Source organism: Manacus vitellinus, unplaced genomic scaffold (assembly GCF_001715985.3).
Source record: "Manacus vitellinus isolate BGI_N305 unplaced genomic scaffold, ASM171598v3 scaffold_6_pilon, whole genome shotgun sequence".
In the NCBI taxonomy this organism is placed as follows: Eukaryota; Metazoa; Chordata; class Aves; order Passeriformes; family Pipridae; genus Manacus; species Manacus vitellinus.
This window is the reverse complement of record NW_021940750.1, coordinates 29319755-29391843: the sequence shown is the minus strand read 5'-3', so window position 1 is coordinate 29391843 and position 72089 is coordinate 29319755. Positions and strand designations below refer to the sequence as shown.

At 37.7% G+C, this 72089-nt stretch overlaps 1 protein-coding gene across 2 annotated transcripts; it reads right to left on the bottom strand.

Moving 5' to 3' along the window:
• Positions 1-33829: 33829 nt before the first annotated feature.
• On the bottom strand, positions 33830-70565 carry PAPOLA (poly(A) polymerase alpha). 2 transcript variants are annotated; one of them, XM_029964319.1, is made up of 21 exons: positions 70063-70565; positions 69395-69461; positions 68003-68084; positions 67434-67543; positions 65328-65381; positions 61819-61930; positions 60476-60565; positions 60243-60381; positions 58703-58775; positions 57121-57241; positions 56102-56186; positions 51575-51628; positions 50684-50803; positions 49177-49286; positions 46361-46482; positions 44773-44915; positions 43368-43465; positions 40702-40922; positions 40267-40332; positions 38610-38684; positions 33830-35991 (listed from the first exon to the last, which is right to left on the bottom strand). In XM_029964319.1, exons 1-21 carry the CDS (start codon positions 70134-70136, stop codon positions 35896-35898), a joined length of 2112 nt encoding a protein of 703 aa, XP_029820179.1. In that variant the 5' UTR covers positions 70137-70565; the 3' UTR covers positions 33830-35895. The 2 variants fall into 2 exon arrangements, with proteins under 2 accessions (XP_029820179.1, XP_029820178.1); XM_029964318.1 differs by having other exon boundaries at positions 43368-43468; positions 70063-70558.
• Positions 70566-72089: the final 1524 nt, after the last annotated feature.

The following is a 72089-nucleotide window of genomic DNA, read 5'->3' as shown; positions in this document are numbered from 1 at the left end:
GCAAAATGAAGAGGAAGAGAGAAAAAGAATGGGAAAAGGAATTTTTCTCTCGCCCAACTCCTAATCTTTAATTACAATACACAGATAAATAAGCAGACAGTCAGACAGATAGGCAGAAAGGCACAGATAAAAGGGCATGTATGTTCAAAGGAAACATAATTACCTGCTATTCCCTTGCTCTCTGGAAAAAAGTTCAGAGTTTCAATACTGACAGAAGCTAAAAATTGATCCATAGAAAAATGTTCACTTTACTAGAGGCTGCAAAAGAACTTCAGCAACTGACACAGAGGAAAGTTGTTCTGAATTCCTTCAGGCAGGTTGGAAGGCAGCTCTGACTTGAATAACGCAAGAGGCCTTTGAGGCATACAGATGCCCTCCTTTCTGAAAAGTTTTTCTTGGAAAGCAAACTTCCTCCTCTCAACTCACACTTGGCAGAGAGGATTGCGGTCCAGACTTGCTGTGCACATTATTTCATTCCAGTATCAGTGGATGCAGCTCAACAAAAGTTAATAGCCTCTTTCCTGCTTAGAGCTTTTTATATCAAACACAATAATCATCCAATCTGCCCCTTCCCTTCTTCTATTCTTCTTAATCTCTCTTCCTCTCCCATCCTAGCTAAATTTTCCTTCTCTGCCTTCAGACAAACTCAGCCTGAGAAAATTAAATATTTATTCCTTCCCAAGACCTGTCCCCTTCTAACTTAAAGGATACAAGCACATCTGAAGGCAAACAGATTACAGACTTTCATCTCTGCAGTGTAACGTGTAAATTCTTCTGCCCCCTTCCCACAAATCTCTTTGTGGACCAGGGAATAGCCCTTTTGCCATGTTTCAACAACACCCAGCAAGATGAAATCCTGACTGAGTCTTTGGGCACATATATATACTAAGATGATTTTGAAAACTCCGTTGACTGGATTGGAAGATCCGAGACTGGGATGGACTGTGCAGCCAGCAGGACTCTCCTAACCTTGCATGTGCTCCTGTTCCTTCTCCTCTGCTCCAGCTCAGCACCAAACTTCTCCTACTAGTTTTCCATGTTCAGGGACAACTTCTGCAAGGCAGTATTAGAGGTTCCCCTCTGTCATCATCTTCAGCCATGTCCATATTTTCTTTAGAGCAATAATTAAAACAACATATTCAGCAGCTGGGTTATTTTTTTCCCTAGATTTAATCTGTTCAGGCTCTGATTTACATATTAAAAGCACTAATTAGCCCCTCAGAGTGTCTGAGCACGGATAGTGCAATAACTGGTCATGTAGTCACTAGAGACCACTCCCTAGTGCTTTTGGTAAGATCTCATGTATACAGCCTCAGTCTCTGGATGGCAGGAATGGCCATGTGTAGAGGGTTGTCTGCTTTGTTTCATAGCATTGAGGGACTGTAGTGCTAGATTGCTTCAGTCTTGCATTTTTTCCTCTCTTTGAAGTGTTGTGTTTGATCTGTCTGCTTGTCTGTCAGGTTTTCCCCCTCCCCCATTCCCCATTGCGTCATGTGCAGGAGGACAGACTGCCTTTGGCCAATGCTGGTGCAGAAAATTCCGATCCAATCAAAGGCACAATGGTCTTTTCTCTCAGCTTTGATGCAGTAGTCAAATAAACAAGAACCGTGCATTCAAAAAGAAAAAAAAAATCAATAACCCTCTGAGCCATTCTTCTGGCTAAGAATATTTGAAGGAATAGTTTAATTTTCTTTGCATGTTTAGTAGTCACCTACAAAATCGCTCAGTGGTCTGGAAGCAATGTTTCATAGCCCCAGGTGAGAGGCCTGAGAATGAATCCTGATGGAGCTTGTTTCCAAAGCTGCCAGAAGCTGTGAAGCCTCCAGGGTGAGAAGAAAAGCTCTCCAAACCCAACTAACAAGGTTTTGACACTCAGCTTCTTCCTGCAAATATGTAAAGACAAGACAAGCACCTCTACCCCAGAAATCACTGTGAATGGTTTTAGAAGATGCACCACTCTGGAAAAGGTACAGGTCTATTTCCTCACATGCAATGCTGATGCATGAACGTGACACTTTTTTCTTGGCCTGTATGTGGGAGCTGTATCACCACATAGCGTTGCACTGCATTGCATCATGGTACCAGGCCCTTTGGAGGGATATTTGCACCATATATCATCACTTAATTCCTTCAGGAACACAACAGAGCAATCAGACACCAGAAAGGGGCACTTCGCCCTGTCCTGAAGAAGCCGTGCCATGGAGCAAAGGAGGTTTTTTAAACCAGTGCTAAGGAGGAAGCAATAGCAAACTATGTAAATCAGTTCCAAGGGGCTCAACAGGAGATAAAGTTCTCCCCATTGCTCCACTCATGTATCTTAAATAATCTTACATGAATATCCTAACTCCATCACCTTCCAGGCCAAATGGTTTTCAGAGCAGGAACATGCCTTGAACACCAGTTTGAGCAAGTCTTGTAGAATTATAGAATCATCAAGGTTGGAAAATGCTTCCAATATCATTAAGTCCAACTAGAAAAAGGAATACTCAACAATATTATCCTTACTCTGTTTGCTGGTTGACCAGACAAAACCAGTGTTATTATTGTGGTTACCCTCTAAAACAGTTAAGTCTATGTGAATGGGACACTAGAGTAATGCAGGCACTCAGCACAGCAATATTACAACGCTAGGGAAGGTGGCATTTAGGTAGAGGAAACCAAGCCTGGGTAGAAGATATCAAGAAAAATGAGTATTCCTCGAAGTTGTTGTCCTAAGTGAAACTTCAGGCTGTGATTCAAATAATGATTTTTAGTGCAATTGTATTTTTTTGCCTAGAGAAGCCCTAAAGCCTATGAGGAGTTGCAATGCCATAGAGAAAAGATGCATATGGCATCTACATAAGCACCAGAGGGTTTGGCCAAAAACCAAGGGGAAATTGTCTTGGATGTGCCATCATCTTTGCAAACTATTTGCTTCATAACAATACTATACTTTTCCAAGAGTCCCATTTCAGAACAGTTTTTTTAAAAAGCTTGGATTCCACTGTTACCAGGAGCCAAAGCTGCAAGATAGCCCAAGGGACTGTAAAACTATAGCTTCTAAAACTGTTGAGTTCTCTTCAAGTTAAAGAGAGGAAATCACAGAGTGGGATGAAGTTCTGGTGACACAACTGTGTAAACCATCCTCTGCTTCCAACAGAGGCAGATACCTCTGACATATTTAAAAATTTCATGCAAAAAAAACAAGTCAACAAAATCCATCTGATTTAAACTATAGGCTCCCTGAGGCTATCAGAACAGACCCTCTGTCTACTGAGGGAAGGGAGCTGCTTGACTAATGCCAGCTCTTGTGAGATGCCTCTCCAACCTTTAAATGGGTTGGGAATGCTCACAGATACACTATTCTGATTATCAACTTTGAAATTACAGCTGACTATGCAAACCAAATCATCCACAGTGTGTGCCTCAGTGACTTCAGTTAGAAAGTCCCAGTCACAGCTGACCACATCCCACAAAGAGAATAACTGTGTTTAGGAACTCCTCCTCCAAGACAGAGCAAATATTGTCTTGAACAGATGAGAGCTGATGAGGGTTTTCAAAAAAACCTACCGTTTTGCTGGTAAATCTTTGTAAAGCAGTATCTCAGAGACCTCTAGAGGAGAGAAGACCTTCAGTCCTCTAAAAAAGGGCATCATTTCTTATACAAATCTCCTTTTAAAGAGTATCTCAAGAATTCTTTTTCAGCTCCTGTGATAACCCAGGCAGTCAAATTTTCCCAGACTTCCCAATAACTGAAGTCATATATTTTGCTTTTAAAAGATTTGTCAGGGAACATAATTGTAGCCAATATTTACCATTAACTACAGAACAGCTGAAAGGCAGAGTTTTCAGTATGTGAATTCGGTTTGTATTGGCCTAGAGAAGTAGGTTGGAGGGCTCCATATAGCCAATGTTTTACCTGGTGCAAATCCTCCAGGAAATGGAATCACAGAATCATAGAACACTTTGGGTTGCAAGGGACTTTAAAGATCATCTAGTTACAACCTCTGTGCAATGGGCAAGAGTATCTCCCACTAGACCAGGTTGCTCAGGGCCCAATCCAATAATAAACTAAACTAAACCAAACCAAAGTAAAATAAAAAATTAAATTAAAATAAATAATTTTTTTTAAAAAAGCACCTTTGTGCTTCCCTGAAGCACTTGCCTTAGAAGCTCATGGTCTCATGCCTCCTTCTTCCCTTCTTTCTCTTGTGCTTTTATCACCTCCAGGTATCAACTGAGGTATTGACTCCATTCTTAGATCACTCAAACAACTTCTCCACTTCTTCCCTACTCTTTAAATCTTTCTGCTGTCACTCTACCAATATCTTCTCTTCTTCTCTCTGATTTTCCAGATAGAATATATCTGGACTTCCTCCTGTTTCTGTATTTCAGGTGTCTCCAATCTCAGTGTCATTTTCAGTGTCCAGTCCCCTTGTGAGACTCATCGTTTTATGCCCAGCCTTTTTTTTGCACTGCTGGACTTTATGAGACAATAGAAAAGACAGAAAAGCATGTTCTAATTCCCATTGACAAGGTGTCACAGCAAGCTCTCCTTGCATGCTGTGCATCAAGTCATCATGCTTGGGGTACAGTTGTCTGTAAGTACATTATGAGTGTGTAACTTTCAGAGGGGTGGGGGAAAAAGGCTCATCAAAAGCTTCAGTACAGAAGTAGCAATCATTAGGTTTCATTTTATAGCCATCCCTTCAGTCTCCCTAAATTGGCAAAGCAAAACTCAGCTGCCATCAGCAAAATAGTGTTAAAATCTCAGCTGACTCATGAGCTGCATCAGTCAGACTCACTGCAAAGCATCTACATGAGCCACCTCTGCCTTGGCAGAGCTGGCCTGACTATGATGTTTGTGGTCAAGTAAGACCAGCTGAGCATCCTGTGATGTGAGATATGCTGGGAATATTTCCTCAACAAATCAGCTCTATGGTTTCACATCCTACTCTAGATCTCTAGAACTGTTTCTCCCTGAAATTTTCTGTTTGTTGTATGAATTGTAGTCCATGTGCATCCAAAGCTGGGATATCTAGGGCCTTAAATCCCATCACCTGTTTTCAGTCTCATCCTGGAGAGCACAAGGCTTTCCTTCAATTGTCAACTGCATTGTTACACACGACGTATGTGTAATTTGCTTAAAAAAAACCTCAGGCTTACCAGTGCTAATTTCTGGTTAAAATATAGGCTTGTGCTGATGATCGGGGAGACTATCCTGTTCTCCACGCTGTGCAGGCCCATTTCAAGGTCTGCAGTCTGGGTTGTGCTCATCAGTGAGCTAACAGAGTATCTCTTACCAAGCAGGCCAAAGTCCACAGTGCCACATTTTGGTAACAGAAAGATGTTGCTGAAAATAATTGGGCCTGGCAGCACTCAATTGGTTTCCAAAACCAATCCATTAGTTCCAAAGCTCACTCAGTGTTTGGTTGCTCTGTCAACCAGCCACATGCCTAGATATTTTGCCCAATTCATCTGGAATGAGTTCGATTCAACAATGTATATTTGCAACAAGCTGCTTCTGTTAAAAAAAAATCCTTTGTTTTATCCCAGTTACACCTTTTTCCCTTTCTCTCATCAGCTGTGTGGCTGTCAGTGCCCACAGGTATTCCTCAGGGATGTGGCAGGAGACAACAGAACAACTGGCTCCTTGACAAGGGAGAGGTGGTTTGCCAACTGCTTCCCATTGACTGTAGTGTGTGCTTGGCTCTGAGAGGCAAACACTGCTGCAATATGCTCTCCCTGGAGATATCCATCCTCAAAAATCATGACTATTGCTGAAATATTCACAGATCTCACTGCACTTTTAAAGCATGGAAGTTGAGCATCAGAAGAACCAGTTAAAAACTGTCCTTTTAAGCTGCTGGAAACAGTAATACCTGCTTCCTCCCAATATTATTTCTGAAAGTTTTGAGTTGGTTTTCTCTGCATTGAATCCCCCCATCACCAATAACCATAGAGACAAGGCAGATCAATGCTCCAGGTGAGCACTGTCTTCTGCTTGGGTTTAAAACATGCTCTCCTTGGAGGAATTAAGATTCCGCATTCAAACAATTGCAGACATGAGGCAATGCAACATTTTACAGTTGCTTTGCTGGATGCATCCTTCCTGCAAGTTCAGTCACCTTTAAATCAGTTTTGTTAGCATTAAACACTAACACAGACTCAAACAGGCACATCCCCTCTACCTTGGAACACAGAATTAACACTGTTAGAGATTAGTCTAGTGACCACAGCCACTAGACTCCGGGTAGCACAGTTCCCCTGATGTAACTGCACGCTCACCACTGCACTGGAAGCAGAGAAATCAAACTAGTTACTAAGTTGAGTTATTTTTCTAAGAGGAGCTTATGGTTACAATGATTCCTGTCAGCCTCCATGATTGAAACAGACAGAATTTAACTACATGAATTGGATTGGAGAACAGGGGAACATAAACACTGGGAAGCATTCTTGCATCTCAAGCATACAACGTTTCAGCAGCAGGGGTGCACAGGTTTTACTGATTGCCTCTATGACCCTAAGAACAAAACAGAGGAGACTGGATTTAGTTTCTCACTCAAAAGGATGCTAAATTCAGTCTCTATTTTTCCCCAGCCTACTTCACCTTGCACTTTTAGATAGAAGTATTGGTCAGAAAAAGCAAAAATATCACATCAGTGAGAGCCTAAAAGAATTAAATTACTTAATGCATTGTGTCTCACGGGACATCAGCAACTTTTAATCAGCGTGTGAGATATTTCTTTGCACTTGCTAACTAGGCTGGGAGGAAGGAAGCTGGATTTAAATGCAACTGTTCAAGTTCATCTTGCTCAGCCTCAATTTCTGAGAAGTGTTACCAAACCCTCCCAGTCCATGCTCAAAGAGTTTCGCTTAATTGTCTGCTTCCAAATCCTAAATCCTCTGAACAGCCCCCACTTTCCTTCCAGGAGACAAAGTCTGGAGTGAGGAGTTTGTTTCCATCTCTTGGCTTACACTGTAGCCAAAAGAGACAGTACGGAGCACGTACCACCTCCAGGCACCAAAAGTCCCCATCTCTATGCAACATGGGACTGGAGGGGGAAGGGGTTGACTTTTGCATGATTTTCAGACCAAAATTTCCTTGTGAGGGAGGGAGATGACAGTGCTGGCACAGAGTTATCCTCTTGGAGCATTTTATCCTTTCGCAAAGCCCTCCCCAAGCTGTGCATGATCCAGCCCTCCAGGACAGCTCACATTTCTGACCAGATTGCGCACAAGGTTCCAGCAACCGCCTGGAAAGTCACTCCAGCAATTAAGTGTTGGTAGATTTTTTTTTTCTTTTTTTTTTAAATACGAAGGATATGGCCCACTGTGCAGGGTATTGCAGCCACCCTCCCTGTCAGGCCGTTTCACAGTAGTATTGTGGCGCCATGGAGAGGAGCTAATTGGATTTGTTGTCACCTCCCGAAGCTGCCAGGAGCTCACGTCTGCTCTGGTTACAGATGAAGACATCACGGTGACAGGCTTAGAGATGGCTCAGCTGGCATCCTAGGGCCACTAATAGAGCCATGTTGATTTAATGTCCGAGTGGAGAGGTGCAGACAAGCTGTTCAAGTTTTCTATTCCAAACAAAGCAGAGATCTGTTATCAGTTGTCTGTGGATCAGTAAATAAACTTCCATGTGGCTCTCACAGCACCTAACCATTGCTACAGAAGAATGACAAAGTATTTTAACATTGAGATGGTACTTTTAAATGAGAGCACTGTCTCTATGGTTTATATTGCCCTCAGGGAAATCAGTTAATTCCTTCATACATAAATTTTACTTAACTATGTAATTATGGATGAATCCTATTAGTCTTTAAATTGCTCACTAGTTAAAAGGTGTGTGTGTGTGTTTTCTACAGCTCTTTTTTGTGGAATGTACAGATCATCTGCACTTATGAAGATTAAAAGCCTATTTGGGGATTTTTGTTTGTTTGTTTTTTCCACTTTTAAGTAAAAGTGTAAAATTTATTAGAAGACTCAAGCATGATTTTTTTTTGCCTTTTCTTCATAGTACTATCTACTCAGAGCACAAAACTGAGCTCAGGCAGCGTTCTCTTTATTCTCAACATGTCTGTCAGCGCTCACCCTGGCCCCTGGCTGCCTGCACGTGGTATCACCCACCTCTCTGCTGTGCTCCATATTAGGTGATCACTCGTGCCAGCATGATGAGCGTGTGAAAGACAGCTTAGACACAACAGTGTCCTTTGATACCCATTTTCACAGCTCTGAGCCACGGCTGAAGACCAGCTCTGAGTCACATTTTCTAGTTCTCGGCACCCAATGCCACATCAGCCTTTCTTCCAGCAGCACTCAGGTCCTGTTTATACGTCTCAGGCTTAGGTTTCTGAGAGCGCCAGAAGTTCTGCTCTTCCCACAGCCACATTTGCAGCCAGAGTTTCAAAGGAGCTCAGCATCTCCTATCTTAGTGCCAAAATGAGACCTTTCCCTTGATGACTCAAGGCTAGTAGAACACCTTGAATAATTCAATCAATGCCCAAATCTACAGGCATTTATGAAACAGGTTGTTAACATTTCTGGTACTTCCATTAATCCTGTTCTTTCATTGCCACAGGTACCCAATGTCACATGGGGCCTGAGCAGGTTGAGAGAAGTATTCAGGGGCCAGGACACAGGGCAACAGCATTTCTGTGCTCTGACAGTACTGGATGTAAGCCAGAAGGAAAGATGAAGACCCTACCGCACAGCTAATAGGCAGCAAACCTGTGAATAGAAGCAAAGCAGGAGAGAGACAAGGACCCCGCCATTAATACTTGACTACAGCAATTCTCATCCATAGACTGAGGGATTTGGTGATTGACACTGCTGTTATCCCAGTTGTCCAGGCATAGTAGATATGTGTTTTGACTTGTTCCAAGGCCTTCATCAGCCCATCAGTAAAGTAAGGAGCCTAGGCTTGGAGCACTGGCCCAAACTGCTGATATCCACCTCTTCCTCCTCAAACAGTTATTTTCTAGCTGTCCTTATCTGAAGACTGAGCAAGACCTCTGTGCTCCCCACAGCATGGAAAAAAAAAAGCCTCAAACAACCAAAGCCAGAAAAATTGGACAGACTGAACATGGCCTCTCTCCTCTCCCTCTGAGGGCTCTGCTGTGTCTGGGGCAGCTGACCTTAATGGGAGGCACAAGTGCCAGCTCTTCCTCATTGCTTTCAATGGAAGTCATGCCCGGCCATCCATGGCCATCTACACCCTTGGCTGATCCCACTGCCCAGCGGCACAGCAGGGGTGTAGCTCCTGCAGTGCTCCACACCACCAAGGAAGAGATCCCAGTCCCTGCCCAGGTGATGACTGCCCTTAGGAGCAGGAACCACACTTCAGCAGGCATGGGTGGGAGGTATGTGTGCCCATTTACCCTCAAAGATTATAAAATGTAGCTGTTTGCTGTGGTTTAATCCCAGCCAGTAGCCAAGCCCCAGTCAGCCACTCACTCACTCCCCCATCAGCAGGACTGGGAGGGAATAGGAAGGGTAAAAGCTCGAAAACATATGGGTTGAGATAAAGACAGTTTAATAGGGAAAGCAAAAGCCATGCACATAATCATAGCAAAACAAGGAATTAATTCAAAACCTCCCACAGTCAGGCAGGTGTTCAGCCATCCCCAGGAGAGCAGGGCTCCATCACACATAGCAGTTACTTGGGAAGAAAAGCACCATCACTCCAAATGTCCCCCTCTTCCTCCTTCTTCCCCTCACTTTATATACATCATCTGGAATATCCCTTTGGTCAGTCTGGGTCATCTGTCCCAGCTGCGTCTCCTCTCAGCCTCCCATGCACTCCCAACTTCCTCACCAGTGTGGCAGTACCAAAAGCAGAAAAGGCCTTGGCTCTGTGTAAGCACTGCTCAGCACTAATAAAAACATCTCTGTATTATCAACTCTATATTCAGCACAAATCCAAAACACAGCCCCATACCAGCCACTGTGATAAAATTAATGCTACCCCAGTCAAAACCAGCACACTCTTTAATTTGGTGCTGCTCAGGCCACTCTTCACAGACTCCAGTTGAATTGTGGAGCAGGTGAGTGGTAGATGGACTAAGGCAGCTCTGAGAAACAAGCACTGGGGAGTTAAATGGTCACCAAAAGAAGGCAAGCACCTCCAGGTAGTGAGGGTCTACCTCTTTACAGAGACAGATGGGCAATAAGTTATCCAATAGACATGTGGAGATAATGGAGGAAGAGACCCGCTGGAAAACCATTCTGAAAATTTACGTCTGACCTTAAAGCATGGTTGTCCTTTGCATGTTGTCCTCTGGGGTAGGGATGGAGCTACCACAAAGTTCAGTGAAAACAAAGGAAAACCTTTGACAAACTGCCTGCAAGTCCAAGCCAGAAGCTATTTTGAGAACGGTTTCAAGGACACAAGCATAAGTAGGTTTTGATGACTTTGAAAACTCAGCTGTGTTCCCTTTCTAAGGAATGCAGAATGGGATTTTCTATGGAACTGCACAGAGGGACACTAAACAGTTGGGTGATGAGGACAGGACAAGCTTAGACTGAATCCTCCTCACCCAGTGGGGCAACTGCTGTCTGAAATCCTGTGGAAAGTCACCCTCTCCTACAAGGTGACCTCTTCACACCTCCAAACTGCCTTTTTCATGTGGTATTAGAGGAACATTTTTCTTGCCAGGCAATAGATTTTCATCTTGAGTACATCTTCATTTTTCTGGCACAACAGAAACTGTACTTGGAGGAATTGTCCAAAGAAGGACACCACAACTGTACCCTTTTTTTCTGAAGGAAAACCTCCTATCTGGTTACCATTGTCAGTAATTTCTACTGACACTGATAGTCTGGAGAACTCGGACAGATTTTCCCTCTTTTCTCTCTAGGTTTCAGTTCTAGTGCCTTTTGATAATCTCCCCCAAAGCTGTTAGGACAAATGATTCCAGCTTCATCTACATTGCCTCATATTAAATGAGCTAATTTTCATGTTGTAGAGTCACTGAGTAGATTAAACAAAGCCACCCGGCTGGAGATATGGTGCAGTACTCCAGATTTTTCAGGCTAACCATTTCTTCTGAAAAAATAATTCAAAAGGATTTGGGCTAAGATCTGGATTCAATTAATTAAGATAATTCTGGCTCCCAAGGACTGTCTGGGATGTTTCCTCTTCTTTTAAGGTGTAAGCTAAAAAGAATGTTAAAAAGAAAACATAAGAAAACTACAACTCTAGAAATAGTACACAGAAAGAAAGGCAATGGCTAGGGCAGATAAAATTACTATTTTAGGTTCTATCTGCTGGTCTCCACACCAGTTGTAGACTTAGCTGAGAAAACAGTTAGCAGCATAAACCTTGGCTAAGAGGGCAATACACTCCATGGTGCTCAGTAAGTAGCAGACTTCAAATTCCCACATTTGTAATGGCCAGAAGCAGTGTGAAAAAAAACCACAAGCAATCTCTGAGCAGCAGGTCTCTTCTTACACTTGTGTGCTAGCTGCAGCCACCTATTCCAGGGCTGCAGTACACATCCCTGGTCCATACATATGTTTGCTGTAGCTTTTTTCTTGGACCTGACCCCATACTCCCAGTGTTACCTCACTAATCTGGCTATCTGTGTCCAGCCAGTCTCTGTCTTGGCCAAATGGCAAGCACAGTCCCTCACTACAGGGCACGCCTTGCTCTCCTTTCATTTGTGTCCACTAAACCCCAGAAATCCTAACAGAGGCTAATTAATATATAGACAGTAGCTGTTCACATGTGTGTTGGTACAGACTCTACTGGCTATGTCTGGAATTCAGTTAAAAGTCGAGTAGCCAGAAGCTGGCATCATCAGGGAGAAGGCTGGACAGGAGGAACAATATCTGAATGAACAAAACTCTTTAGTATCATTCCTTGTACTACAGGATAGCACTTCTACATAATGCTAAGGAGGGTGAACCCAGCTCATTTCCAGCTTCCCAATCTTTCTTTCTGTGAACAAATTATTAAACAAAAAACCATGAGACCTTCTTTCTTAGCTATGTTGACTATTTCATGTTTATCTAGATTAATTTGGTTTTATTTACAGTGATGTCTGGTTCCAGAGCTCTGCTGCAGAATGCTACACTACTGTTCCTCCCTCTTTGTGGGGTTTTACCACTCAGAGTTCCTCTAAATTTCTCTTTTCTGCTATCACAAAAGACAGGCATCCTCTGCCAAAACTAGGACAAGTCTAAAATGAGACCCCCTCTTTTCTACACAGGTAGTTCAAACAAGTGGGTTAAGATTTAATCACAGCGATAGCCATGTATACTTTATGTATTCATTCCTGCAAGTTTACTGCAGAGTCAGAATCAACAAGAAGCTGCTTCTCTTCAATAAAAATGAGTTCATTTTCACCTCCCCAAATGCTTTTTTCTCAGATATAGCAATTAATCCAGTGTTCACTTGGACAAGGTCCCAACTGATCCAGTAGCCACTGACTCATCTCTATCAAGCTGCCTCTCCAGACAAGTCAGACCTGTCTGCAAATTGACATAAATGTAGTAACCAAGAACTCGCTATAGTGGCCAGCACTCACAGTGTGACAGAAGCAGGCTAGGACAGCTGATCAAAGTACATCACTAAGCACAAGTGATCATCTGCTAACGTCTTGAATAACAACTAGTAATATGAGAATCATAGGAAAAGAATCCAAGCAGGGCTTAAAAGTGATGGCAGAACACAGCATTGTGTGCCCCATTACATTGTCCAAGTGTAGGTTGGTAGATTTTTAAAAATAACAGATGACATAAAAATTGCACCTTTAGCCAAACTGTGTTCAGTAAACTGAAGTTCAATTTTAAACACAATTCACCCATCACTGAAATGAAGTCGTTAGTGCCAATGAAGATCAATGTCCAAACAAGGCAAAGGAGTTTGACAACAGCAATATACCACAGCAGAAATACTCTGTGTGGGTAGGGAAACAGGAGAGTTTTAGATATGCTGAACATAATTACCTGAATTGGTGGCTATGAGGAGGACACAGCGAATGCTCCTGTTCTTATAGATAATACCATAAGTTGTAAGTGTTAAAGACCTTGGCTATGCCTCATGCAAAAGCCAGACACAGAGCTCTTTCTGCCTTGAGGGAGAATTAGAAGTTTCTGAATGGAAAGCACCAAAAGCACCCTTGTTAAGCACCAAAATTTCCCTGGGAGCCTCCTTTTGTCTTGCCACAGGGATTTGATCAGTTCACAACCTGAGGTGTCATAGCACCAGCCAGATCCAGCTCAGATTTTCTGTACTACAAATGCTCTAACCCTACCATTGTTGATTATCAACTTTATATAATGGAAGAAATATGCATAAATTCTTCATATTTGGAGGTATTAATTCTAAAATGAGTCATCAAATACTTTATGGGCAAAATGAAAATGTTCAGAGCCAGCAACCCAGAAGGTGTAAAAGAAAACACTGTGCTACTCTTGCTGTTATTTATTTTTAGAGATCACTTTTAAGCAAAGCTTATTCGTGACATTTCAAAGTCAGGACCTCTGTGCCAGCAGTCACACGCTCACCTTTGAGCCATGAGGTCCTCGATTTGTCTGGTATCAGATGTCAGCTTACACCCAACCCTGACCCTGCAATGGAATTCTAGAGAAGTGCTGCACTCACCTTCACAGGGACAGTTCATGGGCTGGGAAGGGGCCAGGGCAAGCCTGGATTTCCCTCCCTGCTGACCAGTTGCTCATATGGGGAATAGTTCTGATGCCCAGCTGCTTCACTTCCCTTGAAGCCCAGATCCCATTGAGGCTAAGCAGTACCAGCACCTGAGATCTTTTTTTCTCTCAAGCTTCATGGTATCCAGCACTGACCTGCCCTGGGCCCTGGTGCTTCCCACCCAGTCTGTGCACTGCTGCAAGTAGCTGGATATGTTACTGCACGCCTTTGGCTGCACCAAAGTGAGACATGTGCCTGCACAGATCTCAACTCATCTCTTTCCTCACCCCCTGACTTTGGTGAAGCTTGCAGAGACATGAAGGATATCACAATTACACTTTGTTTCCCAGTCAAAAAGGTGAATTTCAGCTCCATGCCTAACAGCCTCTCCCACTTCACCCAACTATCCTGCGCCTCCAAAATGGGCAACTAACATCCCCTGACACAAATTAAGGTGATAGGGAGGCCGTAAGAAACTGCTCAAATCAATCCGGGCCAGTCTGAGAGGCTGTTCTTGGTGTTCAGGCTTTAACTCAAAATCCTTTTACCTGATACATGCTGTAAATCTCCACTTAAATGTGACTATGACAGTGTTATTTCAGTAATGTCAGTACCCTGAGCCTTCTAGTGGTTATTTTGAAGAAAATGCTCTCTTACACTTTTACAAATGTGCATGTGTATATTATCTAATATGTCCACTTTGTCCCAGTGTTAAAAAGAGAGACTTTTGAAATGCAGTTCTAATGAGATGGCTATGCAAGGCCCAAAAAACCAGAACCTGAATTGATATGCTAACATTTGTATCTGTAACTACAGCCATTTAGGAGTAACAATACACACACACACAACCACACTATTCTTTCCTGCCACCAAAGACTCCCAGTAATCTCATTCACCTTGACTTTTCTTTAACTACTTCTCTCATCCCTCCTTCATATCCACGTGACTTTGCATCATGCTCTTCAGATGCCTCCATTTCTGCTCTGTAATGTTGGAGTGTCTAGAGCAATCACTGGGAACCTTTGAACTGTTGTACAAACAAAAAGAAGTCCACTGCAAAAGGCTTTCTTATGCCTTTGCTCTTCAGTGGGTTTCCCTTAGCTCAAGAAAGTGAGTTTGCTTTCAGTAGTACAGATATGCCTGGCAAAGCTCTATTTTCTGTCCTTTGCTGAACTCCTGAACACAGATGTCCCATTTGTGTTTCATTAGTACATCAGCCTCTCTGAGGCTTTCGACCTCTGCACTAGGCAATAATTACCTGGCGCAGACCCATTCCCTCGCCAGCTGGCCTGGGACCTGCTCTGCTCAGACCAGGGCTCTCTCTGCTGTCAGCCCTTTCCAGTCAACTGGACAGCTCAATCAGCAGAAAATATCAAATGTGGTTGTTGTTTAAGCTCAGGCAGCATTATTATTTCTACTTGATCTGAAAATGCCTCTCCAAAGAAAGATTATGCTTCCCAAGGTCTAGACATGAGACAGAAGAGTTAAGATGTCTGACAATTTAGAAGCTCTTTTGCAAGCAGTTTGAGCTGATCATGTTCTTCCCTTCCTGCAAGCAGTGTTGTAGATACCTCCCTCTGCCAGGCCCAATGACTATTTAATTATCTGTACAAAGGGAAACAGCTCCGAGGAGAGCGAGAGAGGGCAGCTAAGCCTGACTATAATCTTGGGCCGAGGGCACTCGCCTGTGATGTAAATAGGCAGTTTGCCTCTGTTACAAATTTGTGTCCCCTCCCACATGTGCATTCAGGGTGATGGGGCGTGATTTCCATGATTTCACTTCTTCGAGAGAGATGCAGACTTGCCTCATCACAGAAATTAGAATCCTGGAGTTCCTCCCGAGCAATCCTTGCCTGCTGCACCAGAAACAACACATCAAAGCAAAGGAAAACCCTGAGCCCAAACCAGAGCGTGGCTGACCTTCCATGCCCTCACTTAAAGGTTTCTGCTGTCTGTACCCAGGGAACTTGTAGGAGTTAGGGGTGAGGATCATTTTTTTTTGTAACAGTCGTCATGTTTTCTGAGACAGCATAGTGTAGACTAAATAGAACAGATGAAATGATAGAGTAGATGACACAGAGTCACAGACAAATCTACACTCCCAAGGTATCTTTCCAGCACGTTTTAGAGAATATGAGACTGAGCAGCATCCAAAACCAGAATGTGAACCATGGGTGAAAGGGAAAATGATAAACAAGAAAAAAAGCAGTGGGGCTGACTGATGACTCTGCTCAAAGAGTACAGTCAGGCATATCTCCAATTCAGTTGAAAGAAATAACAACTCATGGTACTTCCTGACTTGCATGATTGCAGCACTGCGGGAAGAGTTTCTGTACGAGCTGAAGAGTTCTGGGTAATTCCTACTTCTTGTTTCACTGAGCAGATCCACTGCAATCCATAGAAGCAAAGAAAGAATCATGGAATCAAAGATAACTGTTAAAAGAAGGCAAAAAATGTAGCTCACGATGGTGATCCAACAGGAGAGAGGTATTGGAGGCCAGGAGGTCATGGGATTTCCTGCAGAGCTTCTGCTGAGGGTGCTGTGTTCAGTAGGAAATACCACAGACTTTAAAGAAGATTTTACTTCAGGTAAAGGAGCAGGAACTATCACCTTGCTCAGTGACTGCTGTGGACTCTAATTTTTAATATTAAAAAGAGATGGGAACATTCTGAAACAAAAAGTGAATCCTTTATTTACAGAAATATATGGTCTTTATGTGCCTATTCTCAAAAGCAGAAAGGTAGAGATAAGCCAAAGGAACAAGAGACTAGACTGAGTGATGGATAGCATGATCTAGTCAAACTAATTGAAAAAAGGGTAGGGTGAGATTTATAATTGAAATACTGATATTGATGAGTTCAATCTGTACAGGATAAGAACAACAGTAATATTTAGCAATGATGCAGCACTTTTCATCTTTAGAGCTCATTAACTAATTAATCTTCACAACACCCCTGAGAGGCAGGTAAGTATTATTATTATTAGACCATAAGAAAGATAAATCCACAACAGAAGCAGAGGAAGGTGGAATTAAGAGCCAGAAGTGACTTTGTAAGAGGGAGGAGGGTGGAAAATAACTCCCTCGTTCAGTCACAGCAAGGGGCAATTCCATTACCAGAGGAAGATGGCCTGGCACAGAAAATATTCATATAGGAGATCCATCCTTTCTTCCACACCAGAATAAAAGGCACAAAAGATGAAGCAGGAACTCAATCATTGGAGTAAAATTCATAAAAGGAAAATAAGGTGAGTCAAATGGCAGCAGAGTGAGTTAATGCAATCCAAGACTGGTGAAGGGCAACAAGATGCTGAAACCTTGAAACCTAAAGCCAAAGCAGAGCTATTTCATACTAGAAGTGAACTATTGGACTGAATTTGAGCATGAAAAATAATAACAAGGGCTGTGTTTGTAGATGGTAAAGAATTAGTAAAGGCCTTGTTGATAAAGCTAGTGATAAAACACGGGAACTCAGCAATGGTGAATGGCAGGCTGGCAGCAGGCTCAGATACAGAAATCCCACATATTAAAATGAGATAATTCTTGACATTTAATTCTCTTATTCTCTCCTCCTATGTGTGAGAGAAAACAGAAATATTGAAGGGGAAAAATAGGAAGCAGGCATAACAGTAACCTTCGAAAAAGATAGGAGCTTGTGTAGGCAAGTTGGAAGAGCCATGGTTTAACATGAAATTTAACTTGATGTGTTACTAAAATGTTAGTATGCCTACAAATTACTAGTCATATTTTTTTAAAACACAGAGATTCTCAGACTTACAAATGAGTATTTGCTGAGGCCAGGATCTCTGTTATGAACAAAGCAGAGGGCTTAAAGATGGACATATGACCATAAGGATAAGAGGAAATCTAAAGAGATAGTAGCAGCTCTCTATAAAGCTTGGTAGTGTTTAGTCTGTACATCAAAATAAACTATGTGAATCTGTAAGATCTTCTACTAAGGCAGGAAAACAGTGTGGCCATGATGAGGAATTACACAATTACCTATGGAGATACTTAGAGGAGGAGAGACCTGGGAGGCTGCAGGTTCTCCTTCACATAGACATCAGAAAGCAAACCTTTCCCTGGGACACATCCCAGAGCAAAAGTCCTGTTTTGGACCAAGAGCACATACAGCCTTCCAGTAGCCTGCTGGTAAAGGAGACCCAGCGATTTTTCCTTTCAGATCTTAGAACTTCGGTCTTGCACTTTTCCTAAGTTTTCAAAGGATAAAGTGAGATACTGTTCTGTTTTGAAATGGCAGGTGAGGAACTTCCTTCCCTGCATCCCTGTACCTGCGAAGAATCACAGTTAGGGCCGACAATTAGAGGCTTGTTTGAAAGCTGGAGCTTTTTGCACCTTAAAGATGTGCCACTGAGATGCACACTGGTTTTTTTTCAATCCACATATTTTCATGGCTGTATCAGAGATGTTACAAACCTTGACACATGCCTTATGCAGCAATACCACGATTTCACACCGAGTCTGGTCATCCAGGGTGAGAAGCAGCAGCCCTGCCCTTGAAATTGTGCTGTTTTAAAGGTTCATGGAGCACTCACTACTGTCTGCTTCTCCTGGGGGAAGGGGGGGTCACTGCTCTGCCCTTCTTTATTTGAAAAACAAAAAATGTTTAAAAGAACTTTTGTATTGTTCCTTGCAAGACCTGAACTTGGGAAATGAATCCGTCATGAGGAGCACTGTGGCACCCTCTCAGCAGTGTGCACAGTTGTATTTTTGGCTCCATGATGTACCATGACACCTGAACAGCATCTGGAATACATTACTGACAGAGCAAGTAGCTGCACAGTAGCAGCACATGCAGAATATGTAATTTCCACAAAGCATGTTTTTAAAGGAGGGAGAAAAAAGGCAAAATACACTATCCTGTGTGCATTGACCCTCAGTGGGACATGACTTCTTCCTTCCTGAACCTAGGATGGGAAAGAAATCTTTCTGCCTTATTCTAAAATTTCCATGTTTCTTAGTCATTATGAGAAAGACTTTTGATTTAATAAACTGTTCTGCTCTGCAACAGAAATCACTCTTTCTCCTAAAGAAGGAGGAGTGGGGGGAGGCATTTTCCATGCTTTTTATTGAGTGAGCCACATGTAGGAAGATCTGAATAATCTTTGGAGGGAAAAAAAACAGGACATGAATTTCAGAGCATATGCTTTTGTGTTATTCAATATGACTGATAGAGAAGGATAAGGTTGAAGTTCAAGGCAAGTATGGAATGTAATTTCACTCTGCACAGTCACAAATAAAATGAGTCACAGCTCTATAGGATTAAATTAATTAAAGATGGATCTTGTGCTTGATACTAGTTTGATAGAACTAGAGTTTGTAGTGGTTGTATCATGAACATAAGTGGGTATCTCTAGTGGCTAGCTAGTATTTTCTTTATACTCATGAGTGTTTACTATGGCACACAAATGCTAACCGGTTTTATCACACAGTCATTATCATATCTTCTTCCCTTTCTCTCTACTCTTCAGGTGCTGCTGCTACAAAATGATTTCATATCAATTAGGAATTCCATTTCCTTCAAGGGGCTACTGAAGGAACAGCCACCTGTAATGCACGTTGTTAAACTTCAGCTGTTCTCTTCCCTCACAACAAGATCAGTGTTTTTAAAACCCGTGTTCAAAATTGCAAGCATTACCTGGGTATTTTTTTCCTACGGGAAAAAAAAGGATGAAATTTACAGTCTCTAGAAAATTTAGTTCCTATGACACACAATGTATGTTGCAAGAAAAATCTAAAGGTGACTTTAATGATACAAAGAAAAGTTGAAAATGCATCAGACTTTTCATCCAGTGTAAAAGTGGAACAACAGCAATGCAGTACTAAGAAGTTTCTGTGTTGCTGTTGAAAGCAAAGGCATTCCATTAGGCACAGACAGATGATTACCTAAGTGACAGTGATAAGAAACCAAACCTAAACAAACAACTGCAAAATTTTTTAGGGGGAAGATCTCTGGTTTCTCTGTAATTTTATAAAGTAATAGATTTTTCTTTTCTTCACATACATGAAAAAATTCACTTGAGAACAAAAGTTCCAGTTGTACCTTCACAACAGTTCCTAAGTAACATTAAGGGGATCTGGCATTTGGAAGGTTAATTTTCTTATCAAAACTATACAAAATCCTAATTTTGCAGAGTAGCAATTTGGAAAAAAAAATCAGCAATGGGAAAATGTTGGTTATGCAGCACTAGACATTCAGTACTCAGGGGATCAATTATAAAAACACTCATTCAGCTATTTCTATTCAAATGAACACCTGAAGAGGAGGTCTCAATGGTTTTAAAAGTGTGTGGATATTAGTGGATAAATGTTAGTCCAATAAAAGAGATCATCATCTGCTATTTGTGTGCATTTAAGTTGACACTAAAAAGATCTTTGTGGAATATTGCTGCTTCTTTTTCTTTTTGTGTGTGTGCATCTTTTATCTCATATTCCCTTAACACTTTGTGAACTGAAGAAAATAGACCAAATGAGCTGTTCTTTAAGATTAAAGGGGCAGCATTTAGTTGAACACACCTGAATGTGGAAGGAGTCTATTTTCCTCACACTTATGAATATGTAATGATGTGCTTGGAGGCACAGTCACGAACCCCTAATAAGAATGCACGAGTCTGTGTTTGAAAACAGACATTTGCATTTGCCCTCTGGTCACAGTACATGGGTCATTCTTATTCAAAAATTTATTTGCTTTATTTTTCTATTCCCCCTCCCTTTCCTGCCCACCTCAAAATATTTTCTCATTTCTAGGTTTAGTTTAGAGAAAAATTAAAAAGGGAGGGCTAAATCCCTCCAGAATGGTCAGGATTCAATTAGAGTGAGCTTACTCAGGGATATACACTTTTAGTTGTGGAAGTGAAAAACTCTATTGTCTGCTTTGAGGAAGGAGTATTTTTCCATCTCACAAACACATTTGTTTCAGCAAAAGCATTTGTCAGGATTTGAGAAGAAGCAGAAACAAAAAAAGTCACACACAGGTGCATAACACAACATTTTTAAAAGTGAAAATTGGGAATGAAATAATAGAAATACAGTGATCTAGGCAACAGATATACCTCATAAAATCGCATAAATACTTCAGAAAAGCTACCATCAAGAGAGAAACAACAAAGCATCATAAGTGTTAATACTGTGAGCTAATCAGTGTCTGCACCAGACTACCAGTGTATCCAGGTGGGGAAGAACAGGCTGTGGAGATTGGTACTTAATGAGAATATTGTGTTTCTCTTAAAATTTAGTTTAAAAAGCTGTCGGGGAGCTACTCCAAAACACACTCAGAATCAGGGGTTTTTTTCCACTTCCTAAAAAAATATAGTAGTTTCAAATTAGGCAGCAGGGAAGAGTGTGATAAGATTTTTTAAATCCCTTTTTTCATTCTTTCTCACTTCCTCTTTTTTTTCTTCAAAAAAGAGCTAAGGAAGAAAAAAGGAAAAGAAAAAGTGATAAAAAAGAGAAAAAGAGAGAGTAAACTTGCAGCATTTTATTTGTTATCTGAATAAAAATGATGGAAGAATCAGGCCTGTTTGCTCAAAAAGGAAAAAAAAACCTAGAGAATATTTAAAAGAAACAAACAAACAAACAAAAAACCACAAAGAAGTCCAAGTAAATTCATTTGCAGAGAATAGAATTACTTAGCTACTGCAAATCACAGTAAAAAAATTCAGATGCTCACTGTGTTAAAGATTTCATCATCACTTTGCTAAGGGTCTGGAGAAGTTAAACACCCTTCGGAAGTTAAACATCCCAAAAGCATGGAAGGATTTAAAAACGTTCAGAATAAAAGTTGTAAGTCTAATTTATAGAGGTGTTTCAGCTCATTGTAAAGGTGCTGAGATAGCTCTTGGTGGGGTGCATAGGGGCAGAGATACACACCTACTGCAGGTGTGTGGGTACACCCTCAGTACACATGGAAGCGCACGTGCACACACAGACACACTCACACAGGGCCTGAATTGATTACACTTCACTACACATTTCCCAGATTTTACATTACTATCACAAGTGCGACTCTGGTAAGAAAAAAAGAGCCTATTGTGACTGCAGCCTAGCCAAAGAGCAGACCATTATTCGAGATCTAACAGTGACACCTGCAGTTGAGCCCCACACAGTAACACACAAACATCTCCTAGAGAAACAGATCCGTATTTTTGCATCGAACATCTCTCCTGCTTAATTATCCTCATGTACCTCAAATTTGCCTCTCCCACTGGCAGCACAATTAGCTTCCACACCAGCATGAATCAGCTTTTCCACTTAGAAAGCAAAAACAGCCTGCCATAAAGTATATAAATAGCCCAGAAAAGCTTCCTTGAGCTGCTTGGTGGGAGTAGAGCTGCCCATGCATATACATACACACAGATCTCTCCTCCACAAACAGGCATTTCAGAAGAACCACCTGCATGTCTGAAAGGCTCATCTCCATGTTTCAAAGATTTAATCACTTTTCTGTTAATTGCAGTATAAAGCGTTACATTTGGTATGAATAAAGACTAGATACCCAACAATTTGGATGAATCCCCTTCGTTGTCACTGCTCCCTCCTTGGTTTTGGTTACCAGCTGGTGAGCATCAGTAATGTGGTCATTCTATCTCCCTTCACTCCCAGATAATTTGAGAGTGTTCACAGTGTCCCCACTATTTAAAGCAGTTTGTTTTGTTTTGTTTGTTTGTTTTAAGAAAAACAATGTTGTACTTCAATTACTGCTCTGAAGGCTACTTTTAGAGGCCTGACTCTCCAGTTAAAGCAAATATTACGTCAAGATCTATATTTCATTTTTCCTTTTCACCACTTTCACAACTTATTGCTTCTTCAGCTTTTTTCCATATATTGGAAAACAGGCTCCTCTTTCTCTCTTAAAAGCAGAAATGACAACTAAAAGGTAAGTCTTACTTTGCTGTAAGATGATTTTTTTATCACTAAATTGTTTGACCCACTACAACAGTTTCTAACCAAGATCACTACTCATATTTCAATAAAGCACAGTATGAGTTTGGTTTTATTTTACAGCTCTTAGCTACTTCTTTTGTCATCTAAGCTTTTTGACCTCACATATAAACATGTGTTCACTTGAAAAAAAAGATTTCTGTATAACTTTTGTCAATATTCTGCTGATTGCTAGTTCAGTACCAGATGTGCTATGCTTAATGGTGCATATATAAGAAGCATTCCCTAATCCCTAAGTGAACTTCTTATCTATAAATATATACAGGATAAGCTATCTAAACTCAATTTAGCAACTATGCTATTAAATCTACCAGAACCAAACGGTGAAAGAATATTGTTAAAGCCAAGTGCTTGTTAGCAAAAAACCAAAGACCCCTCCTGAAACAAAACATTTGCTAACTGTAGAACAAAATCAATCAGACATAGTTCTACTTAGATTAATTTCTACTATCAGTGCATCTTGAACCCCCACATCTTCATTTCACAAGTGCATACATCCAGTTTTAAATGCTTTTGGTTTTGTTAGCATCACATTCTGTCAGTCACAATTCACTGTAGAAAAATGAGTTGTCACCAGATCAGACTTTTTAACTGCCTATGAATGCAGATGGATCCATTATGGGATTTAAGAGAAGTACACACACACACACACAAAAAGTAGTTTGATCTGCTGCTTGGATGATTACAGAACCTGAAAACTTAGCTTGTGGTGCTGAGGTTTCTGCTGCATCACCAATTCTCCTAGTGACCTTGGGACACAGGTTGATATGGCACCTGGATATCTTCATTGATGAAACCAAACCATTTTCACCTTCATCCACAGCCAGGCACTCTGGCCTGGCCCATCAGCTCCTCAGCAATGACCTCTCCTGTCCCCGGATTGTGCAGAGAGGAAGGCAGGGGATGCTTGGAGCAAAGGGCAAGAATGGCCCTTTGTCTTTCTGATGTCCCTGACATCCCTAATTTAATAATTACCTAACCCCAAAAAACCCTGGACACATCTACCTTATTTCCACACAAGGTTTTCTTTAAATAATTGACTAGCTGTGAAAGCAACAGAAGCAAGAAAGTACACAGGGATCAAGAAGGTGAAGTTACACTCTAGCCCACAAAACAGACGACTTCTGATGTTTTCTGCCTGATGGATGTTATCTGCTATGGTGGATAACTCCACCAAAGTCCAGAGCATTCTCTTCCACTTTCCCTGCATTCTCTTGCCCACTCTTACTTCTCCTTCCTTCAGCATGAAGATTGCCCAGGACCAGTTGTATACTGGGGACTCTAAAAATACACTTATTCAATCTTTAGGACCTAAATGCAGCAATAAAGAACTTTTACCTTTGCAGAGTTTGGTCGAAAGTATAACAAAATGCCAAGCAAAATCGTTCACTGTCTTCTCAGGAACAGTTGCATGTGGAAGAACAGAATCCCAGTTCAGTACAAGAGGTGAGCTCTGGTTTGGGACCAGAGAAGGGGATGGCAAGTTGTCACAGAGGTGCATATTCATTTTGTGGCATCTGCCTGTCCTTTCCTCAGCTTGTGCTTGTATTATTGTCTTATTACCTTGGGAGAAGTTTTACAAAATCACCACATTTTTAAAAAGAAAAAAAAAAAAAGAAAGAAAGAAAGCGAGGAAAAGAAAAAAAAGGAAAAATACAATTTTAAAATAAAAGGCTATGCATATGCAAAGTTGATTCAAATGCTTTCAGATTGCGCCATAGAAAAGCTGTGGCCTAGTTTTTGAAATACATATTTCACTTTATTTTGCACACAGCTGGGTTTATATTGGCACTCACACTAATATGCAAAATGCAGTATCTTATATTCATGAATGACTCTTTATAAAATGCCAGGAGGGCACCTGCTTTCTTTTCTTTAAGTCTATATCATGACAAAGAAGCAGCCTGTATTAATGGCCAGCTTCCAGCTCTGACCACAGCCTGGAGGGATTTATGCCAGCTGTACACAGGTTTGGAAGTAAACAACATGCCCCGGTCAAAAGGAGTTTCTTACACTCCACGGAAAGAGACTGCTAATGAGATGCAACGGACTGAAGGAGGAGTGCACGGCAGCCCTGGCTGTGCACGGAGCTCTCACAGCCAAGGATGTGTGCTCTCAGCTCTGTTGCATCGTGGTTCTGTCCAGTATATCAGCCCTGTGTATTATCTGCATCACTCAGTCCTTGTAGCATTGCCATAGACACACCAGCCAAGCACCTTCCCAATCCTGGTAGTTCCCAGGGCTCAGGCACAGTACTTGACAGAGTGTTCGGTAAACTAATAAAAGGTACCCTGGCCAGTAGTAGGTGTTGGGAATTCGACTTTTTTTAAATAGATGTGTTGTGTCTCAGTGGTTTAGAAGGCAGCCTATTGAAACAACTCCACATCTTAAAAAGTTGCTTTGTCAGCCATTCAAATCTGACAGGATCTGTGTGCTTCAAACTTCAGATTATGACACAAAACTCATCTCTCTTTCAGGATTTTCCCCCCAAAATCAGAATAACATACATGAGACAGCTTGATAAATATTTTTCCTTAATACAGAGTTATTAAACACGTACTTAAGAAAAAAAGGTTTCTAAATGAGATGTGGACAACAAACATTAGATGAATTTCATAGACATTTGTGCAGATAATTAGAACTTCAAGTAGAAATTTTTAATATTAGAGTGATGTATACTCATTATGTAGGCATGTTAAAAAAATTAGAAATTCAATTCTATAAAATAAAGTCGATTGAAAATGTATTAAAATCTTTATTCAATTTCACTATACTCTGCAAGATTATTCCTACAATGTGTTTCTGGGTCTGATTTGGATTAATTCTTTTTCCTGACTAAACAAGGCCACCACAATAATCTCAGGGTGCACGCCCGAGGTAGGCAAGCTATTGTAAGGTCAAATTAGCCTGAGTTTGCACAGGATGTTATTGAGCTGATAGCTTTCCATCATTGCTGCACTGCATTTCATGTACCGTTTGATTGCCAGACTAGAAATGGCTGCATTTCACTGGCTATCAGCTGATGTATTTTGCCAAATGTAAAAAGAAACTGAAAAGTAACGGACATAATACAGTTATAATAGAACAAGCACCTGTTTAATATTACATCAAACCCCGAACCAAACCTTCAAGAAAATTATATGAAGATAGAGCTGTATTTGTGATCAGTTCTTCAAAAAGTAATAGTCTTTTTTCCATTTCCCAACTCCAGACTTAAGCTATGTTCTTATTCCTGCACCAGGAATAGGCAGAACCAAAAAGCAAGAGAATAATGGACTGGAAAACAAAAGTTGTTAAACTGAGTCATGTTCACACATTTACCTTTGCCTCCCAACGCCCTGTAGCAGCCTACAAAATGCTTGTCACAAAATGCTTTGCCACTTTCAGCAAGTATCAGACCAAGTGGAGGTGTTTATTCCTGGACCAGTACACTGCATACAAAGCATGAGTCTTCCTGCAGAAGCTAATTTGTAACTGCCTAGAGATCTCCCTCTGCAGTTTGCACTGCAAGATGAGAGTTTAGCAGCACAGCATCTGCAACAATCTCCTCAGAAACATAGCAGCTCTGTCAAGAGACTTAGTTCACTAGTTCTTAGTCTTATTTGATACAGAAAGCAAAAATTTATTGATGAATTAAGTTATCAGTGAACTAACTAACAGCATTAACTATTTTACTAGTAGCAAGGAGAATCAAATCAGAGGCTATAAATCTTGACATTGTCACATCCCAAAAGGATTTCCAAATATTTCATGCACTAAAAGAACTATGAGAAATAAAGTCACCCTGCTCAAGGCAAGACCAGTGTCCTGAATGAAGATAATGCTCTCACATGATGCACCATTTTGTACATACACTCTTTCCACATACTGTAAACAGCAAGTTACATTTCTATATTTTTCAACCCATCAGTAAAAGTAGATATGTGCCTTCTGTATTCAGGTGACAAGGTAGATCCAATAAGGTTCTGATGAGAAACAAACTCCTATCACAAAGACTAAGCTTAAGGTCCTCTGAGATCTATCTCACATTTTTCTTTATTTCCTCATCCCTGCTTCATATTCCTGCTAGTCCCATTCCTGATACATAATGTTTCTAAAGTATTGGATAGCCTCTTCTTCGATACAGACAAGCAAGCCATGAAGAGACACATCTTAAGAGATATTAGGTAAGAACAGGAAATATTAAACAGACAGAACTACAGTTTTGAGTCGTGACTTCCCTTTTATTGCTATTTAATTCTTTCACTGGGCTTCACTTGCACGAAGCAGATAATTGTTTATGCAAAGGCTAGTAAGAATTTAGCATTTTAGAAAAGCTATGGTCATTGTCAGAATACAAACTGCAATTAGGGAGCTGTATCCGTCTTTCTCAGTCTGAAAGTCTGGTTGTTGTTTGCGTTTATCTGGAAGAATCTGATTTAAACCCCGTGATTAGAAAGAGGAATCAGGCAGCCAGTTTTCTACCTCTTAGCTCTGCTGCTGAATTACTAGGCGACCTTGGGCAAGACAACTACTCTGTATCTTCATTTACCCATCTAAACCACACCTATTGTATTTATTTAGCTCACAGGGGCATCAACAGGCTTAATTAATGTTTGCAAAAAGCTTTGAGATCAACAGATGAAAGGTCCAAAATATTATAAAGTCAATGAGAAAAAAAAATGGATAGGTGCCAAGAGAGTCAATTGGACAAACGGCTTCTCCTATCAGTATTGTCCATATTTCAGTTTCTAGTTTATCAGTGGAAATATACACGGCTGTCTAAATAAAGTCTCGTGCATGTTCCACTGTGTGCAGAACCAGCCACCACAGCCTGTAGATCTGGAAACAGTTAGAAAGTTGTAAAAGAACTCTTGGGAAGACGTATATTATATTTCAACTCCAACACAAAAGAAGTCCTTTCTCCAGAGTGATTCTATACTCTGTACAAAAATTCCCAGTGGCAGTTGGCAGCACATACATGGAGTTTGATTTAACACTTTTATATACTGTAATTTTGTGATCAATGGACACTCATCTTCCCCTGACTGTTTTATGAAGAAAAGCTTGAATTTAATATCTGCAGGCATACAACCAGTGCCTAAATAAATAAGAAACTCCCCTCTCCCCAAGGATCCTAATGCTATAGCATCTAGGTCGCTGCTATTAACCTCTTCCCTAAGGATTTAGAAATAACTCCAAGATCCCAAGTAAACTCTATTCCTCAGTGGCCTGGATTCCCATCAGACGACATTGTTTTCATAATTTTTCTCCTAACCAGGTGATAAGTAGTTTCAGCTTAAAATTGCTCACAGAAGGAATCTAAGATACCGCAAGGTACCTAAGCAGGACCAGGTCAGCTGAAGATAGATTTGCTCAATACCATGGCATATCCCCACCCTCTCACCCCAAAGCCCAGTCCACCTTTTGTATTCATGGGTTTTAATTGCAGTCTATCTCCCAGAAACAAAGGTTTTAAATATGCTCAAGTGGGAAGGGCAAGTGCTCTGCTAACCTCTCCAACAAAAACACACCTAAAGCAGCAGACATGAGGCCAAAGCTTTAGATACTTTGAGGGACCTCTGACAGAGACAGGGTCAGATAACAAGAGGTAAAGGATGTGAATAGCAAGCAAAGCATTACTGGCAATCGTTCAGCATAGCACATATTCACATAATTCCCGACTAGGTTTATATCTTGCAGCCTCAGTTCAGTCCTTCAGGTAGAAAAAAACAGTAGGAGGAGTTACTTCAAAATACTGGGACTACTTAGAAGAGTGCTGGAAGCAAGCAACAAAAAATTGGAAGGTGTTGAGAAGATCTGAGGGAAAATGGGATCACCATAGGACACATCCTATTTGCTAGTATAGGAGTATAGGCACTTGTTTCTGGATTAAGTCAGCCAGCCTGCAACTAGTTGCCAAAATGACAGAGAAGTCCCCGTGTTACCCAGTTTTTGTGCTGCAGTGTTGCACAGGCTGACCCTCAAAATGTGGTGAACTTGAACTTCCACTGTTTGCTTAGACGAATTTCTATATAAACCAAGGTAGCTTTGCTGTGCAATGCTGTGCACAGTGGTGTAGCAAAGCACTGCCTTCTGCTGCTCTGTAAAACTAATGTGCTTTTCTTTTATCTAGAGCTCTCCTGGCTATTTTGAAATAACTCCTCCTACTTCTAACTACAAGATCAAACTTGCATTTTTACTTTATCTGAAGGACAGAACATCTGGTGTGCTTCTGGCTAGACAGGTCCTATTCAGAGAAACACTACTCAAACTATCAACCAATTCCTACATCTTCAGAACATGCCTAAATGCAAGAGTGAGTTAGTTTATATTCCCACACTAAAAAAAAAAAAAAAAATCTTCTTAGGTTATTATAATCACAGTCAGTTAATTGATGGACTTGAGATTCTTCAGAATTAAACATGCATTTTCATGAAGCAAACTTCAAAGTTTTGTTATTTGGGGTTTTTTTAAATAGCCTAAGCCAAGATGCAAAATTTAAAAATTGGGAATTTCTTGTGCCTATATCAACTACCAGAAATATTACTACATCAATTCAACACTTCTTTTTACTCACAGCAACTACTATAAAAAAAGATTTCATCCCTATTGAGTTCAAAGGCTCATTGAACAGAAATAGCTGTTAGTGTTTTGTTGTTTAAGAACAAAGAAGAACACATAAAGAATGAATTTATTAATTCACTAGTAAATTACTAAAAAAAATTATGAAATTATGGCCAGTGGGCAATAATCCTGTATTTGTACAATTTGTCCACAGGAAACAATCTACTGCCACTTAAAATGCGATCAAACCAAAAGGACTGATCTTCCTCCCATAAATACATTCAAAGGCAGACCATTGAAGAGTGGGGCTATTGAAACTGCTTTTTAAGGCATTGTTCTTGATTCAGGTCGTGTGGATCTTTTTATCTCACTACCAACAAGGACTAGATGCTGCAAGGAAAAAAAAGAGTACTCCCAGATGAGTTACTCTTATGTTATTGCATTTAGTGGTCACAGTGATCACTGGTGAATAGAAAATCCACACACTGTTCTGGATGACAGTAAGAAACAGTAGGAATAATCACTAATAACTCTAATATACTGTGTGAGCAGATGGCCTAAACTATCAAGTGTTTTCTCAGTCTTACTGTTTTTTACATTGTGATGGATAAAACTTATAGATGACAAACTGTGGCTGTGACGATGAATGCTTCCATCTATCATCCTGGGCTTCTCTTATTCCAACCACATGACTGAGTTGAATCAAGTTTATGACACCTTGTCAGGGAGATTCCTACAGAAGCTAATATCTAGACTGAGTACACAAATAATGCATTTATTCCCCATAAAAGCAAAAAATGTTAATTTTAAAGAACCTCTATTTCACTTCATTTAACCAGACCACAATGAAATATTTTCAAAGGCCTAGGAGATCACTCTCAAAAATTTCAGAACTTATCTACACTAGCCTTTATATCACTGTTGAAACTGTGTTTATTTTCAAGAGGCCATAAAGTTTTTAAAAAATTGTGTGCCAATCCTAAATAAGAGAAATCTCCCTTTAAGAGCACAAGCTAAAAATCTAATTGAAATCCTCCGTACAAGCTGCAGACTCCTCTTCCCAGGCACTGAGCAGGCTTGGCACAGTGTCCAGGCATGGCCGGCGCTCTGCTGGGGGCAGCGTTCTTGGCTGTGAAGGCAGAGCGTGCCCTCTGTCACTCATGGCGAGCAGTCCTGTCCAACTGTCTCTTTTCGACAACTTTATCATCAATCTCTTTATTAACAGCTCCGCTGCAGACTGAGAGCGCAAACAAGGACAGTGCGCATGCCAGATTTCTGGAAGGCACACGGCACCAGACACCGCGCAGGGCAAGGTCTGCGTAACGCTGAAGTGGAAGCTGCAGCACAAAACTTACACACTGTTTTAAGAAGTATTGTGTTTATTATGTTTGCTCAGAATCAAACTTCTATTTGGGGAGAGGGAGGGGGGAAGCTGTTTCTCAAATGTCAAGGATTGCCCAGCTTGCCTCCAGTTTTATCTTCATGCCATTTGAAGTGCCCGATCAATGAAGGGTACTTGACCTAACATTCCATTCAACTTTAACAATTTTATCTGCTTTAGGTCAGCACACTACCCTAACTGAAGCAAACGCCACAGAAACAATCTTTAATGAAGTGAAAAGTTTCGTAAGACGTGTAGACTTGAAGCATGTAAAACTTTCTTTAAGTAACCTTATTCAGGAAATTTACTTCTAAAATCGCAAACTTGAAATGGGTGTGCTCGATCACAAATAAGGCAGACAAAAAGACACTTGCACTTGTAAGCTGTCCAGTATCTGTGTGGGCCACAGTTATTATGGGGCAGTTTAAATGCATTGGCTAGTTTCTTAAGTTAAATAAATGCATGCAGCTTTCCTTACCCAATAAGCTGGGGTTTTTATCACCTTACATCAAAAGTAATTTTCCTCTTTATCCTTTCCTATTACTTTCCTGGATTTTGGTTCTTACTTAGAGGAAGTAATTTACTGCAAAACCCAAGCTTAAAAAATCTACGTACACCATCAAACATTTTTTCCCAACCATCAGTACACTGTTAAATTTGACTTTTTCTGAATTTAGTAGAGTTTATGAGGCAAAAACTTAATAAAGTGTGTAGGACATTGTCATTCTTAGTTTATTTGAAACATGGCATTAGAATAGAGAGAACATAAGAATACTGAGGTTATTAAGAAATCCAGACTTGCTGAATAGGAACTGTGATCTGCTTAATTCATTAAGTATGGGAGGCAGAAAAAATAGTTACCTAAAAAGAGCATTCCAGAATTTATTTAGAACAATACAAATATACCTAAACTTTATTAAAAAACCATTAGAGTTTAAATATCAAAAAAAGCAGATGGAATATCCAGCAGTGGTTCACTGTATTTATCATAATAAAACATGCCCTCTGAAGTTTCATATCAAAGTTTGCATTCTTTCAGTGACAATATTAACAAATGTTTTATGTTTGTAGGTATTTCAAATCATTAGTTTGAACTTTGTAGACATATCAAACTGCACCTGCCTCTACCAACAAACCCAAGAGGGTTTGTTTCTATTGAAGAGATACTTACTTCTACTAAGATTATTAAACTAAAACCAGTTTTTTACTGACATTTTTCCAATACGAATATTGGATCTGTAAACAAAGTGAACCTACAAAGTATTCAGCTATAATATATGGTAAGTATTGTTCAGCCACAGTGATGGCAGAGAGATTAATCACAGCAAAGGTACTTGACTAGTGTGTTCATAAAGTTACATAAATGATGCCAGCATCACTTCAACATGCAAAATATCTTTTGTAGAAATGCACACAACTTCCAAATCATATCTATTACGAGAGGATAAACATATTCTGTTCAGCCTGGAGGGGATTGAGGGGAGACCTCAGTCCACAACTTCCTCTTGAGGGAAAGAAGAAGGGCAGACACTGATATTTTCTCTGTGGTGACCAGTGACAGGACCCAAGTGAACGGCCTGAAGTTGTGTCAGGGGAGGTTTAGGTTGGATATTAGAAGAAGGTTCTTCACATAGAGAGTGGCTGGGCACTGGACCAGGCTCCCCAGGGAAGTGGTCACAGTACCAAGCCTGACAGAGTTCAAGAAGCATTGGGACAATACTCTCGGGCACATGGTGTGACTCTTGGGAATGGTCCTGTGCAGGGCTAAGGGTTGGACTCGATGATCCTTGTTGGTCCGTTCCAACTCAGCATATTCTGTGATATTCTGCTTCCTCAGTAACTACCACAGTAGTTTTTCATGCATTTAAGTATAGGTTCTGGTTCAGCAATATCTACTGTGCTCTTGCTGAATTATTTTTGGTTATTCTAGAGGCTGAAGAACTGTTTTAACTTTCTGTTGATAAAATTCATTCTCCCATTAAGGCACATTTACTATCAATTGATATTAATTACTACGCAGTTACCATACACTTATAGCTTCAAGTTTAAAGATTTTGCAGTTTAAAACAAACAAACAAAAACCAAACCAAAAAAAAAAAACCACCAAAACCCACAAGAAATGCACTTCTTGGTGCATTAAAAAGTGGCATGCACACATACTACCTACATCAAGGAAGCACAACTTCAGCTAGAAATCATCAGCTCAAATGTCTGATTCAAATCAGTATGTCTGAAGCCATCTGTTAAACCACGGCTTATTAATGTTAATTATTTTGGCTACAACAGTAATTTTCAGCTTTTTGTTTGTGAATTCTTATGAGTCTGTGAACTTACTTCTGGAGGCTGATGATGGGTAACTCAGAAAAACAAGCTATTGAGACTTATTGGCACTAGATTGAGAAACACTAAACAGAAATTTGTATATCTGCTAGCAGATTTTTATTGGTCAGAGAAAATAAAAGATAAGCCATAAATAACATCATCAGCCATGATGAAAGGGAGGTGTGGTGGGCAAGATATAAAGATGATTAATCTGTTCTAAACAAGGCAAGCAATTGCATGCTGTGAAAAATATATACAACACAAAGGTTTATTGTTTTAGGCAGGGCAATTATAATATGAAGACCATAATCACCAGTGGTTTTAGCAGTTAAAGAAATTTTAGTCAAAAGGAGACTACTTGTTAAAGTTAACTCACATCAAGCATTTGGAGGATTGGGCTCATGCTGATACAAAGATCAATCAAGTGGTGCACAGCTACTTGTAATTTTTACTTTTATTTCAGGGCACACTCAAACTATTCGACAAGAAGAGAAACAGTGCCACCTGCTGACATAAGGAATAAGCACTTGTAAGAAAAGCAAGTGTGTGGTGCCAAAACTCTTCCAGCCAATGTTTTTAAAAAAATGAAGTTCAGACTTCCCAAGAAAATAGTGTAGCCTTAAATTGTCTAGGCACATGTTTCTTTTAGTTTTGTCAGCTTTGAAGAATTTAAGATAGATTCCTAATCAGGGGAGAAGGAGTGGATGCCCTTAAAATGCTTACGGTGTTTTTGAGAATAAACTCTGTCCCCACCAAGCCACTGCACAATCCACAACCTTTCCCTTTAACAGACTACAACTCAAAATCCTTCTGAGTGTTACTTCCACTTCCCATAGCAAACATAAATTAATCTTCTCTAAATAAGCATCATGTAGTATTTCTTTTAGGCCGTACTATATTTTCACTTAGCAGAAAATTTAAGAGCCGAGTATGAATTAAGAAAGGAAAATCAATTTAGTACCTTCAGAAAAAATCAGACAACCATGGGATTGTGCTGTTTTTTATTGTGTTTTCAATGGAGAAATACATCATCTGTTTACAAAATAGCTCTTGAAAAATACAAGGAGTACAGATACTATAAAACAAAGCAAACTCCAGTCATGAGACACTACGTACATCATGCGAAAGCAACAGTCTGATCTCCAGGTTATGAAAACTAGAATTAAAAAGTCACTATACAGAAAGATTCCAAGTTTCCAGCTTGGCAAAACTTGGGTGCAGTTACATGAAACGTTTAATAAAATGAAAAAGATTTTTCCGATGTGTAAACAAAATGACAAGACTAAATTTGTGCCTGGCAATTTCAATCTAAACTCCATAGCTACACAAAATACACAGACAGCTTGTACACTTCAACTGTTAAGATATAACCTTCTTTGGGGGGTGGACGACAGCAGGCTGCACAGGGCAAGGAAAAGAGAAATATTGTATACTAGACATCTTAGACAAATGGCAAAAAAAAAACCCCTTCAGTTACTGCACAGCCTAAGTAAAAGATAAGCTACACTCTGACTTTGGAGAATTAATTTAGAAGGATAAGGGGAAGAGTGTAAGTAATTTAACTCTAACATGAAAGATGCACATGTAATAGGATGGAGCACAATGGGAGAAGGGAGCTCGTAAAACATGCTAATCAAAGTATGGGAAGTATGATTTGACATCCCACATACTTCAGACTTAAGTAATAGTAACATGAAGTTTGTTATCTACATCTGGTATTACTGTTGGTATCCCTCATGTTCCTCAAATACTGCTGTTCTTTGCCATGAGAGCTTCAGTTTTTTCAAAAGAAAAAGGCTGTTACTTTTTTGATAGGACTACAAGAACAAAAAATAGGAGTAAGAGAGCTTACTAGATGTCAAGTGCTTACTAGAAATATGATTTTTAAAAATTCGGTGTTGTTCAGTATGTAAAACTATTTCTGATGAGCCATCTAAAAATAAAAAGATTAAAATTCTTAGGGAAAAGTCTTTTTGCGTTTATTTAAAATTTGAAGCTTTTTAATGCATATAGGACCCTTATGGAGTGTACAAAAATCATCTTATATTTAGTGATTCAAAGGCCATCAAGACAGGTGTTGTATTTTACAGGCACACAATACTGATCTAAACACTTTAGTCACGGGACAAATTTTGAATTTGTGCCTAGAGGCCACAAAGTATTATGACTAGGTAAGAGGCAGGGGGGAACCCAAATGAGTACATGGCTTGTTTTTATTTTGTATAAATAACTGTTCCCCTATATGGTGCATACAAGCTGAAAAAATAATTAAAAAAAAAACAAAAAAAGAACATAAAATGCAAAAGCTTTTCCCAAGAAATAAAGGGATCAAAAAAGGGAATAAGGAGTTCAATTAGCTCAAAAGAAAGTTTATTTACTGTTTGATTGCTGATCTGTATGCACCTTAAAATAATCCTATAAATAAAAGTAGACCACATCTTAATCATGTCCCACCAATACCAAAACTTCCCAATTACCTCCTCAAGTTATAACCCCAAGATTTGACATTACATTTTAAAGACTTACTGCTGCTTGATGGCAGTTGAAGTAAATATACTATACACTTTGTTTTCAATGCATCACAGAATGTCATCCAATTTGCAAATTACTACTATTGAAGAGATTCTTCAATAAAATGAAAGTGTATCAGCTAAAGATCTAAAATTAGTCATACTCCAATAAAAAAAGTACATAAAAGTGCATTAAGGGATTCTTATGCCAGTTTAATCTCAATTTTGAAACAATTCAAACAAATTCAATCAGAATGTCAAATATGGCTACAAATAGTGTTCATGTTTTTAAAGGCAGTAATCCTTCGAAATATTTAATGCAACTGTTGCTAACACATTAATTGTACTCCTGGCTTCACATACTAACCTGGACTTCCAATCAAGCGGCAATTTTAGTCCAGAAAGGGAAGTGCACAAAATATACCTAAATCCACTTGCGATTATGTTCTAGTCTTGCACCCTCCATTCTCCTTTTTTTCTACCATTAGAAGACAACAGGTTGAGTTGGCAGATACTGTTTATGGACCCCTGAGGTTGTTTTTACCGGTTCAATCTCAATTTTATTGAATTCTTGATAACAGGAATAGGATTTGCAGGGAGAGCAGGGATATCTGAAAGGTCTGTACTGGGTGTTTTCTGAAAAGAAAAGAAGAAGTTTAGTTGTATTTTAACTTTGTAAATATCAAAAAGAAAAATTTTGTAGTAATTGGCATTAACTTTCAAAACCAAGATCTTTAGAAGACTTTTTAGGAATATACGAAGACAAGGATAATTACAAACCAAATATAGAAGCAGATATTTCCTTTGCCTACATAGTCTTTACTAAAGAAAATTTGTACAAGAGTCTTTGTGTGCACTACCCTTTTCAACAACTGCAAGAAATTAGCAAGTGCTGCAGATCAAGCTGAGCCTACTAATAACCTGTATTATAGTAAAACATAATATCCACATAAAAAGGTTGCTTGATCAGTGACATCTACTATCTGATCTACATGTTTAGTATTTAAAAATCCTTTTAACAATTCAGTGTTAAGTCTCTGCCCCTTACAGATGAGCGATGAAAAGCTGTCCCCAAAGCAAAGTATGTGTTTTCATACTGTTGCAAAGCAGTTTAAATTTAGTAGTAGAATGGCTAAGGCTTAAATAAGAGGGTAGGCCTAGAAAGCAACACTTTACAGTAGTGAGTTAAGCAGCAGCCTTGTTCGTGGGAATAGAATGTACTGAAGAAGTAGAAACAATAATCAAAAGATTTAGTCAAGCATGTACGTAACGATTTGTACCTTAGATGTGGTAAGGGTCTGTTAAACAGTTTCTAGGGGGGTAAGACAACTTAAGCAGATTTATGATTAGAGTAGATGATTGTTAATTGTTATAAACTACTGCACCTGGTTTGCTATAGAAACTGTAATTGTTTTAGCCGTGAGAATACATGTAAACTTGTTTATGTATAAAAGCTGAACTGAGAACGAGGGTCGTTGGAACCCTGTCTTGGGGCGTTAGCCCGCAGGTTCCCGGGGCCCCGAATAAAGCACCCATAAACCGGCACTTTGTTGGTTTGTGTCTTTGTTTACGGGCAACAATACATTCACAGTCCTGACTGTTGAAAATCTCTTTACAGTCAAATTTCCAGTTTTTCATATTGGTTTACACATTTATGAGAAAAGAGGTATGACAAACTTTACAAAACACGCTGTTTGAATGAGTTAAGAATTCCACCTTGACAATAGTCTGAACACTTTTTTCTCACTTAAGACTTAAATACCATTAAGCAAAATTGTATCTAAAGCCAACTAAAGGAAAACACAGAAAAGAAACTCTCTCAAGATTGAGTGTGATTCATTAATTTCTTACTTGCCTTACATGCTTCTCATGTTGGGATGGGGGTTTTATTACCTTCTAAAGTATTTTCTCTTCCACTGTGGCACAGTATTTGCCATCCCAATAACCCAGTTATTATGTATTACTTCACATCAAATGTTTTCTTATGTTATAAACAGTCAAAATTAATATAAGAAAAATTTTATACATGGGGAAAGTTGCATTAAAATGACTGTTCTAAAATGTTGCTTTATTAAAAAACAAACAAACAAAAAAAATCAACTGAGTTAACACTGGCTGATCAGTAGCAAAGCACAATGCAACAAGGACCCAGGGCAAAATAGCTCTGACCTCCTGCCTTGTCCCTGTCCCCAGTAACCCACTCTGGTCAGTCCTGATCTGTGGTTTGATATGTTACTATTTTCTGCAACATGGGCATTGTTTTAAACAAAGCCAACGAGAACACTGAAAAACAACACAAGAGGCTCACCATTCTTTTGTAGTTTCCAGATTACTTTTGCTACAACTACACAAGCTTTATACAATCACCCCTCAACAACAGGTGAAATAAACTTGGTGTACTTACTAAATGATCTAAAAACTTCCCTGAAGCAGTTCAGAGAGCCATGTAGCATCTACAGTTTTTCCCTATCTTGTTATCTTTATATTCAGTACTGTTCATATAGTTCAAAACATCCAATAAGAAATACTATTAAATACTATTGCAATAGATCTCCATTTTCAATCAATATATTTACTACACATCATTTAATGATTCAAGTGTGCATAAAATGCTTTATGATAGTGAAATTTTAATCAGTAGAGCACTAAGAGAAGCTTAAAAATGCTAGTAAGACAGAGATGTGCTCTCTGAAAGTTGTTACAAAAAAACCAACAGAGACAAAAATTTAAGTGAATGGCACAGAATCCTCAGTGTCTATTTATCCAATGGACCTTACACTTTTAACACCTGCAGTGAAGCAACACAGCTAGCTAAGGAATGACAAGATCACAACTTCTCTCTCATACCAAATATCAGAATCTGAAGTCACATTTCAGATATTCTCAACCTCTACCTCGATATCTTTGAGCAGCTGCTATTTAAAGCATTTGTTTCTTTGTTAGAAAGGATTATTCTGTGATGTGCAAAGCACAAAGGAATAAACTGAGCCCCTTACTTTGAAGGCACAATTCAGAAGAGCGAATCCAGCTTCAGTCAGTTTGTATGGTAAGCCATACATGTTTAGCTACAATGCACATTCAATAAGATCAATGACTATCTAAAACACAAAAATTGTGACAGTAACAAGTAGTTTTCCATACAATGGATTTATATTTAAAATTTTACATTTATTTTTAGCATCTGGACTCATTTCAATGCTTTCACCACAGATCGGTGCAAACACACATGGAGGTATTGCTTTTAAAAACAGTACCTGAGGAGCTTGCAGAGAAGTTGTCTGAAGAGTTTCTGCTTGAGAATTAACATTCACTTCTGTCTCAGGTTGCTCCTGAAAAAATTAAAAGTATCACCAAAGTTACACCACTTCCCATTATAAAAGCTACTTATATAGATCTCCACTAACCAGAATGCTTTATATTGTGCATATATAGCAAAAGGAAAAGGCAAGCATTGGTGCTTGCTGCATTGATACTCTTCCTTTTATAATGTAGGAATCACCCCATTAGAAACTGTTTCCCTGATTAGGAATTTGACATCAACATAAGCTACATCACTTCTCAGTTGTCACTTTAACCACTTAACATCTTTTATACAGAATCCTATAGGAAAACATTAATAATTCAACTCCATTAAGACAAAAAGTGTATTACCAAGGAAGATCACGGGAAAAGCTTCAGAATTTGTTGAAAATTCGACTGCTTTTCCACTACTTTTGCCACTCTGCCATAAAAGTTTTCCTGATGCTTTAATGGGTTCAATCAGCTTTCTGAATTAATAGATGAGTAGCAGAGCCTGTTTTTCAGGTGCAACAGTGACACTACAGGGCTAAAGCAGGACAATGGCACATTCTCATTTTAATAAAAACAGTCTGTTAGTTAAAATTGTACCATTTAGTAACCATACCCTAAAAAAAGTCTGCATTTCAATGGAAAAAAACCCTATGTTTATGTTAATTAAAAAATTTCATTCTTCCATTTCCTTCCATGTATATGAAGGACAAAAGATTTAGAAGAGACTGCCAGTAAAAGCTAATAGGATTACCTATGTCTTTTACATTGACCTGTATCCAGAGGATCTATTTTCGAAGCAAGGATTAAGTGCTTACATGTATTTTTGCCCTCACCTGTCTTAAGTTCAAAGAGATTTCAAGGTGACTACAAAACAAGATACAATTCCTCATTTAAGGGAGTTGAAGCTATAAACCAAAGCACTTTAACATGAGTTTGAGCATATTTTTCAGAGTTTTCCGAAGATAACAGAACATGCATATAAAAAACGTATATGTCCAAGTGGAGAGCTGCTATCATAAGGCTAAAGAGAGACTGCCACCCTTTCTGTTCACCACTAAGCAGAAAAATTGTCTGCTAAATTACAAGATACTGGAGGGGCACACTGAATCTCTGAAATCCCCCAAAGGTATGCTGTAACTTCATAAAATAATTTCACTGCCAGAAAAGATTTACCATCACTTGAAATATTTTTTAGTCTAAAAAGTGAACAAGGCAGCACCCGGCTTTGGGATTCTCAGTTACGTAGGGTAACTGTTCTTTAACTATCATACATTAGGCAAAACACAGCATATTGACAAATCCTTTACCTGATTTAACAAATTGATATATAAATATCATCACCAATTTTTTCACCTTGCCTAATACCATATGAATGACCAGCAAAGAAATCACAATTCCATGTGACTATGGACTCAGGGTCAACCTAGCCTGGCAGCAGGTAATGGACTGCAATTCATCAATACTGACAAACGTTAAGGAAATAACATCCGTTTTGATATCTTTACTGGAGAGTCTATATCTCCACACACCCTTAGTCATTCCTAGAGGGAAACACAGTAGTTTTCACAAGAAAGAGTCCCAATTAATATACACAAAATTATATGGTCTAGTCATAGATACCTTAGCTTCCATTTTTTCATGTTCATTCAAATCTATACAGCTAGTATCTTCACTTATTTCATCCTGCTGAAATGCAAACACAAACTATTACAAAACAAAGAATTTTTTTTAAAAAAATCAACAAGACAATAAGGTCATAAAGTGTTTTTGAGGACAGAATTAGTTGTAAGACTTAGCATGTTATAGTCTTACCAAAATAATTGCTTTTAAGACAAGAATTTAGCACCTAAGCATTTGTGCTAATGTAGTACATGTGTCATATGATGAATATCAACATAAAAGTACTAACACCTTAGCAAGTAAAAAATATCAAGCAGCAATGCAATCAGAGTAGGAATATCTGAAATCTGAAATATGAGAATCAGCACTCTGTGGGTGAAATGAATATTCAAAATTTTGAACATTGCTGTGGTATGATGTCAAAATCTCAAATACCTCTTCAATTTTAATTTTCTTAGGAGACTCTTCTTTATGGGGAGAAGATGTCCTTTTCACTGCTGTGACAGGGCTAGGCATTTTTGTTGCAACATTTCCTGAAGTTCTTGGTGATGGATTTAATAGATACGCTGAGGGAACAATTCTAGAGATGGTAGGCTTTGGTGGTGGAGAAATGGCTGGTTGTGTGGCAGTTTGAGGAATGCTTTCATTTGAAGTACCTATGGATAAATAATTTAAAGATCTTCAACAAGATGAGTTGGCACAATCATTTCAGTTCAATTATTGATATTTCTGGTCTCTATTCAAAACCACTGGTATCAAGCAGGCACCAAGGAAATGGTAGACTTAATGGTATAAGCATCAAGTTTGGAACAGCAGGTATGCATACACAGCACACTTTAGTTTCAAGCTCATTCTCGAGCTTGAGTGCACCCTCAGCAAGTCTGCTGACAACACCAAGCTGTGTGGTGCAACCAACACAACCAGAGGGAAGGGATTCCATCCAGAGGGACCTGGACAGGCTTGAGAGGTGGGGTAATGGAAACCTCATGAAGCTGAATAAAGTGAAGTGCAAGGTCCCACACCTGGGTCATGGCAATCCCAGATACACCTACAGGTTGGCTGGAGAAGTGATTGAGAACAGCCTTGAGGAGAAACACTTGGGGGGGATGGTCGGTGAAAAATTCAGTGAGGCAGCAGTGTATGCTCACAGCCCAGAATGCCAACAGAATCCTGGGATGCATCAAAAGGAATGTGGCCAGCACGTCAAGGGAGATGATACTCCCCCTCTACTCTGCTCTTGTGAGACCCCACCAGGAGGACTGTGTACAGTTCTGGTGTCCCCAACATAAGGACATGGAACTGTTGGAGCAAGTCCAGAATAGGGCAACGAAATCGATAAGAAGACTGGAGCACCTCCCCTACAACGACAGGCTGAGAAAGTTGGGGCTGTTCAGCCTGAAGAACTCATAGCAACCTTCCAGTATCTGAAGGGGGACTACTGGGAAGCCGGAGAGGGGCTCTTCATCAGGAACTGTAGCGACAGGACAAGGAGTAATGGGTACAAATTGAAAGGGGGAAATTTAGGCTAAATATTAGAAAGAAATTTTTTACTGTAAGGGTGGTGAGACACTGAAACAGGTTGCCCAGGGATGCCCCAATCCTGGCAGTGTTCAAAGCCAGTCTGGGTAAGACCATGAGCAAACTGGTCTAGTGGGAGGTGTCCCTATGACAGGAGGGGTTGGGACTAGATGATCTTTAAGGTCCATTCCAACCCCTTAACAGCCTATGATTCTGAGGGAGAATTCCTGTAGCAAACCCAGAGTAGCCATGTCAGTGACACTCTGCTTAGTCTAATTAACCCTGCTTAACAGTAGGCTATACTAGCACAGGCAAAGCTCTGCACTAATACAACTGTGTTATTCATGGTACCCAAAGAAGTTTTACTGCTTCTGTACTCAGCCACTGTGCATTGCCAAGACTACCTTAAATCAAATCCAAGAGCAGTTTGATACTTGCTTTGTCACTCAAAAACAAAGTTTATCGCTTCTCAGGCTTAGATACACAATGACAAATATGAAGTCATCACAGAGCATCAGATAAAGAACTCACATTATATACACAGTTTTGAAAAATGCTCCATATGACAAAGCTCTATCTCATCAATTGCCTACCTCAAACCAATAAGCACACATAGGGAGATGCTCCAGAATGAGAAAAAATATACTGAGGAAATTTTTCATTAACAACTATCGGGTGATTAACATTTTCATTAACCAGAATACAAGAATGATAAACTGATATGCTTTCAAATCCAAAAACCAGTCATGTCATTTAAGCTGAATTTAGTGCTCATGGACAAATTTACTCACACTGATGCACCTGTGACATGACAAAAACCAGAGAGAAGTAACACTCCACCATCCCACATGTCAAGAGTGAAATGAGAGATTTCATCAAAGGCTAACCAGTTGCTACCCTTTTCCATCTATTTTTGACTTGCTCCTTGTACACAGCTAAAGCTCCATCAAAAACAAGGAGTAGCTGACTCTGCTAAGAGAACATTTTCACCAGATGCTTTTATTCTTTGATCAAAGAGTCAAATTTTTATTTTTTTTTTAAGTAAAGTGTACTTTTTCTTGCAGAAAATGGAGGATAAAATCAGCACACACAGTGGGACATATCTGAACAGACATCAGTAAGGAACATGTGTTCTGCTTACATCTGAGTCTTTTTCATTCCTAGAATCAATTTCATGAAGCACAAGGAGCAGGAACAGGGAGCACAGACTACAGACAGTACAGATCCATCGCGAGTATAACTACAAAATGAATTAAAAATAAATATAAAAATTGCTCTTCCAGTTCTAAGTAGTTTTTCCTCATTTAACCAACTGAACTACAGACCTCCAACAGGTCATTGGAAAACTACTGCTATTGTGAATGGCAAATATAAATCCCCAAAAATAAAAGAAGTAAACATAATGGCATAAAATATTCCAGCATGATTTTCTGAGTCCTAAAGAAATTAGTTAACTCTGTGTATCAAGAAAAAAACGTTACGGCACATGCTAAGACTAGAAGACTCTCAAACTGTAAGAAAAACTTTCGTATAAACTTTACTAAAAAATCAATAGGAACAATATGCTATGCCATTTTACTTACCCCCTGAGCTTTCACTGGAATTTATTTGTGGCACAGTGACTTCAGAAGCCTGTGTGTTGGTCACAGATGCTGCTGTTACAGCTGGCGCAGGACTGCTTCTGCTAAAAAGAGAAAAATTATGAAATGCTGAACACAGTAGTAAAGCTATGGTGCTACATGGCCTGCCTTGTATGGTCAGCAACTGTAGCTGATATTTCACCTACATTACAGAGCAGAACTTACTAAGTCAGTAAAAAGATTCGAATGAGCACTGGCAATCTACTACCAAACTCAAGCAGTGGAAGCTATTTCAAATATTTAATTTAAACCACTTCAATGATGGCTTTTTAGACCAGGAAGAAGCTGCATTTTAAAAAAAGGTAAAAATTAAGGCAATATCTGCCCAAATAAGGTACAGGGAAAAAAACTATTTCCTGAAGGATGAAACAAAACCAGTGTGAAAAGACTAAATTCGAAAGTTTGGTTTTAATCTACACACACCATTATAACAATATTTCAGTCTGGAAATATTCCAAGGCCTTCCCAAGCAAAGGTCTGGGGCTTCCCATGACCAAAAAAAGGTTCTTTAATTAATTTTTAAGAAATTAGGAAGCAGCGTGTGTCTAAAATCAGCAGGCCAGTATCCACTTCAAGTGTGACATCCTAGATATCACAGACTTGTTTTAATAGCACAGTGTTTACCATTTACCAGGGAAGACTAACTAAATAAGTACTGGCAAAAGTACTAAGTTAAATGAAGTTCAGTATTTCATCCTACACAATGTCCTGTAGTATACACGTAATACTGCAGAATTGTAGGAGATCAATGATAAGTTCTCTTGTATAAAAGAACATGAGACTCTTGAAAGAAGAGAGTAAATGTGATTTATTTGGGCAAATTGGAGTTTAGGTAGGAAAAGACTTGATACAGAAAGTTAGAGTTAAGAAAAACAAATACACTTTGAAAATACAATGGAAAATTATGTTCCTAAATTTAATTTGCATAGATATCATCAGTAATAGCAGCAGTACTACTGACTTCCAAGACAGAAAGCCTAAACTTCTCTACTGCCTCATACTTGGATCCAAAACTCATGTAACACTTCCTCACCATATCACCTCAGTTTTCTGCTCACTACCTCTCATAGCCTCCTACTGCAGCACCCAAGTTTTTAGATCATTGTGCTCTTCTAAGCATTTTTACCCCATTTTATAATTCCTCATCTGAAGTCCAGTGCCACACTAACTATCCCTGAAATTTAAGCCTGCTGCTCTAGTGCTCCAATTGGAAATAAGAGTGTCAACAATCTCCAGTTTGGAACAGTCACAACCTGGTAACTGTACTCACACATGCAGTATTTGCCATGCTTTTAACACAAGTAATTCAGGAATTGAGAGCAGCAACAAGACTGAAAGTCTCCATTACCCCTGAGAACTTCCGGAACTGTTCAATGGACTCGTCTTCATAGCACTAGTAGGTGAAGGCACAGACGTGCTGTTATCACTGTCCATAGACAAGTCAAGACTGCTGTCATTCAGAGCTGTCAACCTGATCCCTTCTGTCGAATGCTGCAATCCAGAAGGCAAATTCCATTAGTCTAATTAAAGGTTTAAAACTCAATGAAGATTCAGGTAATTTCAAAATGCAAATATAAATAGACAATTTTCAAATCCTTTTACATGTAAGTAATTGACTATCCTGTCACGACAAGCATTTACATTTTCATGTTCACAACTCTGGTACAGATTTGTCTGAACCAAACATGTTCAAAACCAGAAACAGTTACTGTATTTCGTAATTGTGTTTTCAGTTTTATTTCAAGTTTCTTTGATTTTTGTGGACTTTCATTAGCTTTAAAGTAACTGATGTACATCAAAACCACAGTTAATAAAAAGAATTTAGAGACTGATTTGAACTTAGTCTGCAGAGAAAAAAGCCCTCCTTTGACACAGTACTACTTAGAGATGTATTACTAAATATTTACATTGTCCTCTAAAACAGATCTACGCTTGGTGTCAATAAAGACTTCCTATTCTTTAAAATAGCACTTGATACAGAACAGCTATAGACAGAAAAAGCATATTATTCAGATATACTTAACACAGAATACGTAACAGTGGTTTAGTTATCCAAAAAAACCAGCAAACCCGTAGTGCCCTCAGACTAAACTAATACAAAGCAGCAGGGATTTTGAAATAGACTGAATTGTTCAATTCAGTGTTCCAACCCCTTCTTCCTGGCTCCACTGAAAGTAAACAATATCCAGCACAGCACCTTAACTAAACACCACTGCTACCATTCTCATATATGGCCACAGGTTGACTAAACTATACATTGAGGGAGAAAATAATCCCGGCCAGACAATGGGCAACTTTCTGATGTTAAAATTATAATTTAATCTTTTACTTTTAATTAAAAGAGTATATGATATCAAAAGCTGCCAAGTTGCAGGTTGAAGAATACTTTCCTTGAAATTATCTCTAATGATTCAATATCAGTTACAGCAACATATCTCTGAAGAGACAAAAAGGCAGCAAACAGTTCAACATTCTACTCTGTTTCTATTTGATGATTTGCAATTTTACATTTAGGAAGGAGCCTGAGAGAAAAATCTAATATAAGAAAAAAGAGCTGGAGATAACAAGAATCCCTTGTCTGGCTGTTCTATTGTACTGTTACAGATGCTTCCTTTAAGTAATCTTCATGTTAAAATGCTGAGAGAGATTAAAACCCTTATTAATTACACTGTATTAAATCTGTTTAGTTTAGGAAGGCAAACAAAATATAGTATTTCAGCCAGACCTGAAGATACTATCCATGTTGTTGATGTTCTGGGAAATCTAACGTTATATTTAGTGCACGTATTAATACTGCTACATTCAAAGGAGATCACATTGCAGAGAAAATTAGGACTTTAAAATGTGATTTTAGTTCTCTGATTAGTAAGTCTAAAAAGCTGAGAAATCATTTCTCAGTGGTATTTTTACTGGTCTCAAATATTAGCCAAGATTACCTTTTTCTTTTTCTGAAGCACGTGATTAGGTAACAGTTGGTGAAGTTGCTTACGTTTCACATGCCTTGCAGCAATCTTCATATCCATCTCAAACATCTTGCTGTTTATTGCTTGCCTATAAACTACACAATTAGAATAACATTATGGCATATTGAAGCAGTTTGCAAAGTCCACTTACTTGCCCAGGCAGAAACAAATTGCATTTCAGAGCATTTATTACCCTCAAGAACAAGGAAAATGTTTTCTTGTTCTGGAGGAAGAAAGTGAACTGACCACTATGCCAGCACTGACAGTACAAACACAAATGTTACTTTGGAAACAGGTGACCTGTTTTTCAAGAAAAATATCTTGCAAGCATACTAAACTACACTGTTAATAATTTTTATCAGTAAGAGCTCTGAAGCAAACTGTTCACTTCATCTCAAAGTGACTAAAGATAGAAATAAAATTTCCTCATAAGAATTACAGTATTTATATAAAACTGTTTTCTTCACAGTTGATTTTATTAACGCAGCTCCTGCAACAAACAGGTTCTAATTCAGGCGTTGAATGCCTGAGTGTCCGCTAATATATTACAAATCACTCTGGCTACTCATACATCACTGCACTGTTATAGAAGAATGATTTATGTTCAGGTTTTCTTCTGTTTAGCTGGGGGGGTTTGTTGCTTTGTTTCGCATTGTTTGGTTTGGGTTTTGTTGTGTTTTTTTCCTCTTGTATGGTTGTTATAGTGGTTTTGTCTGTTTGGATTTTATCTACTGCAATAAGCCATTTCTCTTCGCCTCAGATCATCTTCTGGTGAAGTCAACATGGTAAGTGCTAGCAAGGGAACTGCAACTCAGGATCCTGGGTTCAAGTAAAGCCAGGTAAAAATGAAAAACCTGATCTTTCACACCGACTATCTACACAATGTTGAAAGAAGCTGTGGCAGATGTATGAATAAAGAATTGTTCTGTAGATCTTAAACACAAAAATTTAAAAGGTATCTCCCTTATTCACTGTCTAATTCTACAAACATAAGGAATCTCAGCGAATAGGCTGTGAAGATGTAATTATAAAGGTGTTAAGAGACAGGCACACAAAGAGCTCAATGAATACTGTGTATTAAAGAGACTACACTAATTCTTGGTATTGAAGCAGCTTATAAAGCCTCTGTAAAAATTATATAGGTTACAGTTAAGGTAGGAGCACACTCAGCAAAACCAGACATGGCTAAAGCATTTCATGTTCCTGACATTAGGTCTTACCAAAGTTTCCATAGAAGGAAAACCTAGCTCACTCTTCACATCTCTCTTCCTCCCCTTGCTCTCACTAAAAAGCAAGCTATTCCCTCATTTCATTCTTTAAAGTGATTTCTTAGTTTTAATAAAATCTTGGGGTCTATTCCAAAAGACAGGGTAAAGAAGTCTTTAGGACAGATTAAAAACTATAAAGACAGATTTACATTAATTTCAGATTACCAAAAAACCCATGAGCACAAACAGAAATTTTTTACTGGTTTGTTTCTCCAGGAAGCGTATTTACAAATTGAAGAGAAAACTGAGCATCACAGTCTACAATGATTTTGATGGAATGTTACTCCATTGAGAACTGCATATTATTTAGACAAACTTCAGGAATGTAGTGCAAGGCAATCACATTCAAAGTTATAGAAGTAAGTTCAGTCTTTTCAGATCAAAAATCTCTGACAAATATACAAGTGAAATGTCTGTTTAAAACAATAAAAGACCTGAGAAACTAACTTCTGGATTCTTTTACTCCTTCAAAGCAGCAGCCAAGGTATTATGTCTTTCCTAAATTCTCAAAAATTAGGATATATCTATAGTTTCATCTTCATCAGTTAGAATCACAAGAAATATTCCACCTCTCAAGAAAATAAAGTTCCCTTTGACTGAGAAAGAGACATCCCACTGCAGCTATATACGACAGTAAAAAACTTTTAAACCTTGGCATGATTTATAAATATACCTATATACTTATTACATTCATGTGTGTGAGGTGGAGGGAGATCTAGGTGTCCAATTCCCTTGCTTCCTCAGACTTACTGAGTCTTGGAAATCCAGAGACCAGGGTTGCATTAGGTAGCACTTGAACCTATTCCTTTAACTCGATAAACACAGAATACTTGAGCCTCAACTGTCATTTGTTTAAAAAAAACACTGCAAATTTATTAGATAAACCTGTCAAAGCTATTGTTCCTTACACCCCAGAGAGTCACAGTCTCCAGCTGTTACCAATTCTTTCCTTACAAACTTCTTATGTGTTCCAACTTACTTTTGTGAATCAAAAAGTAAATACCAGAAAAAGTCAAAAAGCTTTGCTTTCATGCCCACTGAGTGTTGGGCATGAAAGTAAAAGTTATTGAATCAATTATCTAGCATAAAAGGCCATGGAATAAAAGATGTTTTGTTAATCCACTGATAAATTAGGCTTCACCAAATAACAAAAATATTTAAAACTACACTCAAAATTTTTGAGGTTAGGCTTGCTAGTTTGCATATGCTAATTTGCCTGTTCAATAAAGATTACAAAATAACGTACCACTTTTAGTAAGATCTGAAGATTTGTGCAAAATTTGTCACTTTTAATGAAAACAAACAGAAAACTGTTAGTCTGAAGTGTCTAGAAGAATTAAAACTCATTGAAAATGTGTTTCTTAAATAATACCTCTAACTCCTTAGCTGAATCCTTCTACTCTCTGTCCAGATACAATTCTACTACTATTGTGAACATTATGAATAAAGACTACATTTTGAACAAAGACAGTAACTTCAACAAGTTTATCAATACCAGAACATCTAGAAAGCAAAACTCACCCGTGTCTGTAAAAGACTGAATGTCGTAGGTAAGATCAACACTTAAGTTTTCAGAATTTTCAGTTTTCTTAAACACCAACCCAATCACCCACATTGTACGGTATTCTTCCCTGGAAAATTTTATATAAAACAGTCATGTAATACTGGCAGAATTAAGCAATTTAATAACTTATCTGCTGCAAGAGACAAGAGTTGTACATTTTAGCTCTACTAGCAATGGGAAGTTAGCCATAAAAAGACAAAAACCAAAACTGATTTAACAACATGTCCTTTTCATTCATGATATAAAAAAAGTCATGAAACAGTGACATTTATCCCCAGCAAATGAACTAAGATCACCAGCAGATTACTTCATTCAATTGTGCTCCTGCATAGATTCTCTTGTGTAGCTACAACCAATCATTGCAACTATTAAGAGATCTTCAAGGAATTAGAATCTATTCCCCAACTAAGCAACTTCCATTTTGCCACCTAAATGTGTCTTCAATGCTTAAATTTCTTAGCTGTAACTGCCCACACATTCCCCTTCACATGGGAAGGTGAATGAACATACTTGGTGTACACTGGGATGACCTTTCCTCAAAGTGTTGCTTGTATCAAGTCCTCTGAAATAGGAGCTAATCAGAGCCCGGGATTGTGCAGGCAGTTGTAGCTGTAAAATGGTGCTAAGGAGGCACTGCCTGCTTTTGTTCAGTTTCACTTGGAACTTGCATGTGATTTATGTATCTAACTTCTAAAAGAAAAAAAAAAAGACAGCACCATCCTGTCACTTGAAGCACCTGATGTGTGGAAAAGGCTGTGTGCAAGGCAAAGAAGGCTTTCTCATATCCCAATGAAGACAAATTTCTTCCCCATTCTTATGCTTCACACAAAAATATGATTCCTTATGAATTAATTACACCAGAAATTACACTAGAAATAAAATAAATTCTTGAAGAGTTTTTAGCCCCCACACATCTGCAATCGCTGTTTTGAGTGGGGGAGGAGAGGGTGGCAGAGTGGGGAAGGAGTCAAAAAAACATTTAAAATCCTGAACAATCTGAATATTCTCTCCACTGTTTCCACAACCTGACAAATTCTTTTATCAGTCATTATGATTTCAATGATGTGCATCTCAACTGCTAAATTTTATGACATTAAATACACTTAGTTACTTAAGAGTTTGGTTCTACAGTGCCTATGTTCTACCCAGTTCTCAGTGTTGCCTTGTAATTAAAACAGCATCAGATAAATAGCAGTAACTCATATAGATTATTGGCAAGAAATTATGTAATTAATACAGTTATTAGCAAAAATATATTTTTCCCTATTTTCTGGTTTAGAAACATTCTTTAACAGAATAGAGTAGCTAATTCCACAAATGGTACTTGAGAAGAGCTTAAGACTGTTTGCCTTTAGATGCTGTCATTAAAAATTAATACTTTTAAAATTCTATAAAAACAACTTTTTAATGAATTTGTATTGAAATTAGCTCCTCCCTATTACATGAAAAAATGGCTTTGCTTACTTGTCAGGATTCTCCTTGGGTGCTGGGAATGACTGTGGATTCACATGAGCCAGTGTAATGAATTCATTCTTCTCCAGGTTTCCAACTAGAATACGGATTTTTGATTCCACCAAGCCTACCCTGTATAAATGTCATTCATTAGCAAGATTTCATTAATAGGGAATAATAGAGTATCCAATATCATGTCTCAGGATAAAATCCCCAACATTCTCATTATACTTATATTTGAGACTACTAATGAACTAGCGCATATGTCAGATTAATTCAGATCAATAAACCCAGTGAAGGTGTTACAAAAACTGACGCAAGTGAAGCTTAAGAATGCCCTGGAGCTCTCTCTATGGCCTGGTTTTACAAATGGAATTAAAAAGCAAGACATTATGCATCAAGTAAAGGGCAGTCAGCAAGAAATTACTACATATTTATCCAATATTCTTTAGGCTTTAGATGAACTTTAGAGTTGAAGAAATTCCCAATACTTGCCAATCTTAAAATTTCACTAATAAAAGAGAGCAGAAACATGGGTAAGGGGAATTTTAGTTTTGAGAAACAGCATTTCAAGTGATTGAAAACATCTCCTCACACTGCTTTTTAAAAAAGCGCACTAGGCATTCATAAAATAAACGTGACAGTGATGTTAGGCAAAAATTCAAGCAACAGCCTTCACGTCCCGGTTTTTCATTCCTACAGTTTTTTCAGAACTCTACATTCCATCCATTTAATTTTGAAACACTGAAGCTCCACTTTGTTTCACTACGAAGACACTCCATGCAAAAGATATTCCCTTGTATTGAAGGTCGGTGGGAGGGAAGAAGTGGTGTTTTTATGGTTTGTTGGGTGGTTTTTTTTTTGGTTTGGTTTGGTTTTTTAAGTAGCAAGGATTATACTCACCATTCTAGTCGCTGTTTTTCTGTCGGTGCACTTGCTAGAAGTACAATATAATGCCTTTGAAGATAAAGACAATATGCTATTCTATATATCTAAGACTAGACATTCAAACCTTAATATTAAATTGCAGTAAATTATACATTGAAAAATATAGATTATTATCTTATGTACAGACCCTGTATTAAATTAAGCATTGTTAAGTGGAGAACAGGACTATGTCCTAAGTGTGTGACTAACAGACTTTTCAAAACATTTCAGAGTTTAGGGCCATTTGGAACTACACGGTATTACCAGCAACCTTAATACAAGGTTAGGAATGTAGCACTGGCTGTAAAACACTACAGATATTTCAATACCTAATGAGATAGGAGATTTAACTGACTATGAGTCAAGAAAAAACAGTTGTTCACAACGACCTATACATGTCAGTTGTCTTAGTTGCAACATTATTTCTGAAGAGTTAGCAGATTGGTTAGCACATATGCATTTGTTTAAAGTCAAAAATAACACCATGAAATGTGGTTTAAAAAAAAATTATATCTACATTTGAGAATTGTCTGAAGACACTTATCTGAAACTTCATAAGGAACGTTTCCTCTGATGATAATTCTTAAGCTCTCAACTATATTCCAGGATAATCAGTGTATACCCACTGTGAGTAGATTTAAAAGAAATAGTATACAAAGCAAGAATGGTATTTTAAACAAAGAAGCCCAAGGACAGTGGAATGGGAGACCATCACTTTAAACCTGAGTTTGTAAAGAGGGAGATGAGGGAACCTTACATGCCTACAGACAGGTTTTTCAGAAGCTTAGCTGGGAAGTCTTTAACATTCTAAGTCATCCAATGCAGCACTCTATACTGATATGGCACGTTTAGGTACCTTCAGCGCAGGATTTAAAGAACAGTAGTAACATGAGGGACTAGACCCTAGTACATACACCTCTCATAGAAAGGAAAGCAAGGTCAATGGTGGTCAAAAACTATGGTGTAGAGTCCTCTGATGCTATTACATGCCTTCAAATCACAACAGCAAATCCAAATCAACAGCTACATGTTTCTGTACTTATCTTTAGGTGGCAAGAGACAAAACCCTGCTAAAAACTACAGTTCTCTGCTTCAGTCACAGAATGTCAGTGAAACAAGAAATGGAAAAGAGACACTTGGAGAAACTTCTTCCCTATTCTGAGAGATATGAAGATAAAATGCCCTATACTTTTTTTTGCATTTTGTCAGTATTAACTGCTTCATAATAAAATGAGTAAGGGTTCTTTACTCAAATTCTGAATGAGAAGTTACTAGTTTCTAATATTGATTTTTTCTAAGGAGTACTCAATCCTCCATAAGATTCCTACACCATACATACAACACTTGCAGAATCTTTAATTCAGTAGGAAAGACGTTTAAGCTTTTTATTGTTTTTAACTGTGTACAAACAGGAACAGATAAATCTCAAATCTGCAAGTATTTGAAGAAACCAATTTTCCAGTTATTAAAAGCAGTTCTTTGAAACGTTCTGGAGAACTATTTAAAAAAAGACTAATTTGGTTACGTCTATAAGTCTCAACTAGTTAGTAGGCACCTAGAAAAAAACCCTAAGCCTTATTTATGAAAAAATAAGTAATGATTAACTATTCTTGCTCAAATAGTGCTAGCTGAAAAAAATAAAAGATGCAATTTCTCCCCATTCCTCCCCACCTGTTAGTGCTGAGAGGGAATTATTCAATGGATATTTCCTACTGCCATTTTTAGTAAAAACAAAATAGCATGAGCTGTTAAAAATTATGATATACTTAGTTTGAAGAGTCCAAGGTATCACTGCTAAATTTTGCAATGAAAGACTTATTATAAGTTCCTCATTTGTATTGTTATCACCAAGCATATGCCTAATTCAGAAGTACCTATTACTTAATTATAAAGAAGGTCTTAGGTTAAGTTTCTACCTCTCAGTGATGACTTTCAGATGTCAGGTATTATTTTGAAGTATATGTGTTTGGGGTTTTTTGTTTGGTTGGGGTCTTGGGGTTTTTTTTTGTTTGGTTGGTTTTTTTAGAAATTGATGGTGTTTCTCACTGTCAGCACTGTTTTCATAAAAATAATCTAATGTAGATAGTATGGAATTGTAATACACTATTAACACAAGTATTTCTAAAAAAAACCCCAAATTATAAGTCATACTACTACCTGGGGGGAAAAAAAAAAAAAGCAAACAACTGAGAACACCTGAACGTGTTCATTTCAATTTTTCTTTATTATCTGTCCAGGAATTATACTTCATATAGTACTTTTAAATCCTATAAAGCCAAGTGTTCAAACCACCCTTTTTAAAGGTATAGTTATATTTTACTTATTTAGCGGTGTATCTCTTAATTACAGGGAAAGAACACGCAACAGCTCATTAAATGAGTGCTATTTCTCTCAAAATTACACTGCCCTCTTGGTCTTAAGCTATAACCACTTCATTCTCACATAACACTTGATACTCATGTTATATCCATTTGAAATTATTCTTGTCACTTCCATAAAGTGTAAAACACTGTATCTAGCATGTACATGTTCTTTGTTGTTTTTCCCTACATCTGAAAAATTTAAACCTACACGAAGAGCCAATAATACATGTTGGAACTCCCTAACTCCAAGTAATTGTTGACATTTAAAAAATTAGAAGAAATAACTAAGAGCAGATTTCCTAATTTTCCCAATTTCTAATCTGTTCCTACCATACAAGTATGCAGTAGCCCATCTTTTTCCTTAGTCACAGATCATCGAAGTTTATTTTATACACAGACAGCAAGTCAAAAGTGTTTATGAATAATAGATATTTAGCAACTAATTGCCATTGAGAATGATAGAGATTATTGAAGCTATGCTTTCAGAGATTAAAAGAAATGTTTGTCTTGGAGCAAGGGTAAGATGTTCTCTTATCTGGCAGAGCACTATACACTGCTATGAATTTCAGCAGAACATGCCAAGGCATCTACAATTTAAACAGGAGAAGAGTGTGAAGAGGGGAAAAAAAATTCAAAACATCTAGCTTTCAGATGGAGATTTGACCAAGAGAGCCACATTTGCTGCATAAAGATGACTGCATATAAAGATCTATTTTGTAAAGGTTACTAACTAAAGCTTTAAAATTAATCTACTAACAGAAAATAGAAAATATTCAGCAATTTGGATTAAAGCAAGCTCCATAATATCATTCCACAGTTAAAATAAATAAAATTAGATCAAAGAAATTTTGCACAAAACAGAAAACCTGGATACGTAATGTTAAGTAAGAGAAGATTTTATTGCTAGAACTGGTAAAATGGCTAAGGTGGTACACCAAAAAACTATGTTAAAATAGAGATTATTTCAAATGACATTAAATGCTTCCTATCTTTTCCTAGATGTGAAAGAAACAAAGAAAAGGTGCTAGGGAACTTATTAGTAAACTCTTGAGCAGAAACTGATTTGTCTGCAGCCTATTTTTACTTAAAAAAAAATAATATAACTCAACAGTGCTCTTTTATGTGTTTTCAAATTTAAACTCCAAAGATCAACATAAAAGCCATCCAAACGTTTTAAAGTTTTTATCATGCAAAAGGTATAGAAACAAAACACAGACACATTATGAAGGTCATCAGTCTCTTTTAATGGGGGAACTGTATTTTTTAGATTAGTACAAAACCAACCAACCACCCAACACAAACAAGTGTAAAATATATTTGATCTTGATTCAAGAAAAATGGGTCTCCAATTTCAACTGAGGGCAAAGAAGATGTAGTCCAGATTTTAATAATCCATATTTATTGTAAAAATACAACTTTCAGCAACTCTGTATACATTTAACAAGCTTCTGCCCCACAAGCATATTACTAGAAACCCTAAAAATGTGAAGTGTGAACTTCAGTATTTCCCTTAGAGACATTACAAAATCAGAAAAGCTGGGTGTGAAAAGAATTAATAAAGATCCAAAAGCCTTAAGCTTTAATGAAAAAAACCCCTAGTAATAACTAGTACATCTCGTAGTTAGTCAACACAATTGCAAAAATATCTTTTATTATCAGAGTGAACTGTTGACTATATTGACAGAAGAAAACACAGTTTCACGTACTTATTCATCTTAAATATTGACCTTCAGAATAAGTTCTTTTAACATCTTTTTTCCTGGGAGGTAAGACCCATTTTTAGAATGCTTACTGACAGCACTTAAGAACATTTCTGTTAGTCAAACCAGCTGATACATCTTCAACTTTACTGGTAGCATACCAACTGTATAGTTAACTGCTGATATTCTAAATATCTGGTCAGGGACTAACAGGTTCCTGAAATACATGCTTAAGACTCAAAAAAGTACCTGAGGAAATTATTCACTTTCTGAGAGAAAGGACAGTAGCACATTCATTCTCCCACTTTATAGAAAAATCCTAACAAAAGACATTTTGGACATCTAATATATGTATATATTAAAGATCCTGTGCTACAGAGCATTATTAGGTATTTCAGCTGATAAACTTAAAATATTCTGCCATGCCATAAAATACATACTTGTACTTCTGAAAGAAGTTTGGAGCTTCAAAAAGTTTGGACCACTCTGCCTTACTCAGCAAAATTTCATCTGTGATAGCAAGACCTAAATTATAAAAAAAAAAAAATAAAAATTTAAACTTTATTTTAAAAAATACAGTTTAGTACCCAGAGCAAAGACAGTTTATTAACTTAGCAAAGGTTACTACAAATTATTTCCTCCCTTCAAATTCACAGCAATTTATCAACAAGGTTTACAGTTCAGTCATAGTTTAAGTGGTCATTAGTTATACAAAACATATGATTAAAAAAACCTCAGTAAGGTCTGTATAGAAATGTATTTTAATTCAAACTGATAATTTCACATGTTTTTGCTCTGCAGTGTAACATAGCTCAATTTAACCTTTTGTATATGCCACAGTAACTGCTTAGTTTAAAGAACAAAGATATAGTTTTCTTTACATTATTTGAATCACCCCTTGTGCAAGGCATTGTACAAGGCAAAGAAACAGTGAGACAGTAAGGTACTGCTCTGGCTGAGAGAACTACTGGTAGTTGCTCCCTGCATCAAATCTACTTCTTGCTTTGATAACATCTTCTCTTATCTGCTATAATTATTCAAGTACATCACTAGGATAAATCCAGAGGACTCATCTTTGAGCAAGTATAATTTCTCATATTAGGCCTAAAAACAGGAATCAACTGGAACTACTACGCTTATCATCCATGTGGCACAACCCAATCTAAAGCAGTAAAATAAAGTTATTGTACGATTAGTTCTAATTTTCAGAGCACAAGGCATTCTATTTAATTACCTCAGTTTCTAAGTGTGAAGGACAGATCTGCACAAGTGTCTACTAAATTTGCAACTTTAAGCATTGTTAAGCCTAACAGGCCGAGCTCTACCTCCCTCGAAATAGTCTCATGTCAATAAGAGATGTATTTAACATCCACCCACCTCCCCCCTCACAAAGCATACCCACAATGAACCTCTTTTAAATCTGTCTGAAAACATATAGAGAGCATAAGATAATACTTACCTTGTTTAAATTCCTCAACCATGACCATCCGTGTGGAAACGGACACATTGTACGTGGAGTTCTGCTGTGGGTATGCTGGTGTAATTATAGGCATAAGATGGTACCTATCACTGGGGTTTACCTACATATAACAACAGCCAATCAGTTTTCTTCAAGCACACATATCAGTTAACAAATTTGGATTTCTCCTTTCACTACAACCAAGTCTTAAGTTCTAAGAGACCTTAGTTTGCAAAGCAAGAGTTCAGAGAAAGTTTAGAAAACAGGATAATGGTTTTCACAAAGGACATTATTCTGAACCAACAGTGATGTGGGAGGGCAGTAACCTGTCAGCACATCAAGTTGCAGGCATTTCTGAGTCCTGAACAGAACAATTTCCCTCTTCAATAGAAATTAGCTTGTGATCATACGAAACCAAGGATACCTCATCAGCATATGAGCACCTTCTGCAGAATGACTGTCTTCAGACCTTGCAAAAGATGTTTTATACTTTATTTCTGCAACATTACTGAAAATTAAGAGCCAGTTTAAGAAAAGAGGCTCTAGGCAACCTGACAGAAGCATCACTTGCATTAACGTATCTTTTATTAAATGGCACAGAGGGTAACAAAAAAAGGGACACAACATACACACAAAAAATACATTAAAAATATAATTAGGTTAGCAAACTTGTAGAAGGTAGATAAAGCCACCATTAATTTAGCCCACTTTCATTAGCTACTACAGCACAGACAGTTCCCGTCACACACTGACCTCAAACCCCCTATCTCAGGAATAACAGACTCAAGAACAAGTTTTCAACTGTCTCATGAATTTAAATGTGAACTTTTGTCAACCAGCAAAGAACAGATTTGAATACAAAGGGGCATACAACTCAACCTCTGATGCTTACACTAGTCACCAAAAAAAAATTAGTTGAACACCAACTATTCTATGATTGGCAAAACAGCATTGAACACACTCATGCTATGCCCTCCTGAAACCTCAGAACGTGAGCCGTGCATCTGCTGCGAGCTGTTTTAGTGACTGCCTGAAGGACATTAATGTCCAAGGTCTTTAGTGTAAGTGCTACAAAGATGGAGATCAAATATTATAAATAATATACAAAGCAACTAAAAGACTTCAAGTTATGATCTTCTTTGGTCCAAGATGAAAAGAGACATTGCTACAACTATATGGAACCAAACCTATCCAGGTGTGACTGTTGCACTAAAGTGAATTCAAGATACTTGCAAAAGTAACAAGTTTAAAGTCATAAGCAAACCATTTTAAGATTAGCAATTTTTCAAAAATGCATTGATTTAAGGCATATATCTAATTATGCTTAATTTTTATTAAGATCACCTATTGCAAGAGTTGGGAGCAAATAGTACATTGTTCAGCAAGTGTGCTTCAAGCGTTCAGTTCAGAAAATTAGGGTAAACTTTGTTCCATATTCAGGAGAACTAGAGGTTACTTTCGAAGAAGATATAACACCACAACATTAAGTTTAATAAACCCAAAATGAAGTTCACCTAGGATTCTTTAAGCAACCAAATTTATTGTACAGTGTGACTTAGAGGGGAAAAAATAACACACTAACCCTTGGGTCCCATACAGGCAAATTAAGATTGCATTCTTCTGGCTGTTTCAATAGCACTGGATTTGGCCATTCCCTGTTCAAAAAGATTGTAGCACTGAATAAGACTATTGGATACAACCATGTATGTTCAACAAACAATACTTTTGAATGCGATCCTTCTTAACTCTGCTCTCAATATAAACCACCATTTCCTCAAGACCAGGCTGGTCTAACAGCGGTTGTTTAAATAAGCTGTATTGCTGAACTACAATACAGCAGCTATTAGCTTCTCCAGGGCAGCAGAACAATGAATTTTCTGTCTTTTATAACTACTGGTTTAGGTAACTAAGTTAAACTCCTCTAAATTCTTCCTAAAATATAGCAATCAAAGAGAAATTCCTCTGTGAAGACTGACATTGGGTCCACCTTCAAGCTAGCTGTTTCATGGGCAAACTACAGAAAAAACAGCCAGCACGTTTACAGCATCATAGCATCATTACAAACCATATGTATTAAAACAAAATTATAACCAAGATAAAAAGAAACCATGTTGAACAAAACACTAAAAATAACCATTCTGTTCTTCAAGTTGCCTTACCCCCCTGAATAAAGCTATCTTCCTATAAGGAGTACAAGTCAGTTAATCTCTTGGAATTTGTACATTAATGCTCCTACATTATGCATGTATAAAATGGACAGAAGTACAAGAAACATTAAAAAGACCCATTACCATCTACTATTTAATGTGGGAAAAATATTACTTAGCACTACGTACCTCATGGAGTCTATAAAGCCTATGAATTCGAGACAGTGCAAGTGTGCAAATATCTTCACATTAAGAAGAAAAAACACTATACTTGAAGTAAAGCAACACCTTGGTATAATACCTTGGGACACAACACAGTGTCTCATGAAGAATATAGGTATCCAGACATGGTCTTTCAAGGAAAACAGTATTCATTTGTAATCTGCGAAGTTCACTTTTGTCCCATTCATTCTAAATTTATTTAGAATGTTCCCATCAGAGTTATTCAAACGATCTGTCTGAGGTAACTGGCTCAAGAGTATGCAACTGTATGTAATCCTGAAACACCCGCCACTCCACACTAATAAGATTAAAAACTACATTTTTGCCACTGCTCCTGCTAAACTTCATTTAAGCTATGTGCCTAAACCAGATACTGGCATACATCCTTTATCAATTAACCCAGCACCCAAATGTTAAGAAATTTTAAATTTTGAGGTGTCTGCTATTATTTTGAACTATATTAAGTATTTTACCTGAAGATTAAAGTTGAGTTATAAAAAATACATGAGAAAATTTTAATTAGGAACTGGGTGGTTTCAGTTTGGGTACTTTAAGAACAAGATATGTTGGATGAGTTATTGAAAATCTTAAGTGAACACCTTTCTGGTGGCAAGAACAATGCTTCTAACTATGGTCTTAACCTGGTAACAGCTAAAAATAGTACCATAAAAACAGGACTAAAATTTAGTGTCTACAAACAATTTTATTTTAGTTTAATCTAAATTAAAACAAAACAAAAAAAAAAAAACATACCATTTAGAAAATACCAAGAAAAATTTATGTACAAGAGTTGATGCTATTGCATTTGGATAAAGCTGGCAAGTTCTTGCTACTAGCATAGCCCAGGAAACACCGCCAAGGAAACCTAGTATATTGGAATAGATGTTGTGGCCTGTGGATTGAGAAGGAAAGAGATAAAAAGAGATATATCAGTAACCAATAAGAGGTAATGAAAACTTCACAAATTTTGGAATAAAACTGCTTACGTTTTGCCCACAGTTTGATAGCTCTCAGTGTTAACCTGAAGTTGTCAATGTTTGGTACTAGATGCAGAATTTCATCGGTTACCCGGCAACCTGCAAAAGAAAGAATCCATTATGATTGCTGCCTCCAAAGTTTTTGCTTGCTTATCCTCCTTCACCTCCAAAGCTATCAAACTTTTTAGATCAGCATGCTGGAAACTCATCTCATATTCTGATCACTTCTGTTTTGAATTAGAAAACTTAACATATTTTCATTTGACTTTTTCTTCATTTTTCCAGCAGCACTCAGGTAGACAATTCATGTGTGCGTAACTAGTTTTGGACTGCTACTTGATTTTCCGTTACTAATGAACTGTACAAGTTGTTGAAGAAACAAACAAGTTCTGCTGCTATGTGAATACATGCAGTTTATTGTAGAATGCACAGGCAAATTAAAAAAGGTATGAGTCTTCACGAACCTACAGAAAACCTGCTAGTCATAGGTCAAAGCTTTGAATTTATAAGAACCGGCTAAAAAGAACAGCTTTTAAACATACGAGTTGTATCGCTACTATGGGATATTTTCAGACTTCAGAATCACATTACAGACAGCAATATTAACTGCTTGACTTTTTTTTTTCTAATCAGGAATAGTTTTTCATTGTCACTAAGTAGTTGTAGAGAACTGTTTGTAAGAAAATAGTGTTATTTAAGACTAAGGGTTCCTTTCAAAGCAAGTAAGGGGCAAGTATGAATTCTAGAGACTGCACAGATATGAATTTCACAAAACAGTATAAGCAGCTGTGATAATCTAAAATCATCAAGTTTTTAGCTCATAACAGAAATCATTGATATCTCACATGCTCCTCTTTCCTACCAAGCTGCATCCAAGCTGAAGCCGCTACTATCCTGTATGTAAATTATCATTTTTTAAGCTATGGTACTGTACAGAAGTTAAGGTTACACAAATTAGTAAGCTACTAAAGACCTGAATTCAAACTGATAAGGATTTTGATATGTCCAATCTGAAGACATTTTATGTATGTTTATGCACAATAAAACACATACAAATTAAAAACTAAACACATTGTTATTTACAGAAATAGGTAGTGCTCCGTACAGAAGTCTTGCAACTCCCATTAACTTCTAGAACCATTTAATAACCAAATAAAATTAAAAAATTATAAACAGTCTGGCCAACAAGAAACAACCCTTCTCTCCAAAAAGATACATAAAACTGTCTACAATTTTATTTCTAGATATGAAGCTGCTGTATTTTCAGTCAAGTCCATAACTACTGTATCAAAGAACTTAGGATACTTATTTTAATATTAAACAAGTTGATACACAAAACCATACATACATACCATTAAGACTTCGTATGCATCTAATGTCTAAATTTTTAAGTAGGCTGTCGTCTCGTAGGTCTAAGTCTTCAGGAATAGTTTGCAGTGCTAATCTTGCAAACAAAATATCAATCTTAAAAAAACCAAAAGAGATAAGACATTAGAAAACTGTTCTTCGTTCTGTAGAATTACTTCTATAAGTCATTTTCATCAAGTTTACTAATAAAAACAGCAGTCTTCCCAGTACAAAGAATCCCTTTAAATAATATATCCTAACATCCTTCACAGACATTAAAAGAAACACTTTTAGATGCTTCATCTATCTTTTGGCTCCTTTTCCAAGAGGATAAAATACACATTAAAATTTATATAGAACCAGGACAAACAAAAACTATATTGACTGTTTTTATGTAAATAAAAATCCTTTGGGGACAAGCACCACTTCTAGGTCCAGAATATAAAATTCTACCACATCAGAGTAAGCCATGAAAACATAACCCTAGTTTTAACCTAAATATTCTCAAATACTCCAGAGAAGAATTCTAGAGAAGACTGAGGGGAGACCTCACTGCAAACTTCAACATCCTCATGAGGGGAAGTGGAGGGGCGGGTACAGATCTCTTCACTCTTGAGACCAGTGACAGGACCTAAGGAAATGGCATGAAGCTGAGTCATGAGAGATTTAAGCTGGATATCAGGAAAAGCTTCTTCACCCAGATGATGGTTGGGCACTGGAACAGACACCCCCAGGGAAATGATCACAGCCCCAAGCCTGACAGAGTTCAAGAAGCATTTGGACACCATTCTCAGGCACATGGTGGGGTTCTTGGGGTGTTCTGTGCAGGGCCAGGAGCTGGACTCGATGATCCTCATGGGTCCCTTGCATCAGCAAGTTCTATGATTCTATTAAAATTATCACTGAATTACAGAAGAAGTAGAAGACCTTTCCCATCTAGCCCTGTAAAGCACACACATAACCAGCTGCCTCTGTACAGGACCAGTATTTATGAGGAGTCTACATATCTGACTACAGAAAACAAAGGTCTGAAAATTCAGCAAGCTGCTGAGCAAGTGTATACATTTTGAAATTATGCACAATTTCTTTGCTATTACTTCTAAAATACTTCACACCATAACAGCTTTTCTAGGCCAAGAACATCTTAAATACTATTCAGCACTGAGCTAGAGTTTTATACTGCCCCATACACAAGGACACTGCACAGAGTGGAGAAGTCAGTTTGCCTTTTTATCAGTCAGTTGATGATAATACAAAGCACATATCAGCAGCCTGTCTGGTACACAACAAGGGCACTTCACCAGATGAGGTTTTTAAACATAAACTGGTATCACTTGTCCTACAAGACAATGAAATATCCAGTGCTATTGCATCAAGAACAAAACTGGTTTAGTTATATTAAAATTATTTTAGATAAAATGAAGCTGAAGATACCTTAAAGACCTTTTTGTAGGTACTTAAAACTTTGCATCTGCCTGTTATAAACTATGAAGCACTTCACAGAAAAGTAATATCTAAAGTATTCAATGCATTTCTTATTTTGAAGTCCTTTACAGCTGGTCTTATCAACAATCTGCATTGCAAGCAGAAGTTCCTACTTAAGTCAAAAGTACTACTTTTCAATGTAAAACAAGTTCAAAATTAACTTCAGCTTCAAGTTCTGCTCTGATCTCTAGAAGGTCTAGCATTGAAGATTCAAAGCTCATTAACAATAAAAGGATTTTTCAAATAAAGAAATTAATAGTCTGCCCTATGTAACTGGGGGGACAAGGAGGAGGCAATCAGTATTCTACATGAAGAACAAAAAAATCAAGAAGGTCGTTGTTTATTTTAAGCAAGAACACAAAATCCATGTAAAAACTGGTATTGTAAAAAACTTCTGAAGTTTTACTGAAAGGATCATCACAACACTAAACTCCTTTTCCTCAGTTCTAATTCCTGACACGTTTTGTCCGGATTCGCAAAAGGAAAATTAAATTAAAATCTTTTGATACTGACAAAACTGATCATCACAATCATCAGAAATTGTGGCTCAACATTTGTATATACCAAGAGTGTGTTTGCCATAAGATAGCATTCAAGACCAGAGAACTCTCACGCACTGACTGTCAGCAACATGAGTTTAGTCTCAGTCATAAGCCTAAGCCCATCAGAGCCCATCATAAATTATTATACTGGAACAAGATACTACTTTTAGAGTAAACAGTCCCTTTTTTCCCCTATTTAGGCTTGTACTTTGAAGTTCGTGTTTTCAGTAGGAGACACAACACTGGCTTGAATGCAAATAACTGGGGGAAAAAAACCAAGCACACAATGAAAAAACCAAACTTACCAGGACAGATACAAGTTTGGACATTTAGAATGAATACATCAGCTATGTAAATAGAAAACAGATTCTCCAGAAAAATGTTTCTAATACCCCACTGTAGATGGACAGTAATAAAATGGTTGACTCAGATGCAGAATCACAGGCTAGGTTACTGCACAGTATCACATTTCTCTGCACATCGCTTTCACTGGGAGAATACATCTCTTTGCCTAAGTGTCAACTAACACAAATGTTGATGAAAAGACATGTTGATGAAAGGATTAATGAGGGCAAAGGTTCATCTTCCCAACACACAAAAATTGCCAGTACCCTGACTATGACCATTATAACTGCAAGGCAGAAATTTAACTCAGAGTGGGAGAGAAGGAACTGTCCCATCTTGCGTACAATACTATCCCATGTCATTTGCCAGAAGATTAGCATGGGAATTCTTTCCCCACTGTAAAGTACCCCTCTTACACCCGCCAGTTACTAGTTGATGTAATCCAACTACAAATCTGATGAACTGTATAAATAGTCCATGTGTTTTTGTCTTGTCCCCAAAAAAGATGACATATTGACTATATAAGTCTGAGAACCATTAGCAGAACATTATTCCTGTTTTCTTAGAAAAAAAAAATCAAGTTAAGCAAGTTCAGTGCTCCATGACAGATGATTAATCAGGCTTACAGGCACCAAAACCATTGTTTTGGTCATGTGTTTACAGACACGTGAAGAGATCAGGACAAAGGGGACACCCAGCTTGCCTTCAGTAGTACATTTTTGAGAACTAACTAAAGACCACAACTTCCTATAATGTAAGATACTGAAACATATCTTTCATGCTTGGACAGTTAACCATTAGCAGTCAAAAAATTATTAAGGTCACACTATGAATATAATTTCTATTCAATGTTACCTCTAAATAATGCCAGTACTGGTATTCTACAGGTCAGTAAACTAGTCAGTACAAGTAGGTAGCAGTGCCAAAAAAAGAACAAGGAGATATTCTGCATACAGCTTTAAGTCCATCAAGAAAAAATTCTTCCAGTCTTAAATCTCCACACAACTGAGGACTGATGTCAAGGACTTGGGTATGAACTTAAGAGTCACCTAAACAGCACTCATATTAATAAATAAGTTATAAAGATCTGAAACGTTGTTTTAACCATGTTCTACCAAAACAAATTAAAATATGATCTTTACCTCTATTCCATCAAAACAAAGTTTAATAACTGGGACAAAAGCTTCTTCAACAGCCTGGGGGAAAAAAAGTTATATTTTATTTTAAGTATAGAGAACATTTATAAACAATAGCTACCAGGTCTAAACAATTATAACAAAATGCTACTTGTTTTCAGCTTGATTTTTGTTATCAATGTCTTTCTCCACTTTTGAGGATTTATGTAGTAAGCACTAACCTACTACGTGCTGCAGCTGTAAAAATGTTCATTATAATCCAAACTTGTACCAACCAGCTCTGCTGATGTTACCCCAGGGTCCAACCCTCTTTCTCCCTACATACAGGACATGATGAAGCATCTTTTACTCCTCACGAGTATCTCTAAGTATTCCAAGGTCAAGCTATGGGGATTCTTAGTCTAAAAGGCCTCTTATTTCTGTTTCTACAGGCAGTATTTTATGAGAAATGAGAAGAACAACTGTGTAATCATGGAGTCTGACTTGAGATTAGCTCAGATGGTAGAGCATGGTGCTAATAACACCAAGGTCGTGGGCTGGATCCCTGTATGGGCCATTTGCTGAAGAGTTGGACTCCTTGTCGGTCCCTCCCAACTCAGAATATTCTGTGATTCACCTAAACCAGTTGCAAGTCACCAGTCTCCAGAGCTTGAGCATCTTTTCTAAACATGGTAAATAATAAGGTACTTTTACAAGCAGTACCCATGATGAAACTCTAGGACTTCACGTTTACTCTGCCATCAGCTCTGAATACCATTTTCCTGAGCTGAGCACCCAAACTAAATGCAGATCTGTAGTACATTGGTTTTGTAAAAGCAAAGAATACTGCCTAGCCTCGAAATACTATGAACTACTATACACTTCCAATAGTGTTTCAGTTCTTAACAAGAGGAGGAGACAATGTTTACTTAAGGTTACCTTAACATTACTGGTTGGCAGGATGAATCCTAAGCAAAACACCAGAGTTCACAAGTCTCTCACACTCACTCACTAGAGCAACCATTAAGAAAGTCTATGTTCCCCAAAAGATGGAAATGCACAAACTTTCTTAGAACTAGCCTGAATGATTTAAAAGTGTTGACTCCCCAAGCTAAAAGTTATTTGCATCACTGCAGAGCTACACTGAACAGCACACATACCTTGCTGCCAAATCAACTACATTACCTGGAGTTAAGAGTTTACAGCGAAGTTGAATGTAAATCTGAAAATCTGAATCCTCTCAATTACAGCATGTGGATTTAAAGATTACTAGAAGTGTTCAGATAATAAAGCATTCAAAACAGTTGTTTCACTGCATATAGTATTACCAGTAGATGCTTGCACTACCCTGGGAGTTACCAACTACAGGGTGCATAGAGTGGAAGAGTGTTGCAGACACAGTTCCATTTATTTTATGAGAGCAGGACTAAAAACAAAGACTTGCCAGCAACTATCTTCATCTATAAAAAAGAATTGCAGCACCAAAAATTTACTCTGAGCCAATATTGAGACAATTAAAGCTCCCACCAGTTCGCCTAACAAGGCTTGTCATTTAGATATAACAGAAACAAAATACTGTGTATACTACTGTCTTCCACTACTGCAAAGGAAATCTTCATTTTTACACACTAAAAATCTTGCACAATCATCTAATAATGAGACACACTAAAAATACAACTTCCCTTTTCAAATGCACAGCCAATATAGAAGGTTTAGTTAATATCAACCATTGTAACTGGTTATATGAGCACGAAATTATAAGAAAGCAGCATAAAACCTTCATTAAACACACACAAGTTTGGTTCTGATCCTAACATTAGTCTAACATTTTTCAGTCTAACATTTACATTGGTACATGCCTGCTGCTAGAGAGTAAGCAGAAATTTTGCCATACCAACACACATACTAGGAAATGGTTCTGCCATCCAGATTTTTAGATGAGTGTCACTATTAAGTGGGAGCACATAAAATTTGGAAGAATCTCTATTTCAACTCTGGTGATAGGCTTTGCTGCAGGTGAAATAAAAATCCACTGCAAGCCTTAATACTAAAGTTATAGTTACTTATTTAATGCACCACTGTTGACTTTTCTGAATCCTCAGGTGAGTGAGCTGTACCAGACATTTCACATACCCTCAGATCTTTCACTTCTTCTTGTTGTTTTAGTTTTTCATAAAATGATGTGAAAAAATCACTTCTTTCAACATGTCTTGGTGCAACACACAGGGCATCAATATCAGCACCTGAAATTGTTAATTAGCAGAAGTAAATTACTCAACACTTCACATGCATGGAATGCCACCAACAGACAATTATTTTTTCTTTAAACAAGAATATTTCCTTTCTTATCATGTGGAATGTTTTTTTCTTTGGAAATGCTAAGTCAAATGAAAAAAGTTTACGGTCATTAAACATACTGAACACATACATACACTCGTTTCAATTGCAGAACATTTGTAGTAATTTTCAAAGAACAAAACATAAGAATCTAAGTATAAAACTTCCTCTATTTTTAAATAATTTCCAAATTTTTTGTCTGTTTCTCAATCCATGATAAAAATATAATATAGGAATATATTTCTTTTATTTATAATGAAGACCATATGGTTGACCAAAAAAATGAAGAAATAACGCCACCTCAAAACAGCAAGATCAGTCATTAGCTCAAACACACAGATTTTTATCATAAAAGTAAATGTTACCTTTTGTATGAACCCCTAATCTATAGGATCCAAATGTAAAAATTTTTCCTCCAACGTTTTCTATTACAGACTGTGGAAGATTCTAAACAAAGCAAATAAAATTGGTTACTTTATTTTAACAAGTTGTAACAACACACATAATTTATTTTAAAACAAGAGGAAAAATATTCCACAAAATTTACGCTGTTTAACCACTGAAATAATAACCTCAGTATTTACAGAAAGGACTGAGGGACGTTTGCCACTTGGGAACTACTTGCAGCATCTCAACTACATTACATATTACTGCCTTAAACCTTGTAATTGTTCTACTAATTCTACACTTGAGGTGCAATAGCTTTATAACATTACAGAGGTCAAACACATTTTGCTTCACTCAGGCATTTTAGATTGACTCAGACATTGATGATGGATTCCAATTCAGAGCAACACAAAAATGCTGTGTATAATATTGGTGTTTATTAAGTTACTTCCAGAGACACCCATACTATATAATAGTCTTTAAATAAAAATTCGTGTTTGGGAGAGATTTTTTTTTATGTTCAGATTGTTCAGGTACATCTATTAAAGTTGCTAGATTTGTATCATCTATAAAAACTTGTTGAATCCACAGTACTGTGGGCAAAGAAGTTATCCTTTCATAACAGGATACAATACTACAACCTGAGACCCTAATGAATGGCTACACAGCGGAAGATAAACTAAATCAAAAATTGTATTTTGCAATGTATATTGAATAATTTAAGTAACTTCCAATTTTACACCAGGTATGAAGTAAGTCACTATTTTGTTTTCAAGGATCAAGACTAATATAGCAGGGCTGTTCCTGCCTGCAATCTTGTTCAGAAGTGTACAGAATAAATAAAATCCCAAGTATACTCAGAGCAAAATTGCTTTAAAATTTAGGTTTTTATTCCTAAAAAAAAAGACACTTTTTTGCAAGCCTATAATCATTTAAAAAAAAAATGGGGGGGGGCAGAGGTTACTATAACCTGGCAAAAACACTCGCAGCATTATCAGTCTACAAAAGTAACATTACAGGATTCACATTAAAGAAAACGACCACAGACCATAAAGATGTAAGAAGTACATTTTAAAATCTAGTACTGTCTCACAAAGCCAAACAATTTAAGCATATACCTAATACAGTACTATATGTATGAATTTTGACAGAAAGTCAAGTTACATCTATCAGTTTCTTCCTTTGACAAGGTTCTACTTTTAAGGGATGATGCTGCCTGGTAACAAAAGAATCTACACAAAGATGGTATTTGTTTTCAGCCCCAAATCTAAGGTTCACCCCATTTAGACTAGGAACATATTTTAGAATTATCTTCCTAGAGCAGTCATAGAATCACAATACAAGCAATTCCATGTAAAATACATCCATACCTTGCTTTCACTGATTTCCCGTATCCATTCTTTTACCAAGTTATTTAACTTTCCCAAAATCAGAATCCTATTGATAAAATAGCAGAATCACAGGTCATGAACTTAGATGAAACTAGTAGTATTTTAAGACTTTGATCATCATTACACAGTAAGTAAACTACAATAACACTGCTGATCTAATTACAGATCTTTTTATATATATGTAGAAACAAAATCCCTTTTAGAACATTCCCATTATATTCCCCCCCTCCCTAAAAATATTCGAGTGATTTAAGCTCAAAAAAAACGCAAGCATGCAAGGCATACACACATTTTAGATATACGAATTCTACTCATTTTCAAAATAAAACTTTAATTCATATAACACATACATCTAAAAGAACAGTGAGAAGCAGTATTGCAAGAAAAAAAACCACTCTAGAACACTTAATAAGTATAAGGCCCACAAAACAGCAATGATGGGGGAAACATGCAAGCCAGCCTCTAAAATTTAACAATCAATTCTCTTCTGTGTTTTGAGGTATTCCTCTTAAGGTGAGAAAAAGAGTTTACAATTCCACTAGGCTTTCAAGAAAGCATTTGAAAGAACCCAAACACACTTGGGGTTCAGCACTCAACCACATGTACCTCAAGATAGGGAAAAAACATGGTTAAGAGTGTTTACTCACCTGCGTTGCAGCTCTTCTTCCTCTTCAAATACGCCATAAGGTTTTAGGGTTTCAATTAATTTCTGGGTAAGCATGCAGTCAAACTCCTTGGGGGCAGCTAAACTGATAGGTGAGGTAATGCCATAATGCTTCTGTAGTTGCTGTGTTTGTGATCCCTGGGTTGTAACGGGACTAATAAAGGCAATTAAATAAAGTTACTGACAGAAACAAACAAAAAAAAATTAATTTACTTTTTCTCATCAGAGTAACAGACAAAAGATAGATACCACAAAAATAAAAAGTTAAGCCTAGTGTTAACATTCACATCCGACATCAATCTGTGTTAAATCTGTGCTATTAAGGACACCAACAGAATTACCTTTCTCCAACTATTAATACTGATTGCAGGGTTACAAGTTGCTATGAGTCATTTTCTTTTACATCAGCTGACTTCACACTCTCAAAACAATCACCTAAGTAAGGAGGCTTTAGTATATTTTGAGCCCATCAGCATCATACATTGGTTTTAAGCTGAATTCTCTGCTGGCTACCATAACTTGGTCAGTTGGACAAAGTCAGCTCAACCTATGTTGGCAATCTTGCATATAGCCTTGCTTCATGGAGGGCTGGGTAAAGGCTATTTTTTAATTCACATTATGCATTAACTTTTTTTTCCTGGATTTTTTTTTTTTCATTCTACTTGGGCAAAAGCTTTATCATCAGTTTAGGTTTCTTCAACTTTCATTAAGTCTGAAGCAAAAGAGAACCCTTCATGTCAAAAAATCAAGCTGACAGAGTAAGTGGAAGTCCCACTCTTGGGAGGAATAACATTCCTCTGCATATTGCTGTAATATCAGTCCTTTGTGTTTACAAGTATTACATAAGATTTCTTTCATACATAATGAGAAATATTTTTGTCAGGCTAACTATGTATTACATGTGGAAAAACTACAGTACAACTTCACTTTGACAATTTGTCACCATCATCTCCTCAGGATTTCATTCTGCATTTCCATAAAGACTAAGTATTAAAAAAAAAACACCTAAACTTAAAATTTCTGGGAATCAACAAAACATTGCCATAAGTTAAATCCACTCTAAAATGAATCTAAGTACTATAGTTTGTTTGCAATCAAAAATTCAGTCACAATGCAAGTTTCTCACAAAGCAAGTTCTAGCACATCTGCCTCTTTGCTCATTAGCAAAAAAACCACAACACATGAGGAAAAATATGCTTAAAAAGCGTACATTAAAAAAAAAGAAAAGTAATCATGGGGAGTGAGGCAATGCCTGGGAACATTATTTGATATTGCTTCCTTCAGCTATGAGCTTTTAATCACCTAATGAAGACTTTGATAGTAGCTGAACAAATCATACAGACCTTACAACTTAAGGTATCAATGAAAACATTTTTTAAAAAAGCTGTTCAGATTAATCATATAAAACAGTAATTCAAATTAAAGACAAAGGAAGCCACTAAAACATTTTTTTCTCTTAAAAAAATTTTAGGAATGTCAACACAAATAGTAGCTTCAGCCACTTAGCTGCCTCTAAAAAAAGCAGTCTGAAAACAAAAGGTCTCAGTATATAAACATCCTTTGGGTATCTTGAATATTTTTACTTATACCACAAAGCAAGCAGTTACATTTGAACTACAATTTCTCCCCTTTTGCCAACTGCTAATATGAAAAAATAAATTTGCTTTTAAGATTTTTCAGTTTACTTTTACAGGTTTTTAAGGCACTGATATAAAGCAATCGGTATTTTAGTTTTGTGTAACAATTTCCTTATGGTCTGACTGCAATTTTTACACAATCATAGCAAGAAACTGCATCCAATTCAACAGATATTAGACTTCATCACAAAGGCTGGTAAAACAAGGTCTGGCAGACCCTGTTACTAGATTTCAAAAAAGACTCAGTGTCACTCAAAACCAGATTCTAGGAAGCTGACTCCTGAAGTCCACAATGCTGACAATGGCCTCTGTCTTCCACCTGCTTGTAAGGGCCATAATTCACCAATTCAAGAACTAATAATTTAAAAATAAT

Bases quoted from the DNA above. Each gene is read 5' to 3' on its own strand.
- PAPOLA (XM_029964318.1), bottom strand. From the start codon at position 70,136: ATGCTTACCCAGAAATTAATTGAAACCCTAAAACCTTATGGCGTATTT. The intron at 60,382-60,475 runs GTAAGCAGTTTT...CTCAATCCACAG, and splicing joins TATCAAACTGTGGGCAAAAC to GCCACAACATCTATTCCAAT. The intron at 44,916-46,360 runs GTAATCTTGGCT...TCTGGATTGCAG, and splicing joins TGCTTCAGAAAAAGAAAAAG to CATTCGACAGAAGGGATCAG.